This window comes from Tyto alba, unplaced genomic scaffold, assembly GCF_018691265.1.
Source record: "Tyto alba isolate M040663 unplaced genomic scaffold, T.alba_DEE_v4.0 Super-Scaffold_39, whole genome shotgun sequence".
Lineage (NCBI taxonomy): Eukaryota > Metazoa > Chordata > Aves > Strigiformes > Tytonidae > Tyto > Tyto alba.
The window spans coordinates 3,167,391-3,237,797 of NW_024881314.1; the positions used below are offsets into that span (position 1 = coordinate 3,167,391).

A 70,407-nucleotide genomic window follows, 5' to 3' on the forward strand; every position below is an offset into this window, starting at 1 on the left:
CACGACAACAGCCTGGTCTCAGGGCACCCCAGTTTTAAACTGGAGGAGTGCTTTGGGGACAGATTCTCCCCTCTCCGTGGAAACAAGCCGCGTGTGGGGGCTTTGCCAGCTCCTGCCTCCCCCTCCCCAGCACCACCTGCTCTGTGCAAACACCCTCCGGTGTGTAAGGACCGTGCCCAGTGTGACTGCCAAGCTCGGCTCACACGGGCACCCAGCACCCTCCAGAATGACCCCCTACCTCCTCCCGGCCCGGCCCCCTCCTGCCAGGCCCCGCCCCCTGCCCCGCCCCCGAGCGGGCCCCCACTAGCGCCCCGAGGCGGCGGTTTCTAGTTACGTTCCTATAAATGAGCGTGGAGCGGCGGATGCTGATTGGCTGCGGCGCGCAGCGTTGGCGCCGCCCCCGGCGAGGAGGAGGCGGTGGCGGGTGGCCGCAGCCAGGTGTGCCTGGCTGGGGCCGCTGCTCCGCTCCGCTCCGCTCCGTCAGCCCGGCACCATGACCGTCACACGGCTCGACCAGGGGCAGCGCCACCGGCCGCGAATGGCCTTCCTGAAAAAGGTGAGGGCACCGCCTTGGGCATCAGTACCGGTCGGCACGGCGATGCGGCGCCTAGGGCGGCGCTGACCCGTGCTTCGGGCGGGGAGACCCGCGTTCATAGCATCCTGCCCAGCCACGGCTCCCCGGGGCCCCTCTGGGGGTGTGGGTTCTGAGGGGTGACAGCCCGATCCCCGGGGGTTTGGGGCCATGACCTGTTGCACAGCCCCCTGGATCCCACCTGGCTCCGGGGTTCAGACTGTGGGGCAACGTGTGCTGAAGTAATGGAGGAAATAAAACTGTAATTTTGTTTGTTTTTGTAGCTTAGCTTCAGCTGAATTATTGAGCTGATACATATTCTCTCTTTCCCACCTTTTCCCCCCCAAACCCTCAAAACTGTAATTTCCCAGTGGAAAACCCATCCTCTGTGGTGCCAGGCCCCTCAGTTCAGCTCCAGGCCACAGTCAATCCAGTGTGTGCCCTCCTAGTGCTTCCAGCTGATGCCCGTTTTCAGATAATGTATCATGGCCAACTGTCTGCTCTCTGCCTCTTGCCACTTTTTCAGAAACAAGCGTATTTGTGACCAGAAACAGTTGAAAGTGTGGGAAGATGTATGCCTACGCTCTTGGATGTGATGCGTAATTTTGTAGAGCATTCAGTGTTGTTTTTTTTTTTTTTTTTTTTTTTTCTGTAGCATTCATTCAAAAGTGTAGCCAGTTTTAGTATAACTGGTATTTGAATATCAGTGTTAAGCTAGCTTTTCTCACACCCACCTCTCCTGCCTGTGGCTTATCCTGTTGCATGGAATTAACTGAATTTCCAGTGACAAGTACAGCCAGCCAGTTGCTGTTCAAGTCACAGTTAGCTCTCCTGCAACGCCCATGACTTAAGAAGGATTCTAGGGGAAAAGGGGGGGAAATTTGGGGCTATTAAGTGCTAGGGTATGAGCCTGGGAATACAAACAGCATACTTTTTATGCTAGAGGAAGTAAAAAAGGTATTTTCTTTGGTGCTGTGTCTTTCAAGGTAAATCTGGCTGGGGAGCACTGCCAAAGGAACTACACTGGTCCAAATTCTACACTGAGTAATACTCCATGGAGTTGCATGCGGGGGTGCAGAGGAGAAGCTGTGTGCTTTGTGAAAACAACCTCCAGCAGCTGCGCTTTAACCGCTCTGTAGGAGCGTAGCAGTCTTTGCAAAGTGCTCCAACTTCCTCAGGTGGGAAGATCTGTTAAAATACAGCAAACCGCTGTTACGGTGCATGTGCCACTCACACAGTGAGCAGTGAGAGGGTTTGAGTAGTTCTAGTGCTTTGCAAGTCGAAGACTTGATAGCACTAGGAAGGGAAGCTCCCACATAAAGGCTTTGGCTCTCATCTCTGCTTTCCTTCCTCCTTTGTTTTTTCCAGGCTTTGGGGAAGTTGTGTGTGGAGCCTCGGCTGTTACACAGCAGTGTGGTCTATATGCAGGCAGCCATGTCCTCAGAGCTGCCCTGAAATCCTGAGCACCTTTACTGGTTGCCTGTGGTGGGAGCTGAGGATGCTCAGCATGCATCCAGTGAGCACCTTGCAGGCTTAGAGCTGTGAGGGGCTAAAATCCTACAAAGAAGCTTTCTTAATTGCTTAAGTCTGTGCTCAAGCTTTGCCACCAGCTGGCACATAGGCTGTAACAGTGGGTTTGCTCTAGCTGCCTGGAGGGATTCCTGCCATACTGTCAGGCTGCTGGCCCTGTTGTGCCTTTGCAGCTGCGATGCATCTCCATGCGCTGGTTCTGCTGCAGGCAGCAATCCTGCCATCGGACAGGGGGAGAGGAAAGGGGGCTGCTTCAGGGGCGGTGGGCAGTGCTGTGTACTTGCTGTGAGGCTGCTCTGCATGACTTGGGCTGGATGTAGATCTTGGTCTTCATGGGGAAATCAGCCCCCTCCAAGGCCCTAAAACATCTGCTAGTCCATGAAATATTCATGATTAACGCTTAGGTTGATTTATTCGATTTTTTTTTTTTTTTTTTTTGTCTCCTCCTAAACTGTCTTGGTAGGAAGAATATTGGCACAAAAGTCTGTTGGGACAGGGAGGAAGCCTCTGAAGTGCATTTTGGCTGTATGTGCTTGGCCAGATGCTGAGAGAGCTTGAACCAGCCCAGGCTCTTGGTGCCTCTGCCTGTCCCAGCAGCCAGGGTCTGGCCTCTGTTGGCATCAGCTGGCAAAGCAAGAGGCAGCGCTGGGCAGGGTTGTGCCTCTTCAGCGGCTGCTGGGCTGTGTATTTTTCCTTGCTGTGCTACATGAGCTGCATCGTGACTCATACCTCGTGGGTAGGGCTGATGGATGCCGCTCGCCTATTTCCTCTGCCTCCTCCTTCCTCTGGTCCCCGATGGCTCTTCCCGAGGCAGTGCTGCAACTGGGGAGGGACCAGTCTGGGGTCTGCAGAGTGACTGGGGGCTCCTCCAGCCTGGCTTCAATTCCCCAGGCGCAGACTCAACTCATCTGCCTGGACATTTCTCAAGGTGTGTGGGCATCTGAATTGTGTTTTTGTTGGAAGGAGCTATCCATCAGACTTCTGCTCTTTGTTTCAGTGAGGCCCTGGATGTGGCTGAAGCTGAACCTTAGGTCGAGCTCAGCCTCATCCCATCCTCCCTTTCCCTGTCCTGGGCAGGGAGATGCTGGTGCTACACGTTCCTGTGGAGCATTGCACCGAATGTGACATGTTCTGAGCAGCCCTGGTGAGAGGCAGTGTGCTCAGCCAGGCAGGCCTGTGCTTCGGTTTGGTTTTGTTGCCATGTAGGTTTAAGGAGGAGGTTTGGCCAGAGTGATGGCAGTACAGTGAGGGAAGAGGGAGCACGTGGAAAGAGCCAGCTACAGCCCTGCCTTCACCACTCACAGATTTACCTCCTTTGGGAGTGGGATCACTGTACACTGGGTGGGAACCAGCCTCCTCCTCTCAAGCTTTAATTAAGAAAAAGCAGAAACTTGAAGGTGATAAACAGTTGATTTTTTTTTTTTTTTTCATTTTTTTTTTCCCAATTATCCATGAATGTGCAAAGCAGGATTGTTCGTTGCAGAACTAGAAAACAATTGGATTATCCTTCTGAGGCCAGAGTTGTGATGAAGAACTGTATTGCTACCTTGGATATCCAAAGCAGGAAAGGATGATCTTTGCAAGCAGTACCAGGCAGTGAGGAGGGCTAGAACTGGGCAAATACTCATGATGGGGAAAGCAGCAGATGTTTAATTATAGCACCAGGAGTGGGCACTTGGCTGTGAGCTGGAGCCTGCTGGGAAAATTTGTCTTTCTTACATTAAAGCAAAGAGGTCTCTGTCTGGGTTGATGCTGAGATGGGCTGAAGTCTTCACCTTGGAAATGTTTTACTGTTGCATGTCAGAGTCTCAGCACCTGGAGCCTGACACTTCTCCAGCAGAGATGCCCTGGCCCTGGGGAGCTGGTGGGTGCCCAGAGGGTAGAGCTCAGAGAAACAAGGATGGGAAATGCACCTGGGGTAATTCACCCAAGCAATCCATCAGCGGCCACCTGCCCCCCACAGCTCCCTCCTGTGGGAGAGCATCCGTGCTGGATCCATCCTCCTTCTCCAGAACCATGGGCACCCCATCAATCGCTGATCATTTGCAGAGATGACCCTCCCCAGGGCTTCCCACATGTTTCTGAGATGCAGTGATGCTTTTTCTTATCATTTGTGAGTTCAGGTTTAGCTTTGCACTCGGTGAACCCAGTGACTTCTTGCAAGCAGATGGGGGGCAGACAGTTTTCCTCTTGTCTCCTCTGTGGCTTTTGGGGTGAGGTCACCTACATGTAGAGATTCCAGCTGATCTGAAGGGAGACCTCAGTGGGGCTCTTGCTTTGCGGTGGCTCTGTGCTTGAGGTGAGCTCACCCCAGAGCCTGGCTCCTTTAGCAGTCCTCCTGCTGATATTTACCTCTGCGTGCATCTCCACCCATCAACCAGAATCAGGAAGTGGCTTCTGGCTCTACAAAATTGAAACCAGACAGCACTTCCCTGGCTGAAAGCATGATAAAATGTGCTAGAGCCCGTAGCAAAGCAAGCGTTGCCACTGTATTTTAACCAGCCCTCCTGGCCTCTTGCTGACAGGCTGGTGCTGGTAACAACTCCTAATCACCAGCAACCTGTAATCAGCAGTGTTCCCTTAGGAGAAGAGGAAGAGACAGGCTGAGTTTCCATCAGCAAAGTAGATGGTTTGTAGCCTGAACAGCAGGCACCCCCCAACAGCAGCTCCCTGTCTCATCTCACTTGTTTCTTTTTAATATATATTATTTCTCCAATGACAAGAGGGAGCCCAGCGGGGTGTGAACGTGACGAGTCTGGAGCTCTTTGCTAATTGAAGAAAGGGAACATGCTGTGCGGGGAGGCTCCATGGGTTTCTGAGCCAAGTCCTCTCTCTTGGCTGGTAAAGACCCGTCTCTCGAGTCCTGTGGGGAGTGAAAGGCAGCCCGCTGCCGGGGCAGGGTGTGCTGTACCACTTGTAGGGGACTAATCCTGCTTGAGCCTGGTGGGACCTGCCTGGTGGTCACTGTGATATGGGGGGGATGAGCAGTGCTGTGCCTGTCTCCAGTATCTCTGAGGGCTGAAGAAGTGCTGTCTACGGAGTGGACATGAAGTGATGGACAGAGTGACTTCCCCAAGACACCCCTGTTTGCTTAGAGGGAACTGAATCTGAGTTTCCTGACATAGCGTCCTGCCTGCTGGACCATCCTGCCTCACCTCAACTCGCACAGCTACATGGGCATCTCCCCACACCCAACCCTGAATTGTTGAGGCCAAAATTGGGGATTCAGTTAAAAAGTCTAAAAATAAGTCTTCATATTCCATCACTTTGGGTCTGATATTGCTATTTTAAAATATTATCTGTAAGTATTTATACAAATATTTGTGTGAAACTTTACCAGGCTTTTATATTCTAGTATTAATTTGACATTGGCTTTAAAAACAGTTGAAAATCCATTTTTGCTGTCAAGCCCAGAGTGCATCCTGTCACTACAGGCTTAAATCCTCAATGTGCTTGGCAAGGCTTAGGACCAAAGTCACTGTGGTGCCTGTGAAAACAATACCCTTCATTATTCGTGAGTGTCATCAAGTCACACTTGTTAAATCCTCTAATCCCAGTTAAAAAGCTACAGCCTCGCCAAAAATGAATGTGCAGAGAGACCAAATTGGTCCTGTTGGACCAGTTTTGATTTAATATCTCTGGAAGCAGAAGGGAAAAAAAAGAGCATCTTCCACAAAGCCAATGCTCTTAGATAAATCTAAAACAAGGTGATGAGGAATGTGCCCCAACTCCACCCATCCGAGTGGAGGATCCCAAGTGCAAGCAGGAGGCTCTGGTGCTTTTGAGATGGTGATACTAGGAAGTCAAATATAAGAGGAGGATAATACCTTTGAAAAACTTAATCTTTTAGAAAAATAGGAGATAATTGGGAACCAGAAATAAAAGAAGTCTGGCCCCGAGCGTGAGACTCACCCTCCATAACAGGATCTGTTAAAAACAAGTCATCAGCATCCCTCAGGAATCAGTCTGGAGATGCTGCCAGATAGGAGGGTGAGTTGCTCTGCTGGTGTGTCTCTGCCCATCCCTGGAGGGACTGAGCTTTGCTGCCCACAGACTGGGCCAAGACCCCGGGTGGGTGGGTGCAGCAGTCCACAGGAATGGCCCCAGAGTCCCTTGTACACCTCCCTCCTATGAGCCGGGCTCTGTGCTTGCAGTCTGCTTTCCCACATGTAAATTCCGGTCCCCGCTGTAATCGGTCCTTGGCCAGCTTTTCAAAGCCTTGGCTTGGGTGGTGGCTGTGCTTTCTCAAGGGACAGGCCGTTCTCTTCTCCCTCAGGTTTCAGCTTCTTGCTCAGCCCTGGAGCAAAGCGATGTGCTTTTCCTGTTGCTCTTCTAAAGTCCTATCTGGTTATTATCTACAGACCAGAAACAGAACCTTTGCTGTTTGGTCTCCGGCCAAAATATTGCTTATTTTCTTGGTGCAATATCTACAAGTCTGTGCACAGCTGGGTATTTGTGCAATAGAAGCACAGATTTTATTTCCTACTCTTTTTTCTTTCTTAATGTCCTAGCAAATAAGCCACTAAGCCAGAGAAGAACACTTATGGGTAGAAGAGATTTTTAAAAAAAAGTACTTTTTTTTTTTTTTTTTTTTAGTTCAGCTCCCATGGAGTGGTTACATCCTGTCCCTTGTCTGCTAACCCTGGCTGTGTGTGTGCTTTCTGCAGGAGGGAGTGACACTGTGAGTCAGTGTGAGAGCAGACATGGTTTGGAGGTGGCATCTCTAGTAGCAAGGGGAGGTTCGGAGGGGGCTGTGGCTGTTGCATCCGTTCCCGTGGCACGCCGCTGCACAGCCTGGCAGTCTGGGATGCTGCGCAGGGCTGCGGTGGTCCCGGGGCTCCCTCCTGCCCACTCCTGTCACACATCCCATCCCTGCCTTGCTTTGCAGATCGAAGCGCTTATGATGGAGATGCAGAATCCAGACACGGGCATCAAGACGCAGACACAGAGGGTGATGGTCACGAACATCCCACATGCTGTGGCAGGTAAGAGCTTCACTGGGGGAAGGGACCGGGCCAAGGTAGTTCATCAGAGAAAAGCTGTGCGTGGACTCCATGGCCACCCCAGAGTTACCACTGCCTGGCTGCATAATGGATCCCGTATTCCCAATAAATATTTGCTGTATATCCTTTGAGACATATCTGTTCCTTTTATCTCATTCTCACTTGTGTATCATTTCACGTCTAGCTGTTTGAATCAGAGACACAAAGATTGATTATCACACGCTTTTAGCTGTCTCATGTGAGATTAACTCAAGTGACCTTGCTTTCTCTTAGCATAGAGGTGAGTAGTTGCTTCAGCCTCCAGACCTGTGATATTCCCAGTGAGGCTGGATCGCAAATAAAGATAAATATTAAAATCCGATTAAAATAGGCAGCCTGGAGTCAGACTGAAAGATGGTACTTCAGAAATGAACAATAAACAATTAGTCTCGCTTTTAATGTTTTCTGCTAATAATAATTTTTCTTCAGTATGCAGGAAAAGAACAAAATATTCAACCCACTTCTCTGCCTCTAAATGACAGCTTTTCCTCCTTCAAGCAGGCTGAAGAAGAAACAGACGGGGAGCTGCGCTGTGCTGTGTCACGTATGGCATTCCAGACAGCTCTTACTGCAGTCTCCTTTGTGCCTGCAAGCTTCTTTCACAGGGCACTCTCAGTACCTCTGCTTCCCTGTTCTCCAAGCCTCCACAAAAGCTCTTGGGAGGAATCCTCCACTATAAATATTCACACATACTGTACCAAAGTTTCCTCTTCCTGCTTTGGTCTTTCTGCAGCACTTTGAAATTCAGAACAAAAACTCCCACTGAAACCAGTGAGCTTGCTCCAGGCAACTCAGGAGGCAGCTTAGCCAAATAGATTAATTTTTCCCCACTGCATTTGCAAAGCCCAGTAGACCCTGTGTGTTGTTTGCCCCAATATTTTTTTTTCTTTTTTTTTAAATGAGGAAGCAGAGGCACTGAGATGAAGTCACTTTCTCATGGGTACAGTCAGTCAGTGAAAGGGTAAGGAGAACTTGGACAACATCTGAAGCTTGTTCTCAGCAACACCCTCCATGCATTACAGCACAAACCATAACCTGGCTTACATTGCTATTATGCAGCTGAATTTGGTGGAGTGCTTTGCATCTGCAAAGGAGCTGGCCTTGCCTCCCTTAGCTGGTAGTGAACAGCTAAGGCAGCGCTGCAGAAAAGATTCCCCTGTACTGAAGATGACGTGCCACCTAGATTAAGTGCAGGGGGAACAAGTACTTCTCTCAATGTCTGACCAATGTAAAATACCACTTCCTAAAAGTCCCTGGCTAGATGATGTGGAGGGAAGATGCCCATTGACGCTCATCCTCTTTGCGTGCTGTCTGCTTTACTCTGGTTCCTTAACCAGAATTGCTATAAGTTCCCTCTTGCCCAAGTCCTAAACTCTAGTCAACTTCTGATAGGAAAGTGAGTTCTAGTCTCCTTGTGTGGCAGTCATCACTCCCTAAACTATGGTATTTTTAGTGCTGTGCAAGTTGTGGATATACTGACTGGCTTCTGAGTGTTGCGAAAGAGACTGATTCATGTTTAGTAAGGGAATGGTGAAGACATTAGAGCAGTGGACACATCTGAAGAGAGTTTGGCTCTTCACATGCAGGAAGCTAACTAGTTAAATTCAGTGTCGGTAAAATGGCTTGCAACAGAAAAGACAAATAAACCTCCATCTTAAATGCACACCTTTGGGGGAAAATGCTTACAGAGAGAGCTGTCTAGAAGTGAGTGATGAGATAATCCCTTAATTTCATCTATTTCAGGAAGCAGGCGGTAGGATAAAAGCTCTGAGCCCCTATTAGAAAGTTAAGTCATCACTGCAATGTCAAGAAAGGTCAACACCTCAGTCTGCAATCCTAGGGGATGTTTGGAGGAAAAGACCAATAATTGATCAGGGAGTGAGTGCATTTTTGCCCTGCTTAAATAGAAGGAGGTTCATGAAATTTGCCCCCAGAACATAAAACTAAAACTGATGGAAGTTTATACTGACTATGGGTATGACTTGAAACGCTCCAATAAAAGAACTGGGAGAGATGAAGTGTTTATGACTTCAGAAGCCTTGTTTCCCTTTGATATGTCCTGTTATCACTGCCATCTGGGTCTGAGACTCAAACTTCCCTTCTGCACTGAGAGTTGTGTCTCTTAAAGGACTCGAGAGGACCAGTCACTGGTCTCTTACTAAAACCGAAACAGGACTGTGCTCTGTGAGCCTGGAGATCAGTGGATCCTTCAAGATAAGATGGTGCAAAACAAGGGGCACTTCACCTTCCCTGGGCATAGAAGCTGTTGGTGTTGCCTAAGTCCTTTCTAAGCCATTGATGAGGGTTTAAGTGTGGCTCAAGCCACGTGTGCTTCTGCACCCTCACGCTGTGACATCCTGAGGTCACTGCCTGCCCAGGGCTCCCTTCCCCAGGGACTGATGTCAGCTTGCTCAGGAGAGAGTCTGAACGACAGCATGGCCAGTGAGAGACCAGCAGTGCATTTCATCTCTGCTTCTCTTGTGTGGTGCATTGGAAAGCACGTTTGCAAGAAGGGGACTGGGCCCTCGGTGGGATATGGAGCACAGTGAGGGGTGAAGACTGGAGAGGTCTCATTTTCACCCACAGGTTTTGGTACACACTTATTTCAAGCACCTGACATTTTCTTTACTTTACAGGTAATGTTATATTGCAGTGGATTCTCCAACGCTTGCAGATCACTGAGGAAGGTGGGTAGAAATGTAAAAGTTGAGGCTTTTTCAGCTTCAAGTTGTAAAACTTTGTCTTCATAGACAAAACCTCTCAGATGAATTCTTCTCTCCTGAGTAGCCGCTCACTTTTAAATTCCAGTGCAGTATTTCTGTGCAATCAAAACATCCACTTTCTCCATTTTCAGAGGCACTCCACCTGGGGGACCTGTTTGTCAAATATGGATACATCTATCCTCTTCAGGAGCCAAAGAACCTCACCCTTAAGACAGACAGCAGCCTGTACAGGTTTCAAGTGAGTTGCATCTTCTGTAAAGCCATCGAGAGGGAGTTCAGCACTAGTTTTAAAAACAGGCAGCTGGGACAGTTCCCCGGGAGCTGTAATCATGAGGCCATGCTGTGTAGCCGTGCTAGTCATTCAGGGTGCAGGAGGAAGGCGTTCACAGAGAAGCCTCAGGCCAGTTCCCCCAGTTCCATGTGTCAGTTTACAGTTTACAGGGAAGCTGTGATACTTCCTTCAACTAAATTAGTGTACTTGTTCAGCTTCAAAGTAGCTGTGCTTTCTTCCAGATATGTGTTCCCTTCCAGGTCTTAAAGTAGCAAATGGTATCCGGTTGAAAGTAGAATGATCTGGGGAGACTGAATAATGAATGTAGAAAAAACACAGTAATATTGGGATGTTATCAAGGTTCTTGGACTGTTTCCACTACAACCGTAAATGAGGGTACCTTCGTTGGTACTTTGAATGAGGAGTGTGGTTCCCACATGGTGCCAAATCAGGCTCCAGCATCTCAGTCCGAATGCTTAGGCAGCAGTGAGAGGTTGGCCAGCTTAACGGATTGCGGAGCAGGAGTGGATTTGACATTGGCAGTCTGCTGACCTCAGTTCTGCTGCCGTAGCTGGCCTGCACCACCGTGCGAGCTGACATGCAGGGAAGGAGCTGAAGCTCTGAGTATAGCAGAGAACTTTCCTCTCCCTCCGATGTGGGTGGTGCTGCACGCCTCTTGGCATGAGTTCAAGGCCACTGTGCACTAACGAAAGGCTTGTTTTTCTGCAGACCCCGTATTTCTGGCCCGCACAGAGCTGGCCCGCTGATGACACAGACTATGGTAAGTGATAGCACTGTACGTGGTTAGGAGGTGCGCTGCAGGCCCCTCTGTTTGTGCACACACCATGTTTGCTGTTCATCTTTTTGTGCTGTGCATCCACGTGTGCTGACCAGCCCTTGAAATTTCTTTCACACTGTTTTGTGAATAATTCTCAGTAGTGCTGAATTGAGGGAACCCTCTGGATGTGACCACTTTGCAGTGGCTTCGATGAGAGAAAATGCTTAAGCTTCTCTTATGTTCCACCAACAGTCATCAGGCTGGAACACATCTGAAATACTCCGCTGGGTAGGAAAGACTTCAAACACAAGGTTAGATTTCTCTGAGTAGTTAAGTGTATTCCTGGATCTGAGCCCAAGACTGTCTTCCTGTAGATATGGATCAAGCCCTGCGTTCAGAGATGGTTCTTTCTTTATATAATGCACAGTGGCTTCCAATATCTCGTGATGGCTCTTTCCATATCAAACTTTTGTTGCCTTTATAATACCTTTTATTATAGGCTTGGTCATGAAACTTGGGCTGATCAGCTTATTTGCTTCTGTGGACTGTGCAGTTCACAGACTGATTTGTTTATACCAAGATTCTCTTCTGTGGCTTATCTACGTTATGCTGTAGATCTTCTGGGGAAATAAAAAAAGTCCATTTTAGATTGGAATGTTTTTAATAGAACTTGGAGCAAAACATTGGCCTGTGTTCGGAACACTTGGAGGTCAAACTCTGAAGAACCTCAACATCTTAAAGATTTGGCCCAGTATCCTTTGGCCCGTGAAGCCCTGGCTGAGTTCCCAAAGGAGAAGCGGCTGCTGGCAGACGTCACACTCACCCATTCTGCGTGGCTGCTCCCAGCCTGGGCACTGGCTCATGAAGCATCAGTGACAAAGTGAAAGCACCAAGTTCTTTTTTTCTTCAGTGAGCTTTTGTAAGCTTGGATCTCATGCCTGGGAAGATATTGTAATAGACAGATTCCTGTGTTGGTCATGTGGGTAAATTTTTAATTAATCTTGGATTTGTTGGTCTAAGTATAACTGACTGCTTATTTGCTTCTCCTTCCACAGCAATTTACCTAGCAAAGAAGAACATTAAGAGGAAAGGGATTTTAGAAGAATATGAAAAGGTAAGGAGATGTTGTACTTATTCCACTGCAAGCCCCTTGTTTGCTATAGCTTTATCCTTCTGTTGCTAATGAATGGAGTGTGGCAAAAAAATCACCTCTTCAGTTGCATGAGGTGTCAAAAAGCCAAACGTCTGGAAGGGAAAAGGTGGCCAGTACAGGAAAATACTCTGAAGTCAGTAGTAATTTTAGCAGGGATAATTGCTCTCCTCGCGGTGGTATTTTTGAACTGTTGCAATTCATGTAATTACGTTCAGAACAATCCAGATTTCTTGGCTCGGTTGCCAACCTGGACTAGTTGAGAGTCAAGAAAACCCTAGCATGGGAGCGCCTTGTCCAGAATTTTCACACTAACTGCTTTTTTATTTTTATTCCAGGAACATTACAACATGCTCAATCAAAAAATAAACTACAAGTGGGATTTTGTTATTATGCAGGCCAAAGAGCAGTATAAGTGAGTTGATTTGTGTTCCCTTATTTGCTGCATCATCGGGGAGGGTATGAAGAGGCAGAGCTTCACTGTTTCAGTACACAGTTAAATTACAGTTTAAAAACATAAACTGCAGCTTTAAAATAACTTGCATGTGCCCCTCTACATTGTGAAACTGCCTTTCCTATCAACTTGGGGTTCCTCCGTTTAACAAGGAAACTGTTTGCTTCACACTTTGCAAGTGAAGGACTTTAGGCGTTTTCAAATGACTGGACGCCCGCTTGCAAAGCCTCCCCCTCGCCCGCTGCACCTGCGTTCCTCTCCCCGCCTTGCATTTGTCCACCAAAGATGCAGAATCAGTGTGGTTTGTGAGAGCACAGGCGGGGGTGGGTGCCTTTCCTGCTGACACATGTGCAAGCTTCTTTGCAAATGGTTTTTGCACATGCATAAGTGTGCAAGGGGGAGATTGAGATTTTGCACCTGATGGGACTCCCTGAAGAAGCCCGGGTCTGATGCTGGAGTGTGCAAGGCCTTATTAGAGACAGCTTCTTTTAGCTTTGGGTTGTCCGTGAACATTTGTGGATACGGACACTAGGCTTAGGACCTCTTACTGGTCTGGTTCAGTTATTGTTTGCACATGTCTCACAGCTGAACTGAATGGCCTGAATCAAGAAGCAGTTAGTGTTCCCAGCAGGGACTTGTGGAGAAAACTCTGAAGTGCATACTTAGGCACTCAGCCAAAATGGCTTGATTTTAGGAGCTGAATCCTTCAAATTCCCAGGAAAATTAGTGAACGTGAGATGGGATTACTCTTTTGGAGATAGGATCTTTCCTACTTCTGTGGATTCCTTTTAGCTTTTTTACCTCCCAGCATGGCAGGCACTGCCTCTGCTGTTCAGCAGCGTTTCTGTCTGCACTGGGATGGTAGCCAAGTCGTCAGAATACAGCTCATCAGATAACTGTCTCATTAAACACGAGACTGTTGTTCTTGTAAATTGAGGTCAGACTTGGGCTAGGAGATGCCAAATGCAGTTTTAAAGTTAGATACTGAGACTGTGTCTGAACTAGTAGATTAAACACGTCTGAGGCTGTTTGATGATGCTGCTGGGGCAGACTGGTGCAGAATAGCTCGCATCCATCCTGTTAACCACAGCAGGGTGGCCACATGCAAACAGTCTTTTGGGAATGCTCCCTTGCCCATGCTAAGTCCCAAATTGTGCCGAGGACTTGTCTGGGAAAGAATTAGCTCGTCCAAGCCCAAACCATGCAAGTGCCTCTTCTGTTTAATAGTAGAGGTGATTTGGGGTTTAGTGCCTGGGAACACTGCTTGGTACCATTTGCAAATAATTTCTATGAGGAATGCCTTCTTTTACTGCAAGACAGGGATGAGATGTGTCCGGGATGTATCTCTGTGTGGCAGTTCTCAGATACTGCCCGGGGACATCGGAGACAGATAAATATGAGGCAGCAGGACTGACTGCAAGTGGCGGGTTGTTAGCATAAAACTACCAAACGACTGTCCATCTAATCAAAAGAAGATATGTCTGCCCCAAGCTGAGCTCAGGAAGACGATGATTTCTCAAAAGCTAGAGTCATGTGTGGCCATGTGAACAGCATGATCTGCAGTCCAGAATTAAGCTGAGGTCAGGAGGCTGCATCAGAGCATGGCACCGTCAGGCTGGGTCCCATGGGGCAGGGGGAGGCTGGAGGTGTGCCCGCCTTTCTCATCCCGCTGGTTTTAGGAGAGCAAATTTCATGAGTTCCCCTGGTAGAGTCAAATCCTGTTATTGGCTTTGCAGGGCAGGGAAGGAGCGGAAGAAGGCGGATAGGTACGCCCTGGACTGCCAGGAGAGAGCCTACTGGCTTGTGAACCGAACTCCTGTAAGTAGAGGATGTCGGTGTGTGGCTTTAGTGCCTCGGTGGTGCCCTCCCTGCAGCCGCCGGGGACAAACTCCCGCACACAAAAGGCACGGCCGTGGGACGTGGCCTCTGGGCCCTGCACCCTGCCGCTTCTCGTCAGGGAAGGGGTCAGCCAAGGCCAGCCACCTTTCTCCTTGGTTGCTTTCAAAAGTGCAAGGGAGGGAGGTCTGGCTGCAGCACCCATGCTCAGAGGGGAGCATTCCCAGACTTGGGGGGCAGAGGTCCCCTGGGGCACTGGCAGTGGAGCCCTTTGGGGCTCGGGGGTCTCATGCGTTTGTGTAAACGACAGACTTCAAAACAAATGAGTTACAAAGCTATTGCTGTTTCTTGCTCATAACAGCCCGGCATGCTAGATGTCCTAGAGTACGGATTAGACCGCGTAACGGATCCTAATGAAAATAAGGTAAACCAGGTGAGACGGGCTTTTTTTCACATCTACTGAATTCGTCTGGGAGGACCCGGACAATGTCCCTGGGATTGTCGTTTTTTGGGCACCCCAGGCTGAGCGAGTCAGCTCAGCTGTGACAGCCAAACAGGCCAGAGGTTGAAGCTGCCTCATTGTCCAGGGGGGTGGGGCCCTCAAAATAGGCTTTGGCAGCTTATTTTGGCTTGAACATACTTTGTCAGCTTTCTTGCCACACCAGTTAGGGTGAGTGCTTAGCTACAGGACTTGTTTTCTTTGCTGGTGAAACTGTGTTAAGGAATCCTCTATTTCCAGATGCTCATTACTGCCTTTTTATTAGTGCTGAAGGAACTGTGTGGAGATGTGGGGTGTAAAGAATCAGAGGAAAGATCCAGGTTTAAAATAAAATGACATAATACCTCCAAAAGTGTAAGGTGTGGCAAGAAGATAAAGTTGGTGTGGTGGTTAGCAAACACAGAATGTTGCCTGAAAATGCACATTGTATAGCTAGACCATAAACAAATGGAATTAATGAACTGAGACTGGGAGGCTATGACTGGGTGGGACTGGTTCAGAGTCCACAATAAGACAAATTCAGTCAGTGGGTGAGGAGCTGGAGCTGCTCTTCTCTTTCTCCATCAGTCCTTTTAAGTGATCCTGTATTTGTGCACTTGACAGTGTTCATTTGGAAGTAAAGTCAAAGCGTCTCTCAGCAATTACATGCAAATGTTACTGCGATCACACTCACTGTATTCCCACAACTCCTCACTTCTGTAACAGCCTTTAAACATCTCAACAGCCAGAGGCAGGATAATTGCTTTGGCCAACTGTGTTCTGTTGCTATAGAGACTGAAAATGAGCAAAATGTAAGGCTGGGGTGTATTTTATTTTTTCTTGCTGTAAGTAGCAGCTGCTGAAAGGCGCTTTTTTTAATTTTTATTTTTTTTATGAGAGAAAAGGAGTGGTGGAAAGGGAGAGGGATGGAAAAGAGGAGTAAGCCAACTTCTCGCCCACGTTTTTACAGCTGACATGGAAGGAGATTTTAGGTTTGCAAACGGTCTGAAATCCTGTAGCCATCTGCCAGCTGCTTGGTAGCACAGAGGGAGTGGACTGAGGGATCTCTGCTCAGTTCCCACCCTGGGCATAAGAGAGATGGTTGGTTCCCTCCATCAGTGGAGGCTCTGGGGAGGGCCTGAGCCAGAGGACACCGGCTTTGGGGTAACTTCACCACCCTTCTCCTTTAAGCCGGTTTCTGAGCTGTGCCTCCTCTCTGGGGGCTGAGCTGAAGAGGGAAGGTTCTTCTTGCTCTTCTTTTTCCTTTTGAAAAAGCGACTGACAATACACGAGCCAGCCAAAAGCCCAGATAGAGCCACATTTGGACTAGCAGCTTTTTTTTAATTATTATTTCTGTGGGCTGCTCTTACAAACACCTGTGGTTCAGCAGCCTTTGGTGAGTGGAAAGGATGGCCCAAGCTCTCTTGGTAAATGCTGAGCTGGACTGTGCTTTGTTGGCCGTATCTTACCCCTGCTGAAGGCAGTATGGAATTTTATTGATGTTTTCTGTGGGCCCACCCTCTGGCTCTGTCATAGGTGAAGTGATGAGAGCAGAAAAGGAGGGCATGAATCCAGTGCCCATTTATTTGGTTTATGTCTCTGTTCCCACTCAATCTAGCTTCGCTTTGTTGGCCAATTAGTTATCTTTTTATCTTGACAGCAGAGCAAGAAAATAATCCTAGTGATAATTAATTTCTGACATCAGAATGACTTCTTTGAAGCTGATACTGGCATAAACGTCTCTCTCTCACTTGCCCCAGACCCTTTGGTGAGCTGCTCCCTCCCTAATTGATAGAGTTCTCTGGGGATAAATAGGTGCTCAGCCAAACATCACACTCCTTGGAAAGGGACTTTTATTACTGACCCATGGTCATCCCTCTCAGTTATAATGAATTAGGAGTTGTAGTTGGGTGGGAGGAGTAAGGCAGAAGTAGCCATCCATTGAACAGCTAATTAAGGGCTGCTTTAGCCTTTCGTTACCCAGGTCTCAGGCTCCTGATGGTGCCTCACTGCTTAGAGAGTTACCAGGCAACTGCCAGAGCCCGCTGACTCACCGGCAGGTACAGGCTCAGCTCTTGCCTTCTTCTGTAACCCGAGTCTTTCTGAAAGGTGCTTTAGCTCAGCCAGAAATCACCATGCTAGGTTCAGGGGCTACTGAATTAAATGCCCTGGGTCACTATGCAGCAAGTCAGTCACAGATCATCGTAGTCATTTCTGGCCACTCTTTTCTTAAGTCTCTGTCAGTTTGGCTACATGATAAACATATAACTTGTGCTGCATCCATCACATCTTTTGAAACAGAGTCAGAAGCAAATAATTAACATAGGGGAAAACTGGCAATTTGAATTAAACCAGGCATATGGACTGACAGATCTGATTTCCAGATGTTGGGCTGGAAGCACCAGCACAGTGAAGATGCACGTTGAGATGCTTCTATGCTAGACTCAGAATTTGCCTCTGATGTGCTGGGCTCCCAGCTGGCTGCGTGTAGGGAAAGGCTCACATCTGCACCCTAGAAGAGGTGTTCGTGTGTGCAGAAGCAGAGCTGTGTGTGCCCGAGTGCTCTTTGCCATTGCTGTCAGAGAGGCCGTGCCCACAGGTTTTTGCTCGGGCTGGAGGAAGGTGAGCTCTGGAGCTCAAAGCTGTGCTGGCACTGCCCCGTGCTCGGCGGCTGGTGCTCTGTGCAGGATCCCCACGGTCATCCTCACACAGACAGGGAGCATTCAGGGCACAGTGCAGGCATGATTTGTAGTGTCCTGGCCCAAAATGAGCTCTGGATAACAGTGGCTTTGCTTGTTCTTCACTCCACGCTCCATCTGGGCACAGACACAGAAGCGGTTGGCCAGCTGTTTATGGCTTCTGTGAACACTGAATGGTGGCCAGACAGGCGAAAACATAATGACCGTTATCTCCACAGTGTGGTCAGAAGACCCACACTGGGAGCAGAGGAGGTCCATGCGAATGGCTGGCTGGAAATTAGCAGATGTCCCAGGTCTTGTAGGAGCTCGTGGCTTCAGCCATGTGGATCGGCTCTTGAGCAGGTCCCGGCTGGCTCCCAGCTGAGTTTTGCCGCCGCTGCCTGCGTACACGGGGAGCACTCAGCTGGTGGCAGCAAGGTGTGATGAGGCTGTGCAGGGTGTACCAAGTGCTGCTGTGTGTCCTGGAGAGGAGATATTTAACAGCACACAGCACTGGCCTGAGACAGACCGAGGTCTTTCACTAATTGCCATTTTGGTTTGAAGCCTGCAGGGCTGGGAAGCTTATCCGCAGTAATTGTGATAAGTCACTCATTGAGGGCATTGCAAAATTAATCTCATTATAAGAAATGACTCTTTTGTTCCAAATATTTCCTTCCAAGTGCGGGAGGGTGGGTGGGTGGTACAGGGCACTTTGGCATTACTGCTGTCAGTAGCAGGGGGTAGGGATGGATAGGATGGTGGGGACAACTGGCAGTGCTCAGTAGGACACAGAGAGTATTCAAGGTCCCTTGTACCAGCAGCAAAGCTGGAAAGTGGTCATGGGAGCACTGTGGGAGAAAGGGAAATTAAATGATATGCAGCTCTGGGGTGAAATAGCTGAGGTCCTTCCCAGTTACTGTGGGTTTGAGAACTGGAAAGGGCTGAGCACAGCCAGCACCTGCAGTCCTCAATAGAGTGTTCAGTGCTGGGCTCCTCTTTGATTCCGCCCCAGTTCAGTGTGTGCCACTACTCAGTGGTGCTCAGCCCTTCTCATGCCATACCCCTCTCTTCCGTGTGAGCCTTGGCAAATCCCCTCCCTACCCTGAGCACCCCACCAAAGCCCTTATGGTTTTCCCAGGATCAGCTGTCCAGAGGGATGACCTACGCGCTCAGGCTGTGGCAGGAGGGGGAGCCTTCGTGTATGATGTACTTAGGAAAAAAAAAAACAAACTTTCCTTGTTTGCAGACATGGCATTAGCTTTGATTTTCAGTCACACACATATAATTTTTCTGTTGTGATGGCATTTTAATTCATGCCTTTCTTGCTCTATATAACATTTAACTTACTGTGTTCTTTTTCTCTTTCCCACCAGCTGTTTGTCTCGTGTGTGTGTGGTGTGCTGCCCGCCTCTAAGACCCCTGTAGAAGATAACACAACTTTACTACCACGAGCTGCCTTTAAGCCACTATGGCAGCATCCACTTCTCCTTGCCACACTGCACCAGACCTGTCCAAGGCACCCACTTGACAAAACAGAGGAAGAAATGAGCAGCCTTTTAAAACCATCTGATAATTTTAACATGTTGATTTTCCTAAAGTAAATGCCCTAGCCATACTTCAGTTCCATCAAATGGAACAGTTCAGCTGGCACTTGTAAATCTGATGGGGCCTGCTTTGTATCTCAGGTTCCCCAAGGAGATAGTGATCTCCTATTGTGCAGGAAATAGCTGGCCTGAAACAGAAACAGAGTTCTGTAAAGAGGACACTTCTAGGACAGTAAATGCAGTGAACTTCTCTGCACAAGAAGGCAATTATTTTTTTTTTTTTCTTCCATTTCTACAGTCTGTTTGAAATGATGACACTGTAGAAATGGGGGAAAGAAATGGTATCTATATGGAAGCTGGCCTGGGATCAGGGGTGCCGCTAAGAGCAGAGAAGCATGAAAAGCTGTTCCTTAGTCCATGTGTCCTCCTGTCGTTTACAAGATGTCCCAGGAGCCTTTCACTCAGCAAGGAAGACTGTACAGCACTGTGACCAGTGGTCCTGTAATCCAAGAGCTGTTTCTCCCCCTTGATGTGTCAGCCCTTACCCCCCCCTCGCACACAGTTCTGTGTGTGGGGCCAGCAGAGTATTGCTGCTGGTGCAGCTACTGTTTACTTTCCTGTTTGTCCCTGCTGAGATTATGTACACTGCAGTCGTTCAGAAGTGGTCATGATATTTTCAGCAGACGAAGCTTCCTCCCCTTGCAATGCCACAGGGAGGATTTCTGGTAGTACTACGCTGGCCAGGCTGGGTTTGTGTTAGGATCAGATGGGTTGGCTTCATGGTAGTGCTGTACAGATTGTCTGATCTGCTGCATATGTGTCTCCGCCTGCTGAAATGGTGAGTGTGCCCTCTCAAAACAAACCAAGCTTCAGCAAAATATGCATATTTTTCTTCCATATAGAGAAACAGTTTCTCTCTCCTGAGCAGGACTAGTGATGATGGTTAAAATGCAAAACCAGAATTGCACCGGTGTCGCCACGATGGTCCCCTCACAAAGCAGGCCTGGGAGTGCATCTTGCCTTCCCCAAAATAGGGGCAGCTCAGGGTGCAGGTTCTTCTGGGAGGAGCAGGCTGCCTGTGGCAGTCAGTACCAGATGCTTCATCCCTTGTTCTTCACAAACTGCACTTCTCCAGGGCACTCTGCAGACCCTTGTCTACCACAGGGTTAGTTCGATAGGATAATTCTGGGCTGCAGCTTAGCAGCGTGACTTTTGTTGGATAAAATGAGAGGTGCAGAACTGAAACCCTGTATAAGCCTGTAAAGGCTTGCTGGGGTCATCCCTGACTTGGCCTGTCTGTCCTCCTCCCTCCTTAAGTTTATTTCACACAAAGTAACAGTGCTTCAAAGGAAGCTGTGTGAATAAACACCCTGCAGTTAATTTCTTGCCTTCAATTGCTTGCTCATTTGTGGATGACATGTAACATAGTCTGTGTTATTCAAATCACAACGTAAGCACCCTTTTCGCTGCAGATACCGCTTCTGAGGCTTTTAATTGTGGTGTTTATATTTTGCAATGTGTTGGTTCCTGTCTCCTTTAGCTAATATTGAATGATCTAATCTGTGTCTCGTAAACGAATCTATTTTAGCTCCATTAGAATAAGCCCTTAATTGAAGGCATACAGGCAGCCTGTGATGGAAGAAGCAATGCTAAACAGTAAATACAGCTAATGGAATGATTTACGGTGTGTGGATGCTCTTAGCTTTGATGATACCCTGATTAGCTGAGCTGCTGTGTTTGATTTTAATTGTAATGAGAATTAATTGGAGAGTGCTGCACAGCGGCGGCCCTGCAACGGTGTTTTCATGTCTCAAAAAAGGTGAGTGAAAGCACCCACCCCAATTTAATGGGTTTTTGTTTCTTTATTTTACAGAAAAAAACTATGGCTTCTTATAGGAGAGAGGTAGGTGATCCTTCCCTCATTCTAGGTGTTCATCCTGTATGTATTGCTTACATTAGTGTTGCCTGGGGGCTCAAAGTCCCCTTTGTGGGGGATGAGCAGTTTTAAAAACGCCTGGGTTTGGCTGGCAGAGGCTCTGCCCCATGGAGCTTTTGGTCAGTGTGCTTTCAGGACATTTCCTGCCTCTGCACCTCCCACTGCAGGCAGCCAGCACCTCTCCCAGAGCTGGTAAGGCTCAAGCAAGGACAGACACCAGGGCTAAAACCCGGTAGATCAAAATTAGTGGTGGGGAAATCATAGGAGATACATCCAGTGGCGCCAGGGTAGAGACAGCCAAGAATCAATGATAATTACATGCTAAATCATCCAGAGCATTTGTAGGTGCCTAGAATGGTGGCTATTAGACAATTTTTACATAGCATGGGGAGTGATTTTAAATTATGTACACGTTGCACAGTGCTCTTCTGACATTTGCAATAATCTCAGTGAAAACAGCCATTTTACTAAGACAGTTTAGGAATTCTCTGACTCCTTGGACATCCAATAATTATGGAAGAAGCAGTCCCAGTTGTAGTTAGCCTCACTACCTGACAGAGGGCATGTTTGAGGTTCAGATAGAGACAGCCTTGTCTACACATCTTCACGCTCCTAACCATGGACATGTCTGATCCCTCTCAGATCATGTACTATCAGCAGGCCATCATGAAGACCAGAGTGAAATCTTCTGTCTCTCTCGAAGGGTAAGTCCTGATTTCCTTCTGTCCACACATTAATTAGTCTTCAGCGCTTATCTCCTAATGAGATGATGAAGCTGTCTGTTCTGGAAGCTGGTGAGTCAGTCAGGGGAATTGATGTGGGGGCCACACGCAGTGTTTGTGCTGTCTGGGCTCTGTGTTGCCTGAGCCAGGAGGCACAAGGCAGTGGAGGGATCAGAGTCCCTGACACGATGAAGAGGGTTCCTTGGAGCTAAGGAGGGCTTTGCTTTCAATGTCTGCGGAGCAGTGCCAGCCTCTCAGTTCAGATTCCCTCAGAAATCAAGAGATGTTCAGACTGGTCAGGGCTGGGTCGCAGCACTTGGGACCCAGCATAGCTCTGGAAAAGCAGCGGCGTGGAGACTGCTGTGCAAGGGTGCAGCAGTGTGTCCATCCTGTACCTGTTCCTGTGCAGGACGAGTAACCAGCGGAGACAGACAGACCCTCCTGTCCGTGGTCCCCAGCCTGCTGGGCTGGCTCCAGCCCCAGTGGTGGTTCTCACTCATATGGTGATGCTCACCAGAAGGCAGCAGAGCTGGGGAAGTCTCTGGTTATTCTGTATTATGAAGGAACACATACCTCTCCATGAACGTCCAAGCAATTAATTAGCAATTCCACTTCTCAGTGGGAGTGTTTCCTGATCAGATTCTTAATGAGGCCAATTAAGTGCAAAGCCCCCAGTCCTAGCATTAGCCATTAGTGTGTTTGCCACAGGCGTTTCTTACCTGGAATCTTATGTGCTGGCCAGCTGCCTAGAGGTGCAGTCCGTTCCACCAGTCTGTTTTACATAGTCATTGCCACCCAGAGATCCATATCGAATCTAAGATAAACAAGGTGCTCAGGCCTGCTCCCTGGGAAAAGACAGTCATGGATGAATGAAATAGGAGGAAGAGTCTGGGAAGCAGTGCTGACTTCTGAGAACCATAACTTGCAAGGCACCAGCAGTTCTGCTCACTTCATCTGTCACTGACTCCCAGGTCACTTAAAACTCCCCTGCCTCAATTTTCTGAACTGTGAGTTGGAGTTGGGGACACCTGGATACCTTCCAGGAATTTTGTGTTGCTTAACTGTTTGGCAATGGAGCTTTTCACTAATTAGTTCTAGTAGTCTGATGGAATAATGCCTATCACCTAGATCAAAAAATCCTCAGGAAATTTGGATCTCCATCTCAACTGCAGAATTGGGTCCAAATCAAATTATTATTGATGAGGGTATGAGCAGCAACTAGTTAGTGTGCATGCATCAGAGCATTGCATTGATTTAGGAGGAGCTGCAAAGCGCTAATCATTAAAAGGACAGAGCAATGTTACCTGAATTGACAGGCTAAGATTTGTAGCTTGATTAAAATATATAGATTGGAGTGAATTATGCAGGTGCTGGAATGCCTTGGCATTTCCAGTGAGAAGATAGGATCGAGCACTTCTGTGCCAAAGCTGTGGTATGGTTTGTGCAGTAGCATTGTACAATTGCAGGACCTATGCCAAGGTGCCTGTTAGCAACGGGCCTTTGGACACTGCACTCCCAGCTTTGAGCACATGAAAGCAGTTTGGCCTGGAAGGAATTTTAAATGCAGAAACCAGATGATTTTTTCAAGAATGAAAAAGGGAGGAGAAAGCTAAAATTCCAGGGCATTAGTGAAATCGGTTGTAATTACAAGTCTGGCCAACTTAGAAGGTAGAAGTGTTTGTCTCTATTCTAGCAGGAACCAGACATTTTTGCTTTGTGCCAAGCCCTCAGTCGTTTGCAGAGGAATGAGCCGTGTGGTAGGTGAGCGGAGGAAAGGAGAAGCCACGATGTGCCCTCAGCACTCCCTCACCTCTCCCGGAGCTCCCTGGGCTCTCCCACACCCCATGGGCAGGCCGTGGAGAACCCATGCTGCTTTCCTCTTCTCTGGTGCTTTCCTCTCTGTAATGTGTGGCACAGGACGGTGCAGGATCAGGCCTTGGCCAGTTGGCTGGGGAAGGAGACAGAAGCCATTTGGGGGCTTAGTCCCACTTCCTTGAAATGAAGAAGCAAAAGGAGGTGATGGAAGAGAGTCTTGTATCTCCCAGCACTCAAGCTGGCAAAATCACTGCTTTGAAAGACAACCAGGAGATTACCGTTTAGGAAATGGAAAAGATTAACTGAGCTAATAAATCAATTTTTTTAGTAAAGCAGGGGCCACATTCCAGATCCCCATGCTGGTAGGGCTGCACCTCTGAAGATATCTATAGTCTATGCAACCATTTATTTGATTGTAATGGGGATGGCTACAGTTCTGCCTGCAAATTAATATTTTTATTTTGTTGGGTTTACTTGCAGGCTTGTGAAGTACTCAGAGCAGTTCCTCTCCAATGATCCTATCCTGTCTGGATGTCTCCCCAGCAACCCCTGGATAACAGATGACCCTGAGTTCTGGGATCTCAATGCAAAACTGTATGTATTTATAGTTTCTTACCAGCTTGTGGTTTACACAGACCTTTATGCTGATAGAAATCAGAAAAGGGCACCATTGATTTTGTCATGATATCTGATCTCTGATCATGAGCAGGGACGCCTTCCCTTTTTGCAGCTTGGTCATGCTAAAGAAACTGTCTCTTGGGAATACTCCATGCTGAACTTCCAGCATAATCTTCAAGTGGACCCTTCCTTAACATTATGGAAATTCCTAAACTGATGATGGGAGTGTGCACTCAGCCCCTCCTGAATGGGCCTAATCCTTCCCTTGATGAGTGAAGTCCACTTTTACTAGCACAGGAATGGAATATGACCAGTTATGCTCAGATATAGCACTTGGTTTAGCGTTAACCTGGCTAAATTAGGTGCTGTCAACAGCATAGCAATTCAGGGTTCAACTACTGACCCTTGTTCTTAGCACACACTGCAGGCTGCTTTCTTAGGAGAGAGTTTGGGTTGAAGGCACAAACTGGTAGTCCGTTTCTTCTCTGAGATTTCCCTTGGTTTTCCATTCAGATAGTATTTGCTAATTGTACAGCAGCATCTCTGTCTGGGCTTGAAGTGTACAACATATTACTGGTTCTTATTTGAGACCAGCAATGCTGTTAGAGTGATAATATCCCATTAGATAGCCCCAAAGGTTCCCTTTGCATAATGCCTTTGTAAGAAGCAAAGCTTTGGGCAACAACCAGTGCCTCTTGCAGAATGGGACTGAGTCAAGCCTCCAGCAAAGCTGGGCCATCATTGTGAGAGCAGTATAAATCCGAGATAAATCCTCATCCCACTGTGTACCAAGTTGTTTAATTACGGCTTACTTAGTGTGTTGACTTTAGGAGCTCATTACAGCATTCTGGAAAACGGAGAGTGCTGAGAAGTCTCTTGGCATTCCAGCAAAGGGCATTTTGGTTTTAATTAATCTGCCAATTAGATGGGCCGCGTCAAACTGGCCGTGCTGTTTGTTTTCATCCTGTGCAGAGTGGAAGTCCCCACCAGAATGCGTGTAGAGAGATGGGCCTTCAATTTCAATGAGCTGATCCGGGACCCGAAAGGTCGGCAGAACTTCCAGCTCTTCCTGCGGAAGGAGTTCAGCGGTGGGTCTGCGGTGTCTCTCTTTGTCCCTGCCTAGGTCAGGCAGCAGGATGCTGCCCGCCTGAGCCAGAGCAGCGATGGCAGCCCATGCCTTTGCAGCAGGTGCTGTGGGCTGAGACGATGACAAAGTCACAAAATAAAGGTGGTGGAAGTGACTCTAGAGGCAACGGCTGTGCAGCCAGTGTGTGCAATACCATCTAGTGGCACAGGACACAAAACACAGCCCAGGGCACTCCCTGTGCGGGGGGATCGCTCCCGGGCAAGCTGGAATGGGCTGAATTCACAGGCTCTTACAGGTGTCAGTGAGCAGAGAGCAGGGGAAAGCTGTTTTTCTCCTTTGGTCTCCAAGGAATTTTCAAGGGGACTGTAAGAATTGGAGAGACTGAATTGGGGCCAAGACGTATTGAGTCAAACAAATTCAGTTTAGGAGTTAATAAATGCAATTGTGTTTTCCTCAGTCTTGCTCTCTGCTGACTGCATCTTTTTTATGCAGGAGAGAATCTGAGTTTCTGGGAAGCCTGTGAAGATCTCAAGTATGGAGACCAATCCAAGGTCAAAGAAAAAGCAGAAGAAATTTATGAGTGAGTGTGATAATTTTACCTTCTTAAACTCTTTGTAGATGAGTCCCATCACCTTCTTCCACACATTGTCATTCTCAAAATTATTTTTTCCTGAGACTTTTCTTTGTAAGCTGTCATCCAATGTGGCTGTCCTATGTCCCCATGTAGGAAAGGAGCTTCTGAAGATGAAAGCATAAGTATTGTTTTGTTATATAGTTATTTTTCCTCTCTGTTCTCCACTATTACATTTTGGTTTTAACATGTAATTTAAATAGTGGTGTGGAATAGCAAAGATCTTGAGGCTGCTACAAGGAGAGTGGAGAGACCCTTTTGACTTCCAAGAAGCTAAAATTTGGTTTATAATGCATGTTATCAGTGCGAGAGGAAGTGACTGAATGTCATACTGTTGAAGAGGAGATTGACTGGCCAAGATCAGAACAGCAAATTGTAGTGGGGAGCTGAAGAGACTTTCCCTTTCATGCGCAGACAGAGGAATCTCCAGGAATTCTCCAGTTGTTAATGGCACTGTTGATTCCTCCTCCTTGCAGACTCTTTCTGGCTCCAGGAGCAAGGCGCTGGATTAACATTGACGGCACAACAATGGGCATCACGGTCAAAGGCCTCAAGCACCCCCATCGTTACGTTTTAGATGCTGCCCAGACCCACATTTACATGCTGATGAAAAAGGTTTGTTACTTGTTTTCAAAGTCTTTGGAGGATTCCAGTTCTTTGGGCCTTTCCATGCCTTTGTTTCCTATCAGCTGTCACTTTTGAATGGCCTCTGTCTGAAAATCCCTCAAATTTGCTCACTTAAGCAAGCACGGGGTTCAGGCCTTTGTGTTTTGCTGCTTCTTCTCCCCTCAAAGGCATCTTGTCCCCAGGGTGGAGGAGGTCAGTTGTCTGCTGGAAGTCCTGCTTTCTAATACCAGCTTGGTCACCAGCTCACTCAAGGCTTGAAGAAGTCTTTTAATTTCACTCAGTACCCCTTTGTGTGCCACATCAGGTATCCCTGTGATGGGATGCTTGTATCCAGCTGCATTTCAGCAGTGGATGGGAAAGGTAGTAGTAATGGTGATATAACTACATGAGTGGTGTACCAAGAGCATAACCAGACATGGCCCATCTCAAATTTGACTGACTTTTCACACGTTTTTCTGCATTACGTTGATGGACGCCCTTTTTTAGGTTTGACCGATGCAGCTGACTGTGGGCTGATGTCAGCATACAATATGCCATGGCTTTTATTAGATCATGTTGACCACAAATAACCCGTAATTTCCTCCTTATGAGTGATACAAAATACTTATCAGGAAGGAGCATTGTGGGCCAGACCACCAGCTAATGCACATTGACACTGAAAGCAGCAGAACTATACTGATTTTCAACAGCTGTTGAAAAAGTTCAGCTCCTGAAACATGAGCACTTCACCCTGCAATGACTGAGACACCACTGGCCTGGGCTAAGTGCAGCTCAGGCCTTTTGGTTTGGATCTTACCTGGGAGGCTTGACTGTGAGATGGAAAATCCTGGGAATTTTACACCAAGATGAAAGGCTATTTATTGGTTTAGATAGCTACATTTGCCTGAAAGAGGCAAAATCTCTTGGGCTGCTGGGGGAGATTATCTAGTTCCCAGCCTCTGTGGCTCCTGAGCAGCCCTACTTGGTGGTGGTTTTAATAAGGGTGTTTGCAGCCCGTAACTACCAGTTTCTCTTTTTTCCTCCTAGTAGGACTCCTATGGCCGCTATTTAAAGTCTCCAGTATACAAGGAAATGCTGGCCAAGGCTGTTGTGCCACAAGAGACTGTCAAAAAAAGGCAAGTGAAACTGGTTGTAATTGTGGGGTTTGTTTTTCTTGTTGTAGCAAGGGTAGAAAAAGCCTGAGTTGCAGCAAAATTACTATGATTTAGATGTTCACTTAATTAAATAAAATTTTTCACTAAAAAGATGCTTTGCTTTGAGGCTGATTATGCTCTTTATTTGTGAGCCTTTTGGAAATGCCTTGTGTGCAGTCAGAATTGACTTGGTGATTGCTCGGCTGCCCTGTCTGTTGGGTCTGTTTAGAAAGGCTGTGATTGTTGGATTGATCACGGCTCCTTTCCTGGAAGGAAAGAGCACAGTGTACTGGGCCTGGGAAAACTCCCGCCCAGGAAACATTGGCTGCCAGAGGAGACACAGAGCCACCACAGGGTCCTCCATGGGCTCAGCTCAGCTCTGCCTGGACAAAGCCACTTACTACTCCCTGCCAAGTGAAGGTGACAGGCAGCCACGTGGGAACAAACAGCATCTTACCTGCACGTGACTGCTGGTTCAAGGTTAACGGCCTTAGAAGAGGGAGGCTTGAAATGGCTTTTTCCCAACCAAAATAAAGGTTGTGTAGCAAATTTAGGCCATTTGAACTGCAGTTGCTTCTCAAAGCTGAGCGTGCAGCATCAGAGCCAGACTGGGTGGTGTGCTTTCTCTGTTCCTCTTCCACTCATCAACCTAGCAAGCCAGAAAGAGGAATCATGGACTTTCACACTATTGTTTCATCTAAAGCCCATTTCAAGTCAGTGGAAAAAACCCTCCTGCTGACTTGTTTAGGGTTTGGTTAGTTTTTCCCTGAGCTACACATCACAAGGTCACTGGCAGATGCTGGTTGACCCCTGGTGATTACCTTCGTGTTTGTCAGTGCCTGTTCTGGAGACACAATACTCAGCATCCTGGTTAAACTAAAGAGCTAATACCTCATCCAGAGGTGGTTTAACACTTGCTTCCACTGCTGCTGGTACTGGCTTTGCTGAAGCAGGTAGTGGGTGTTTTTTGGGTGTATCACAGACACTAGAAACACCCATACCGGTCCCTATCTCAATCTTACTAAGGACACTAGAAAAAATTCCACTGATGGCAGTTGTTTGGGTTCACACGGAGCGTTAGTTATGTGCAAATGCTTACAAGAAAAGGAGTAATGTACTGGCTGTCTCCTGGCCCTGGGGTCCCTCATGAGGACCAGGAACAAGGCTGACTGTACACTTCTAGCAGTTCTGTAGCTGATGTGTGACACTGAGTCACCGAGTCCTGCTTTAAACCACCTCGTCTGCAGTTGTGCTTCCTTCTTGTTGCGTGGGTGACAGTGCCGTGTCTGTCTCTGTGTCAGAGCTTTCCCTCCTGGGAATTTTGCTTACCATGGGTGAGTTTTTGGTGCCTTTCTACTTTTCAGTAACACACTGCTTCTTTCCCTCACTCTGCCCAGTTCCACTTTTCTGTTTGGACGCCGTCAGCTCCGCTCCAGCCCCAGCCCCATCATCCTGAGGCAGCAGGAGGAAGAGGCCAAAGCCAGAGAAGCTGCCGCGACCGTGGACATCACGCAGGTCATGAGCAAGCTGGATCGCAGGAGCCAGCTCAAGAAGGAACCTCCCAAATAGGCTCTGAGCCCACCAGGTCGCAGAGCAGGGAAAAGACAAGCCGAGGCTGGTGTTGAGCTTCGTCTCCCCTTCCTGAAGGTGTCAGTGCTGCTTTAGGTTTCCCAGGCCGGCTCTGCCAGCAGCCCGCTTCCTGCACGTTGCCATGGCTCCTGGAGCAGCAGATGTCACTTCCCAGGCATGTCAGGCATGGGAATGCTGGCAGAGCCAGGCCGCTGGCTGTGCTGGACTCGGGGTGCAGGGCCCTGGCTCCCTCCCCACACACGTTGGCAGGGAGGTGCCTTTTGGCTGCCCCGAGCACCCCCACCGCCCCGGCCCGGAGGTTGGGCAGGCCGGCCGCTTCTCCCTGGCTCCTGCTCTTCCAGGAGGTGGGATGGCACGAGGCAGAGGAAAGCTCTGCCATCCAAATCCTTTGGGTTCAAATCAGCCTTCCTTGGAGCAGAGGTGGATGACCCCGCAGGGAGCAGGTTCATCCTCTCGGGGGGGGATGTGCACCCTCCCAGGGGATGCGTCCTGGGCACCCCCTGAGGGGAGTGCACCCCTCACTTCAACCATCCTGCGCCTCCTAGCCAGGGCAGCAGAGCCACAGGCAGAAGAGCAGGGTAGATTTCTTGTGAGGATGGTAGGATGAGTGTTCCTGAAGGTTTAGTTGACCCTTTGAATTTTAATGGCACCTCCAGTTCCCCTGGCACGTTGGAGATGCTCAGCAGAAAGCTCTGCTCTCCCCTGTGACTCCCCCACACGATGTGCTGGGTGTGCAGGTAAAGAGAGCCGTCTCTCGCAAAAGCCTGCAGGAGGGCTCAAGAGATGCAGCTGCAGCTTTAGGTTTCTTTTATCAAATCCTTCCTACCTCTTGTCTTTTTCCTGCTCTTCTATTTTCTGTTGTTAAAAAAACCTAACAGGAGGTAGTTCCGGTTGTCACTGGCTTGTAGCCCACAGGCAACGAAGAACCAGGGTAGAGGTGTTAAGAGCTGATTTCAACTTTAAGTAGTGGTGTGGATTTTTTTTTTTTTTTCACTTGCTCTGTCTCTTTTGCTCTTCAGAATGAGGCAACGTAAAATACTATGTTAGTGCTAAAGAGCTCAGGGAGATTCCAGGCTTTGCTGGGAAACCCCGACATGTCTGGACCAGGCCGATAATTACCAGAAGTGGGAAGATTCCTGCAAAGCCTCGTAAAGGCAATTGGGGGAGGAGAAAAGATTTTGTATTAAAATTGAAGGGAAGCAGAGGGACGAGGTGGGAAGTGCTGAGGTCCTGGAAGATTCTTCACTCTGATTCATATTGTTCATCTGGTTTTTCTACTGGTATGATTTTACAGGAAATGGGAGATGGAAAAAGCTGGATGTGAGTGGGCGCCCTCAGGTACCAGGGTGCCTGCAAAGCAACGCCTTGCAAACAGGGAGATAGTCGGGCGGTAGCTGTGTCCCCAACAGCTTTGAACAGCGATTCTTGCCCTCCCTGTGTGTGTTATCAGAGGCAGAATCAGGGCTACGTGGTCTGATCTGATATCACTGCAGAACTAGTCTCCTTCGCTTAGCAGCTGAGCTAGGGAGATTTTCATGACCTCCGCTAACCTAATGGTGATAAACCTTCTTAGAGGAATTGAAACCAAGTTGCGTGAGTCTTTTGCTCTGATGTCAAGGTCTGCTTGCTAAGTCTCTGCTCTTATTCCCAGTGGAAGCAATGGCAAATTTTGCAATGCTGTAAGGGTGAGCAGGCTCAGACCGTATTTTTTTTTAATTCTGCTTAAAACCACAAGGTTTTTTAACATCAGGTACTGAGCACCATCAACCTACCTTGACATAAGAGCACTGAAAGACACTCAAGAACTTGTCAGGGTTGGTCCAAAGCTACTTGGATGTGATGAGCTCTACAGTCTATTCAGAGTTTGTAGAACATGGAGCACTGAGCATGTTGGGATTGCCAGTATGTAGTAACATGTGAAAGATCAAGTCAGGGTATAAATAATAAATAACAAATCTGTGTGTTCCAGTCAGTCCCTCTGATTCTACTTCTATTTTCTCTGCAGCTTTGCTTTTTATGTTCTCTCTATCCATTCCTTTCTCTGATTTTTCATCATCTCAGCTTTGCATCGCTGTCCCCCTGACATGGGTTAATGCTGTGTGCTCTGGAGTCACTGTGCTTGTTATACACCAGTCCTACACTTGCAGGCAGAAGCTGGCTCCGTTCTGCTTATAGGCAGAATAAGCTGGCATGACCCAGTCTACTGCTCCTCAGTTCTTTGCTGTTCAGTCCCTGAAGAGGAAGGTCGCCTGGTACAAAGTGTGACCACAGTACAAACTGAACTTCACTTTGTGCCAGCCAAAAAATTGTTTCCATTGGAAATCAGAGCCATATGTTGTTTCATTTCTTGGCCATCACTTCCATGCATTCATCTGTCTAATAAAAATGAATGTAGAAAATTAAAAAAGAACTGAGTTCATCCTTCTCTGTCTTGTCTCAGTGTGCTCATCCTTCACTGTGTCATCTCTCTGCCATGCATGCATGCATTTTCTGTATGTGCCTCTGCTCTCAGCCCTTCTCTTTGGACACTTGAGCTGCATTTCATGTCTGCTGGGAGTGAGTCCTTGGGAAACGGGGGGGTGGACCCCAGCATGCGGCATGTCCTCTGCTGATGAATCTGTACTCGGTCTTGTCCTGAGGGCTAAATTAGCTGAGCTGGAGACTTCACAGCACCAGCCAGGGACACTGGGGGCTTCAGCACAAGAAGTGGCTTCTTGTATTACCAGTCATCAGGGTTTGGAGCTCAGTCTCCCATTTCTTGGCCGTCACAGCAGCCAGCACATTGGTGCTTTGGGTGTGACATGGTTAGGCCGTTCATAACCAAGATCACATTCTCGGGATAACAGACTCCTCCGTGCCTGGAGATAATCGTTGTAAGGAATGAGACAAGCTGGTGTCTCCTACAGCATCGCGGCGGGCGTGGGGCCGGATCTGTCAGCACCCGCTGAGGCTGGTAGCAGTGACCCCGTTGCTTTCCATGGGCAAATTGCGACACCTCCGCTCTCCCGCTGTGGGAGGGCAGGCAAGGGGACAGAGCCGTGGGAGAGGGGGGGCACCATTCCCGGCTCGGCTGGGTGGCTGTCAGCTGCCTCCCAGCTGAGCCCCGTCCCTCCTGGCAGCACCGCCAGCCCTTCTCCTCCAAAGAAGAATGCTTCTCCTCCCGTTGAAGCCACTGCTGTGCCACCCCGCCCCGGGCCTGACCGAGCCTCTCTCCTTTTCCTCCCCACAGCCATGCCGTCATGGCTCCCAGGCCCTTCACCTGGTTGTCTGTGCTGGCACTGGCAGCACCGCCTGCCCCTCGCCCACCAGCGTGGCCCTAAACAGCACCGCGGGTGCTGAGGGGGAGCGGGAGCCCGAGGGCGCCGGCCTGGGCCCCTTCCCCTCCAGCAGCGGGAGGTCCCGGGCGGCCGCCCTGAAGAGGGGCTGCCGGACCTCGCCCGCCTTCGCCACGCTCTCGCCCAAGCGCCTCGCTGCCCCCCACAGAAAGGTGCAGCCGCTGTTTGAGGGGGGGACCGGTGGCTCCGGCCGGACGCCAAGGCGGCGAGCAGGTAAGCGCACCCGCAGGCACCCTGATGCCCTCATGAAGGGCTCGCCTCCGCGGCCGTTTCTGTTGGTGATCGGCCGGAGGTTGAAACCCCATCAGCCGAGCCCAGTAAAGCGGGCGTCGTGCTTCACGTTCCGGGCAGCTGTCGCCATCTCCCCGCCGTGTCTGCCTGCTGCGGGGCTGCGTGTGACGGCGGCTGCCGGGAGCGGGCACTGCCTCTGCTCCTCCCTGGCGTTGGGCGGGAAAATGGAGGTGCGGCACCTTCCCGCTGGCCCCGGGGAGCCGCAGGGTACAGCGTGGTGCAGCCGGGGACGTGGCCTCTCCTCCCCCCTTGGGGACACGGGGCACCTGCACTGCCTGTCCCCCTGCCAGCCATGTCACCCCGTGTCCCCGAGCCCCCACACGCTGGAGCAGGCCGGGGGAGGCGGCGGCCCCTTTGCACGAGAGAGCCCCGGCTCAGCGCGAAGAGACGTTTGCGTTTGCCCCCACATCAAATGGCTTCACGGGCCACGGGGCCTATGTATCTCAGCAAAAGCTGTTTACCCAATTTGGCTATTTGGTGGCTTCGCTGACAAGCTTAAGGCCTTTGCACCAGCAAAACCAGTGAGACATTCAGGTGCACTGGGGGAGGGACCCCCGTACATCCCTGAGAATCCTCCCTGCAAGGCTGGGCAACGCTGCAAGCCGAGCTGATGGTTGCCTTTCCTACAATTGCATCTAAAATCCATCTACTTGTGCTACCTGCCCCAAATCATGGTCAGACCTCTAAAAGTGTCTCTTCCTCTTGGCTCTTTGCACTTGTTTTCTGTATTGGATGTGTTTTGTGACAAGAAATAGTCAAGAGGCCATGCTGGCCATTCCTCTCTGCTGTGCTTACTCCTCCTGTTCGTGGTATAAAGCCCCCAGGTTTTACTTTTGATCCCTGAATTTGGAAAACTGCTTGTATATTTGTGTTTGTTCTCAAGTGTTAGTTCAAGTTTGGTTTTATGATTTGAAAGTCGGAAGAGACCCAGAAGTAACAAAGGAGGAGAAAGCTTGAGGGAGAGTCATGAAACATTTGTCATTCTGGAGCAGGATATTTAAGATTGGGGAATTTTTGCCTAGAGAGGATGTCACTGTTGAAACCAAATCCTGGCCATGTCCCTCGCTAAGAGTAACATGTCCTCAACCTCTTTTAATCCCAACCTCTTTTAATCCACCTCTGCTGCTGACCAAGCGGATGAATCTGCATTATAAATTCAAGAGCAGAAGTCTGAGGGCTCCTTCTCCACCTGGCTCTGTGCTCTGGCTGTGCCGGAGCTGTATCACACAGCAGTTTTGCTTCAAAGGGGTAGGAGTGCACATTTCCTTCATTTTCCATCTCTGCAGGCTTGTGCCACTGAGTTTTGCTTTGGGATTTGGGGTTTGAACAGTGGAAAACTCAAAGCCAGACTCCGTGCTGCGTGTTCGCTGTCTCGGAGAGCACATCAAAAAGTGCTGTGTGCATGATGAGTTTTTATTTCACAACACAGCTTCTTCCAAATAAAAATGGATGCTCCTTTAGAGAGCCAAATCTATCCCATAGACTCTGAGGAGGGAGAGGACAACTGCCACCGAGCTCATAAGGACTCTGTGAAGGAGGTGATCTGCCCTTGGGAGAACCCCACGGAAGAGGGGAGAGCTGGATAACAAGCAGCCCAGACATGGCCAGGCCTGAGATCACAAGGTTCGCCACGTAGGGTTCAGTATATGGACCATGCTGTTGAAGAAGTGCATTAGAGCCATCCTTCAGCATCAAGGAAGATCAGACTATGACAGCTACAAATAACAGACCCCCGGTGTATCCATCTGCTTTTCATTCAAGGATTTGAAGCACTTCTGGACTGCTTTTCTTTCCTATTTTTGGTATATTCAGATCTATTCATTAGAAACTTCTTGATAAATGAACCTTGTTTCTTGCCTTACAGCAGATGGAGAATTTATGTGTGTATATATATATCCTGGGAAATGGTGTCTTATCTGAATTACTTGCTTGGCCATGAGGTGTCAGCACACTGTACACAGCACAGCTGGAGCAGACCCTGCTGGCATTTTTCAGAGTAGGACTCAGACTTCAATTCCAAAATTGGGGCAAGTTTGTGTCCCCAGCTTGGGTCCACCTCTTACTATTAATAACAATTTTTAATTTTAAAGCAAGTCCATTAAGAGACAGCTGATTTCTGGGTAAAATAAATAAACCCTTCATGAGAAGCTGTGTACTGTATGGCATAGCATCATTCCTTAACCCAAATCAAAAATGATCCCAAAGAGCAAGCAGTGCAGGAGAAGAGCAAAGGCTCCAGAGCACTTCTGCATTAGCTCCAGTTTCCCTTTTGTGGCCTTTCAGTGCTGGGATGGGTTTTGAAACCATGACTTGAACTGCACCCCAGCGGCACCTGAGATGATCCAAAACAAATCTGTGTTGGTGTTTTGGGCATCTCCAAACTTAGATTGATGCATTACCACAGTCTAAGTGTGTTGTTATCAAGAGTGTTAGAACGTTGCTTTCCTTATGTCGTGTCAGTGCTTGAAGGTGTTTTTTTTTGTTCAAGTGTGGAGGGGTTTCCTAGATGTGTGTGATGTAGGTCATTATTCTGTAATTTGGCCATGTGGCCTGTGACTTTTGATGTTGGTATTTTGTACTTTTTAATTGTAAACAGAGCTTTGTCTGTGTGGCTGACATGGTTCATCATGCTGACTGGGGGTTTTAAAGCCTCTCCTCACACATGCTTAGTGTCCCCATTTCCCCCAGGTCTGGGATGACACTTCTAATCACAGGGCAGTTTGGGAAAATTAAGAGGCTGTTTCTGTTTTCAAAGACTCTTTCCTAGGGGAGCAGAAAGGTGCACCACCCCAAAGCAAAGGTCGAGCAGGAGGGTGCTACCCCACACTGCCCATGGTGCTTCTCTTGTACGAATGCATGTTTGCTCTTGCTGGCTTTGCTTTGTTGGGAGGATCTGGTTCTGCTCTCACAGTCATTAGGGGTGCCCACCTATTATTCATGAGAGACAAATGTGATGTCTTTTGCGATTGGTTTTGTTAATATTGTTACTCAGCTGCTCCTGACAGGACACTGGTAATGTATAATCCAGGAAACAAAACAGGAAGACATTGTGACATGTAAGAGTTAATAATATTATATTTAATATTATGTACCTACTATAAGAGCTATTCTACAATTAATATTTTTCTCATTGGTTTGGGGTTCCTTTTGTGCACCTTCTTGCCTTCTACTCCAGAAACCAACAGTGCCCACAGATCAGCAGTGTGTGTCTGGGGCTGGGACACAGGTCGCAGCCCATGGAGACAGTAAACGCTGTCAAATGGATCCTGGTTGTCTGCAGTTTCCTCGTCTTCAACCCTCCTGGTGTGCCTGGAGCTGGGCTGGGCACTCAACACCGGCTCCCCAGGCTGGCTTCCTCACCACCTCAGCTCCACATGTCCTCAGCTTGCTGAGGAAGACACGTGCCTTGTCCCAGTTTCACAAGCTGATGAGCACATGCGTTCTCCACGATGAGCTTGGGCAATATTCTTATTTATTATGTGCTTAACAAGAGTAACATATCTGGTGCTATAGCATACCCATCTACCATGAGAACCTCTTTGTAGCAGTGTACAGTTCTCTAGCCAAGGGGAAGAGGGGACGCACCAAGAAACTCTTGTCAGAGAGGTGGGTCTCACCCACACTGGCCTCGGTGAGTGGTGGCACTTCCCTCACTGCAAAGAGGCACGGAGGGATTTGTAGAAATATCTCCAGGTTTATTTTCAGTGACCTGGGGTGGAGGCAATCAGTGTTTCATCTCCAGACACAGACTGGTGGTTGCTGAGCGGAAAGCAGGCTGCGGCTGTGCTGACTCTCCTGTGCTGCACACGCAGGTGACATCCCGCTCTCTGATGACCTGTTCTGCTCCTTAGGGGATGGACTGTGAAGATGTCCCCATCTTTGCCAAGGAATCAAATAGTGCCTTGGCCTCACGTTCATCTTCTAAACCAGAGGAAGGAGTTCAGGATCCAAAACAGGCTGCTCTTTTGGGGCTTAGGCACCCTGCTGCAATTACACCCAGACAGACAGATACATACGTGTCCCAGAAGCCAGCACCGGGCATCCCCAACCCTCATCTCTACAGGGCACTGCTTTTTATCCCCAATCTCTTTCAACTTGAGGATTCCTATAGTTTTTTTCCCCTGAGGGGGGGACAGGCCCCCACGCCGTGCATCTCAAGCCCATGCCTTGCTTTCCTTCCTTCTTCCTTTCACCCGCAGACCCCCTAGGCTCCTGCAGGTCGAAAACCTCCGCTCCAGAGGCCCCGGATCCCTCCTGCCACCGCGCTGCGCTCGCACGGTGACATCTGACGGTCTCGCCCCCGCTGGAGGCCTGGCGTGCTGGAGTCGGGAGCGCTTTCAGCTCTCGCAGTTCAAATCCCCTCGCTGTGCAGGAGCCCATTTAACGCTGCCTGGAGTCACCTGGAAGAATTAGCTCACTGCAGCAACTTAGACATCCAAGGTATTCCGATAATGTGAGGGATGTGTAAGGTTAATGACTGGAAAAAGTGATCGCTCCCTGTGGGCAGTTTCTCAGAAAACTCCCTGCTGTTTGGCTGACAGAAGAAAGGAGACGCCAGCAGCAGCAGCAGCAGCAGCAGCAGCGAGGAAGCCCCGTGCCCTCGCCACAGCGGCTCCGCTCTCCTGCTTCCTGCGGCTGCGGGGGCTCACGGCTGGCACAGACCCCCGGAGAAGCCGTGGCCCTGCTCTGGCTGGTCGGTGCTGGAAGAGTTCCCCACGCTCCAGGTCTGAGCTGTTGTGCTGCCAGAGGGGCTGCAATGGTCGGATTTCGGATATTGTTTGAATGCACTTGGAAGGAAGGTGCTTAATTAGCCGAGGCGTTCTACAACGTGCTCCGCTCCCACCTGTGGAGGTCCCACACCCCACGGCAGCGTGGGCTCCTCCAGCATCCTTTGCTCAGGCTCCAGCTGACCCACAGCTGCTGGGGTTTGTTTGCATGCTTGCTCTGCAGCGTTGGGACAGCCTGAGAAACAAGAGCAGCTTCTGGGGTTCCCCCAAGCCTCCGTGAGGGCTCTTCCCAGGCTGCCTCAGCCAGCAACCTCAAGGGGACACTATTGGGATAGGATGGGAGCGAGTCCCAAGCTTGCAAACCTCAGCCTTTTGCCGGAGCGATGGGCAAGAGGTGGATCCAGGGCTGCCAGCCTTGGGGTGAGCATCTGCTCCGGCTGTGCTGCTGCGCTGCAGCTGGGGCTGCTCTCTGGTTATGCCGTGGGGCCGGGGTACACGCCACGCTGCGCCTGGCCTGCAGGCTAGGAGGGGTGTATGTGGGGGCATGGCCAGCTCGGGGAACTTGATTAAAATGTCTAAATTAGAGGTCTGCTTTCCAGGCGATCGGCATCTTTAAAATCTCCCTTCAAGTCTGACATTTCACTCTCTCCTCCCCAACTGGGACATACGTCCATAGCGCCCAAAACACTGACAGCCTGTTTTTTCTCTGAAGTCTTGGACTGCGCATTGCTCAAGTCTCGTTAAGTTAAAAATGGAGCAAAGAATGCTCAGCATCCAGCAGGATCAGGCCCCAGGAGCAGGAAGTACCAGCTGGCTCAGGAGAGGGCTTGTTCCCATGAGATTCCCAGTGTGGTTTTGGCAACAGGCATGGCTGGGATAGCTCTGCGAGCAGGCTCTTCCTGCCTGAAATGCCAGCCGTGGCAGAACAGCTGACTCAGAGCATGACAGCTCTTCACAGCATCCTCTTGTGAAAGGAGCCGTCAGAAACGTTCCTGACACCGCTGCCTTTACACTTTGTGAGGGTGGCTTGAAAGCTGAGATGTAAATGGAGCCCACGTCATGATGCTCTTGGAAGCTGTGCTCTGTGGGTGGAATTCACCTCTGTGCAGGGGCTGCATCGCATTACATCCTACTCAGGGCCCAGAATAGGATGTCAGTCAAACTGAAGTGGTTCATGGTACATACACCCCAACATCTGAATATCTGAATTATGCTAAATAGATTATGAAAGAGTCATCGTGACTTGGCTTTTTGGGGTGCAGGAGCCTCAGGGATGCAGGAAGAAACCCAGTCACCAGGGTAATTTTCCCCTTGCCGCGAGGGATATGTTTTATGCATTTAAAAGTACACCTGGCCCAGAAGTAGAGGTGAGCACCTCACAGGATCCCTTTTAGGGCAGAGGTTCCCAGATCTGTTCTGTACCACACTAAAGAGGAAAAGATAAGCTCTTGCAAGTGAGTTTACTTTTTAAAATTCATGTTGCCATAGCAGCTTAGCACTGTCTCAAGTCCTCCTTCCTGCAAAACTTTGATCACCATGAAAACAGAATTATGTTGTTCTCCAACATGTTCTACATATAAATATATTGAAGTTCCCATAGTTCATGCTTCAACATATCTGCAAAGACCTCTTTTATTTCTTGCTCACAAAAAATGTCTCTGGCCACAGACCAGTACTTTCAATCCTCGAGCTGCATTGGGCTCAGTCCTTGGTGTCAGGCTGGCTCCTCATCATCTCCGTGGTCCTGCTGCTCATGTCCCCAGCTGAGGTTCTGGTTCCAGTGGTTTCTAACACACTCAGGTACACCACAGCACTGAAGCCCAGCCACCAACTTCTGTCCCCAGAATTGCAGGAACACCCTCCTCCCTTGGCTCTGCTCTCTGGTCATCAGCCTAGTCTCTTCCCTGAAGTATTAAAAGAGCACAAATTCCCCTGAAATATTATCCATTGTTATTATCCAGCAGAAGAGCTGGGCTGTGTTATCCCTGCTCACCTCTAATCCCATCCTGCTGGGTTCCCTATGTCAAGGAAGGAGATGGTCACCCCAATTTGGATGGGATGAGTTAACTTTGGGAATGGCTTATTCCCTCCATTGGCTATAGGAGACTAACTCAAGACTGGACACAACTTCTGAATGGGTAGGTTTTGGTGACAGCTTATATATGGGTGGGGTTATCTGACACCAGTGGCTTTAATGACAATTAGTGCATCCGACACGTAGCATGTAGGCACCTGCTGCAGCCTCAGGTAGGGTGGTTTGGCTCTTTGCAAGCTCTGCTGTAAGCCTTAGGAGAGGAGAATAAAGAACATTTATTCTTGTTGTTACCCAAGATGGGGCTGCGTCATTCTTGCTCCTAAACTTTCCCTCTGTTGCATGTGCTGGGAGCAATGGAAAGAACTTTAATAAATGCCAACACTTTAAATCCTGCTTAGAGCAATCCTTTTGTTTCCATCAGGTGTCCCATTTTTCTGGCTGCATTCATGCTAGCAATATTGGAAAAGACCAAAAAAAAAAAGAAATTAGGCTAGACATAGACAATTTTACAATAACAACCTACGCAGTCATTTGGTTAAACAGCACATTATCCCAAGCTACCCTTCTACTGTTGTTGTTCACATGAATCCATCTCCTCACCCCAGAGAAGAACCTTCCAGACCAGGACTGGGAAAGGTCAGTGGGATTTTTATTAATGTTCACAGCCAGACTTCTTCCAGTCAGCTATTTTTTTTCCCCAATCAACTGAAGGAAAAAAAAAAGACGAAGAAGAAAAAATTGGGGTAAAAGTTGAAGAACACTTTAATTTATAAGAAAAAGAACTAAATAATTGATGTAGTCATGGTGCCAAAGGTAATTTCTGCTGCTCCCTCTATCTCACAAAGACATTTAGCATTGATTGAGATCAAAGTATCAAAAACCCCTGCTGCTGAGCTGAAAGGCAAAACTTTCGGCTGCCTTTCTCCGCTCTAATAATATCGTCTTTATGTAGTTAATAAACTGCACACTTCAGTCAAACTATATCATTACAGAAGACTTAGGGAGCTAATAATTTAAAAGCAAAGAATTGCCTCTGTTCTTCGCTTTGAACTAAACAACATTCTGTTGAATGAGGGGGACATCAAAGCTTTGTTACTATTACCAATGTGGCTGGAGCATAGGGCCGCACAGAGTGTGTACTTCAGTCATCAAGAGAAAAAAAAAAGATTAAAGATATTGGCTTATCAACCCACAGGCAGAACCAGGTGTTTTCTTTTCTGCTGTGCAAGCATCAGGTGGTTTGCTTATCAATGAGTCTTCTTGTTAAATAGATGTACATGACTTAGGTTGATCCCTCCAATCCTGTGGCCCTTTTATTTTCTGAGCAATCTTTGAAAAAGTTAGGATGAGGGGCTGTTTGTTTGCGGGAGGACGGCTAATTGGGCCTTTTGTTGAGGGCCAGCTCCTGTTCCTGCTCTGCTGACGCTCGCCTGTTGCGCCGTGCTCCGCCGCGGTGGGTCTCCTCCCTGCTCCCCACCAGCCTCCAGCACACGTGCCGTGGGGCAGCCCCTCAGCATGTGGGGCAGCCCGATCCTCGGCTGGATGTGCCTTCGTTCCCCCACCTGCCATCTCATCCCCACCACTCCAGTTCCTCCGCGCTCCCAGCAGAGCAGGTTCTGCTCTCCCAGGTCAGGAGAGGTTTGCAAAGATCTGGCCAGTGCCAGGAGCGGGTGTCCATGGAGGGTCTCGAGCATGAAGACCCTAAATTTGTTCAAGGGTGTGTGAATCACTCATGCTCATGCCAATGATGCTTGTTTGCCAGCTGTTTTTTCACCATGTATGGCACTGTGGGAGAGAAAGGCTTTCTTTCATAAATTCCAGTAAAACACAAAATTTTTCCTGAGATGTTGGACAGGGAGAGGATCGGCAAAAACAGTCCAAGGGGACTTCAGGAGCTCTCCTCCCATCCCTCTCCTGCCATGGCAACATCTGCCCGTGTTGTGTGGCTGGGTCTGACGCCAGGCTGGACTTTCTGCACTCTTCGGCTGGAGATGTTTGGCTGTGTTTGGCTGTGGTGCGAGGCCCAGGGTCTCACCAGGAGAAACAGGATGAATCCCGAGGTCAGCATCTGAGGGGATGGGGTCTCTCACCCCTCCTGCTCTGATCTCCTAGGCTGGATGGACCCCTGGATGTTCCAGGCATGTCTGGGAGCTGGCAATTTGGTGTGGGCTCTATTATGGGATACTTGCACTTCTTAAATGCTGCTTTTCATTTGCATCAAAAACTCTCCTTGGTTCTTGGAGGTCTGGATCTCATCCCCTATTAAAGACTGGAATTTTAAAAAGCAGAAAATAATAGGTTATTTCAAAGTAACAATTCAACTGCTTTTTGAAATGCTGTCCTTATTCAAAACCACTTAAATTTATACATATTTCTAAGTCTTTATTATCCTCAGAGGCTGAACCAATTTGGATCTTGATTTCTGCAAGTGTTCTCCTTGATTTCTTGACAGAAAGTTGAGATGTAATGTGAACAGATTGGATATTAACCATAGGTAACAAATGGTTTCCTGGGAATTACTGCTTAAGCTATTCTTTAAAATACTTTGCAAAGCCTATTACCACAGGGAGAAAATTCATACGAAAAAGACTTTCAGAAAGGGATGATCTTCTGCTTTTGATCCTGTCGAGCTGCAGGCTGGAGTGTGTGCCTGAGCACATGTGTAGACATGTGTGCACGTGTGTGCTTTTGTGGGCTTCATTCTTTTTTTAGTGGCAGTGGCTTTACCATGCACCAAGAGAGATATTCTAGCCCTGCTGAAGTGTTCTCTTTGCCTGTCACTTTGGTAAGACTAACATTTTCATTTCTGAAATGGAAGAGAGTCTTCTAGCAGGTACACACATGGCTGATACACATCTAATGACTAGAATAATATAAACTATCCTGTAAACAGAGAGGAACTTGTCCATCACTCCTTTTGCAGATTAATGGATGACCTGCAGATACCATGTGCTGGTGGTGTGTGTTGTTTGAGGACAGTAATAATCACATGGGGAGGTGGGAAAAGGTCTTCCACCCATTCTGTCTCAGACAGCATGTGATTCACATTCAGATGTAGTGCCAGAGTTTTAAGAAATGTTTTCTGAAATGTCGGCCTCATCTGCCAGGAAGGTTTTGAGTTTGTCTGAGCTCATCAGACAGCCACCATCCTGGGCAGGTGAGGTGTGTCACAGTTAAGTTAGCCTGATGGGTTGTCTCTCAGAGACAACCATCAAGCCGAAGGAGACCCTGATGTATTCTGCTTCACTTGTTTGGACTTTCACTGACGGGATCTATTGTACACAGTACCCAATATTTGCACCCAGAAATCAGAACACAGTGGGTAATATTTAATACAACCCCTAGACCAAAGAACTTCATGCAAATTCTTGAGCACAGTAGCTGCCTGTCCATTTGTCTGTCTGTCTGTCTGTCTACCTACTACAGGTAGACTCATTCATGGAATGACTATTTCTGCAGCATTTAGAAATGCTCCCTTGTTCAAAACAGTGATGTGAGCCAGTGCAACACTAAGAGAGGCTTTCTAGCTGGACAGAGATGCAGAGCTAAAGGCTCTTGAGCCAACCTTTGCAAGACCTGGTAATACAAAGATAATAAAGTAACTCTGATGGGAGTGCAAGGCAGAGTGAAGCTGTCTTTAGCCGTTACCAAAACCACTGTCAGTGCCTTTGCCTTTTCACAGCACAGCTCTTTGCAAAGCTAATTGGGTTAGTGCCTTGCAGGGGGTTTTCAGTGTCTGCAGGAGATGGGCTGCTGCAAACACCTTCCCCTTCAAGGCACACAGCGTTGCCTTTTTCACACCACAGCTCTCTCCCTGGCTTCTGTTCTCGAAAAGCAAAAGTCCCAGGCTGTTCTTCAGTATCAGCCATTACAGTGTTTCAGTTCTTTCCTCCCAGCCATTTTCAAATGTTCAACTTAAAAGGAAAATGTTTCATTTTAGGCCAAATTCCCCCCTCCTCTCCCTTTCCCCTCTCTTCTCCTTCGTCGTGTGTCCCCCCCTCCCTTTCTCTGGAAGAAGAACAAAGTCATTCAAATCAGGAAGCTGAGGAACTCCATGTATACTTTCCACTGGGACCTCGATCCCTACTGGTTTGGCTTGATTTGATTGAAGTGTAATTTAATCCTTCATCATTTGTCATAATGTCATTTATATATAAAAACAACACTGCATCCAAACTTCAGATCAGCACCGAGGAGCTCTCCAGGAGGCATGAAAACAGAGCTGAGGAGCAGGCTTTGCTGATTGCAAGGAGGGTGTGAAGCTGGCAGGCAGTGTGACTGCCTTCCTACTCACTGGGAAGGCACTAGGATGAAGCCTGTTGTAGTTAAATCAGGTTGCATTATGTTAGTGAAGATGGGTCTGAATTCACAGTGAAATGAAGGGGGGATTGTGAGCACATCTATGCAAAATAATTCAGGTTGTGTAGGTGAAATACCTGTGAGGAGGTGAACAACCTGGATTTCAATGTGGACTAGAAAATGCAGTGCATTTGCAGGCACACCAGTAAGTGTAGTGATGATAATGTCGCTGCCCTCTGTTACCAGCAGAGGCAGGGCTGGAGTCTGAATACCTCAAGCCACGTCTTTATTTGTAGTAGAGGAAGGGGAGGAAAGGGAAGGGCCTTTCATGGTAGGAAATGCCTTCCTAGTTCTGCTCTGCCATCACAAGCAGGTTTCCTTCATCCCCTATTCTTCAGAGTGACCTCTCTGTTGTTGGTGCTCACTTTCCAGTGTTAGGGCTGGGGCTGCAGTAATTTTCTGACATTGAGTCCCTCTCATGGAGCCTGTAGGTGAGGTAGAAGAAGTCACCAGACACTCATCTCAAGGCTGTAGGAAGCTGAATCTTCATCCTTTGTCTCAAGTGTCTCATGTCTAGCTACGCAGAGCTAAAATGCTGAGCATCTCAACTCTGGCATCTCTCTGCTCCTTCATTTGAGCAGTATAACGTGGGAGAGGACAGGCAGGGAGGGGAGGTCAGCAGGCCTGCTGTGACTCCAGGAGGCTTGAAAGGGCTGGTGGCTCTTGGTTATGGACTTGGCTGCACTCAGGCAGTGAGAGGGTAGGTGGCCCAAACCCTGTCTGTACCCCCCCGCGAAACTTCTTCTTGATTCCAGGTCTCAGTGTCCCCATCTGTGAAATGGGAGCTTGATCTGTGGTGAGGCTTGTGAAGAGGCAGTTAAAAACATAACCCCACGTTACTCCTGTTCTTCACTTCAGCTCTCAAACGAGTGGAGCCTCAGCAGAATAAAAGCAGCTTCTGAAGTTTTGGTGCGATACAGTACAGACCGAAAACCACCCCAGCACAGGGGTAACTGAGAGGTGTTGGGAAAATTCTGCACTTGAAAGCCCTGGGGCTTTTGTTTTCACCTTTGTGCTCTGCTCAGGCAGGGTTTGCTCCCGGTGCTGCAATCTAACACACAATCAGAGGCACCGACCTGGCTCGGCACCCAGGCAAGGTTGCTTCTCATCCTCTTTCAAGCTTGCTGGCTCACGGCTCCTTGCCTGAGCATTTTTGGCATGGTCTGGCCTCGCAGCTAGGCACGTCCTGGAATGCACCGTGGCATGTCCCACAGAGAGCCACCACAGAACAGGAAGGTTACAGCTAATTTGCAAATGTCGTGTGAGGTGGTTTTACTTGAGGACTTTTTTGAGAGAGATGCTGAACATCTTTTTACTTTCCCCTTCCTATCTGTTCGCCAAACACCCTACAAGGAAGTATGAACAAGGGGAACAGATAAGCCTTATCCCTCGGAAAGAAAACATTCCTGCAGTCAAAGTATATAAGCCAGATACTGCCTGCCTTTCTTCAGCCCAGGCCGTGGGGGTATCACAGCAGCCGGAGCCTGGCTCTCTGCTCTCAGGACAAGAGCCAGAGGCTGCAGGGCTGGTGGGTGACAGCACAGCCCTCCCCTCTCCCCACCACCCTCCCGAGGGACTGGGCTGCCAGGTCACCTGCGATCTGCTCTGGGGAGCTGGGAGGACCTGCTGTAAAACACTGACCAGAAACATAAGCAGCGAGGGTTGTGTGAGGGTCCCTGCTCTCCCTCCCCGGGCTCCCCGGCTCCCCGTTGAACTGCAGTCAGGGCTCTGCTCCATTCCTTCCCTCTAACAGCAGAGCAGAGTGTCTATACACAGCACTTGTCAAAAATTAAAGCAGAACCTTCTTTCAAATGCTCCGTCTGTACTTGACTGCCAGAAAAGCGATTCTTCCTCCAAAAAAATTTGCATTTAAAATTCCGAATATGCACTTTTGCTCAGACGAAAGAATGTGTGTTCCCGCTTTCAAGTTGGGTTCTCTGTGACCTCTAGTTTTTAATAATTTCAGCAAAGTGTCATTTGACAATTCAAATACAGTCAGTAAGCACAGGAAAGTAAATGTCCTTTAAGATAAGAGCATATTATATTGAGAGTTGATGATGAGAAGATTTCACCTACAGCTAGAAACTTCAGAGTAATATGTACGACACTTCTGCATATTAAAAAACTGCTTTGGTGAAATATTGGTATTTCCAGATTTCAACTTTGCCAGCGCTAAAATATTTCCACTCTTTAATTCATAAGAAAGTGTGATGGCCTTGTATGTAGAGATTTCACTGTTTAGCTTTTGCTTCCCAATTAAAAATAAATCAGTGTTGAAATCCTGCTTGCTGCTGATCTGAGGGGGTGAAGAACCACAATCTGGATGACCAAGATCTGCTCTGCCAACCCCACTCGCTTGCCACGGTGCTGGTCCCGCTCCTGGTCCAGGGATGCACAGGAGGCTGGGGCTGACCCCACCAGCTCTCCGCCCCGGGTGGACACGCTTGTTCAGCTTTGGGTTCCCCGCTTCAATGTTCTGTTTTCCTCAGACCCTCTTGACTTTCTTGTGCTCTCCCCAAACCCTCGCACAGAGAGGATTGTTATCGCACGGACACTCACCCCTCCGCATGCAACTCAAGCCACCAGTCAGCAAGCAGATCAGCTTGTCACAATAATTAATAGGCCTCCCTGTGGTCCCTGGTAATCCATCCCAGGGCTGCACAGCACTGGCTCTGTTTTACTTAGGTATATGTAAGCCTTAGAACTGCCCCAAACAGAGCCTTTTTCATGAAACTGCTTCATTCAACACCTTATAAGGGCTGCGGGCACAGGGAGGGGGCAAGTTTACACAGATGCTAGTGTCTCAGGACTTGCTAGCAGGTGTCTCCTAACTTTACACAGACCACCCTCACACTAAAAGAACTCTTTTGCTTTGAGCCTGTTTGAGTTACATGACTTTGGTCTTTGAGTTCCTGTTCAGCAGGCGATTTATGACTTTCCTTATTGATAATGCTCCCGTAAGCAGAGGGATGGATTGTTAACCAGCGGTGTGGGTTTCATGGCATCTTCGAATAGCTGAAGTTCCCTGACCATGCAATTCCTCAGGCTTTCTAGGGAAAGGAAAACAACAACAACACCCATACCGGCTGTGGGGTTTTTCATTTGTTTGTTTGTTTATTTTAAATGGGAGGGAGGGAGGAAGAGCTAATGATAGATTTAAACAGTTTCCTCTGAATTTGGCCATTTTCTCTTGCTGAGGTCATATGACAGTTGAGATTACATGATCAGAAATGTTTTAAGGCATTCCTTCAGCCTCAAGAGGGGAGGAGGGAAAATATTTAGGGTTTGCTGTCTGTAGTTGAGGGAACAAACATCTGAAGAGCTCTCCTACTTAGGGGTGATCACAGAGGGCATTGCCTCTTTCTTAAGGGACGAAGCTGGGAGCCAGTGCTGAGCTCAAGCTGCTGTCCCTGACAGAATTCAAGGTCCCCCAGGCTTTGGGAAGTTTGGGTTGGGACAGGCTGTTGCAAAATTTGGGTCCTTTTTTGCAGTTCTCTGAAACCTCTCCAATTCTCATTAGCAGTTAATGGGGAGGAAGTGTTATTGGGGTGACTAAGTGCGCAGGAATCCCATGGCAAAGAGCTGGTCCCTGCCTCAAACCTCCATTTCCCACAGGCAGCTTCTCCTTCGTTTCCACCATGTTGTTCACTGCTGGTGTTACTGCTCCTTGTCACCCCTGCAGTCCTCACAGTTGTTCCTGCACGCTGCGAGAAAGAAATTAGCCTGTAGGTGCCAAAAAGCAAAGATTATTTCTCTTGCACACCAATGTGCAATGCAGGATGATAAACATGATTTAGATCTGGACCCACTCCATGATGGATCCATCACCTTTACAGCTAAACACTTTGGCCAATCTCTACCACCTCTCCTCTTTATGAATCACATGAATGACACCTTCACTCTGTTAAAAATCCCACTAAAATTAGCAAAATATCCTCTTACAGGGGTGAGAAATAGGCACATTATCCAGGCTTTGTGCAACTTCATGGAGATTATGTAAAAAATTGCTGTTTTGTTGCTGGCCGAGATTTCTTCCTACTTTTCTCTGCTAGCTTTCTGAACATGCACTGCAAAGCGATGTGGAGTGTGTATTATTGCAGGTTGCAAACCAATTACTATCAGTTAAAGAATGAAAATGTAATTGGAAATCTCTGAAGTGAGACCACCTCTTGCAAATACTTCTGTGCAGCACGGTACATTTCTGATGAGTTCAGTCTGTCAGCACCTTGCAGGATCCCAGTGCTGAACAGTTCAACCCCACCGTGCAAGGGTGGGTTTCACAGCACTTTCACCCTGACTCACGAGGTCAATGAAAAAGTCCTGTTGGCTTCCCAGTCTGTACAACTTTCCCCCCGCTTGAATTTAGCCACTGAATTTCTAATACTTGCCTGGATGCATAGGTACTCCACAAAGGGAACTGTTAAAATATGCACCTATATCTCCCTGCAGTGGTATTTGGGAATTACTCACTCTGCCACCATTTTGATCCTGGTGAAGTTTTCTTGAAGATCAACAGCTATTTCCACGGCATGAGCATTCAGTGGGCTACCTGAAATGAGCTATAAGTCTCCGTCCTTGTAGACAAATGTCTCCAGGCAATCCCTAACATTTCAGCTGTGCCTCACCAACTCATTCAGAAGCAACGATAGTTGCTCAGTGATATAAGTCATATTTCTAGTTCAAGTCCTTATCTGGTGCAACGAGGAGTAGCTACAGGATTCATCTCCTTCTCCTGCTTTATCAGCTCTCACTAGAAAGGGAAAGGGGAAGGTCTCCTGCTGATCATAGGGAGTTAGTAGCTGAGTTTATTCTTGGATGTTTGATAACATTATGCTTCAGCCCTCATCTCTCAAGTCATTTAATATTTTGCTGTGTGTGTCAGGTACTGGATGGCCTCCCGAAAGCCAGCTGGTGCCATTTGTGAACGGTCCCATGAAGCTGTAAGGATGTCTTCCCATGCCCCCAGCCCCCTGTCTTACACACAGATGCTTCATAAAAGCTGTAAGGGGTTCGTTTGGATAGATATGATAAAAATTAAATGAGTTTGTTGTGCTTTCAGAACCAAATAATGCTTTAATAGCAGAATCCTTTTTCAAAGTTAGTAGTTAAGAGTAAGCAGTACCTTGGGCAATCCAGGCATCTGCTGCAGGGACTTTCCCTCATAATTTGTTAATGAGCTTGATGTACTTTTCCCATCTAATTAAGATGCCATCTTTTTAGCCTTGTTAGGAAAGGTAAACTTTTGAGACATATTAGAGACAGGTTCCCCACCTGACCCTTGGACTGTGCACTCTGGTGAGCTGGCAGCACCCTCCTGGATGGCAGCCCTGGGTGGGTAAGGAAAATGTCTGTAAGTCGCTGTGTGTGCAGAGCTGAAGTGGGATGTGCAATACTCACCACGCACAGGGAAGCTGGGAGACTGAAGGAGACGAGCAGGCCAGAAAAAGTCTGTGCGGTTCTTTTTTCTGGCTGTGCAGTGAGCCAGTCCTCCTTTCCACAGTTGAAAGGTTTGGCCACCTGAACAGGCTCTCTGGTCCCAAAACCTCTTATCTGAGGGGCAGAGTGCTGCTGGTTTTACACAGTAACTGGAGTGATCACCTCATCAGGACGCCTCTTCTTTAGGGTTTGTTCATCAGTCTTCCTCTGGGGTAAGGGCTGTGGTATTCAGTGACCAAGCTGGCCTTCCGAAAGCCCGGTATTGGGGATTTACAACAACACTCTCTCTGTGAATATTGAGCTTGATGAATATATGCAAGCTTGTTTCTCTCAAGAACTCACCAGTTCCTGAAGCTAGAGGAGGCTGTGTCACCACAGTCCATCACTGATATTTTCTGCTTGTATATTCTTGTTCTGCATGGAGTGTTTGCAGGTGGATAGTACCTATCCCACAATGCTCAATTAAAAATTAGTTTAGAAACACTAAAATGGAATAATATAATAAACTGAAATTTTCTTTGTGAGCCCTTTTCCACTTCTCTTGCTGCCAATGCACTTCGGGAGCTCCCTGGTCACTGCACACCTGGACTCAGATCCAAACTAAACCTGCCCAGGACTGGGACTTGCAGAGCTCCAGGGAGGTGGAATTCCAGACCAAGTTCCCAGATCTGACTCCACTTGAAGAAGAAATAAGTGTTCATCTTCCTTCTGGGCATTATCCTTACTGTGTTTCACAGGATAAAGGTGCACAAGAGGGCCCAAGCACAGGGCTGGGAGATAGGACAACCTCCTCCCAACTGCCAGCATGCTAACGGGTGATTTGCTGATTTGTGAGCACCATCTGCACAAGCAGAGGCAGTCATGCTTATTTGAAGAGATACCTCGGATCCAAAGAGAAGCAGCAGCTTTCACCAAAGCCAGAGGTTTCACCAAACTCAAAAGAAAGAGCTACTTTGAAAGACCTCCGAGAGCTGGGAAGCTGTGAGCCTGATGGTTGGTCAGATCTGCGGGCTGAGAGTTTTCTCTGGCAGCAAATGAAAGTAGTATCAGCTACAGTAGCTGGAAACTGCCTGTGTGCTGGAGTGCCAAAATACAGGAGAGAGCATTGTGAGCATGAATCCAAAAGGAGAAAGGCTGGAGTGCTTGGCAGAGGGATTGCTAAGTGAGGAACCTGCCAGCTCTTGTTGCTGGGTTTGCATGAGCACCATCGCCAGGGTGGCAGGCTGCCGGAGGGAGAGGCACTGACAGGCAGAGACAGCTAAAGGGACCACAGCCACCCTCATTTGCTCTGCCCAGTGCAGAACTTCGGCTGACAGGAGAGGGAACAGTCATGGACCTATACAGCCTCCCATCACCGTTACAGCTCTGCTCAGTTCCGCTACAAACCATCATAAAGCACAGGGGTCCTGGGCAGAAGGCTCCTCTGCTAATGGGGGAGCAGCTCCTGCTCTTTCACAGAGCAGCTGGTGCACCAGATCCACATTAGGATGAAGGAGACTTGGTAGAACAGAGTAACTTATTGCCTTTCAAAACCAGAAAGTGAACTGGTGGCCGCACTGAGGTTTCTGTTAGCTTCTTTTCCCAGCTGACCCCATTTTTATATGTTCCCTCTTCATAGCTGGGCTCCAAAGCCTGGATATATTTCCTCCTGGCCTGCCATCGTGTTGATGGGATTTAAATATGAAAAGCATCGCTCTCTGTGCAAGTTCAGCTTTTGGTTAAAAGTGCAGGATGTTAAGAGGTGCAGGATTTTTTTAGTCTCTTGTAAGGTCTTTTTCAGTGTCTCCTTATGAGACGGCGTTGGAAGTCTCTGTAATATAATGATCTCACACACTGTATATGCAATATCTCTCCTCCCTTTATGTCGAGTTTTCCTAGCTAATTTCACAGTATACTCCATTAAATCACCATCCTTTGCCATGAACCCTGGAGGTTCGTGCTGCCACATGGTACATGTGGCTGCTGCTTGCGTATCTGCCTTGAATTAATACGGACAGCCTTCATCTCCTGCAGCCTTTTTGCAGAGATCAATGGGCTTAATCCTTGGCCTCCAGAATCAGGCCCCAGAGCCACACAAATCCCCTTCAGTGAACCGTCTCTGCTTCTTTACCCTGTGGTCTAACTTTTTCTCAGCAGCCTTTGAGCAAAAGTTTGACCTCCTCAGTTTGGGAAATGCAAAATCCTAGAGACTGAAGATGAATGAACTGGGAGGTGCCCCTCAGCCATTTTTGGACCGTCTCCCTGAACCGCAGCCTGCTTGGGTCACCGAGGCTGGCGTTGCTCCTGAGTAGCTGCAACGAGCAATTATCCCCCACCTTTGCCACTGCTCATCCAGGCCCGGGTGTGGAGGACCGAGGCTGCAGAAAGCTCCCTTCTCCCCCCAGAAGCTTCAGAATGAGGGTAGAAAGAAAGAAAAAAGGGGGCAATTGTAGATTTAGGACTGCCAGCAGCACTTTTACAACTAAGATTGTCTTCTCCAACCCTTCACTTATATTTTCCCGAATCGGTCAGCTCAAGGCTTCATCCACAACCCAGTTCTGTCAGTGGTGTTCTTCCCATTGTCTTCAATGGGCCATAAATCCAACTCCCTGAAGGTGACCCTCAGCTGCGCCCTGCCTCAGTGACAGGCACCCCACCGTGCCCTCTGGGGTGGCATTTCTTGGCGTGGGAGCCCTGGCTATAAGGCAAGGACAAAGAGGGGACTGTAGGTCAAGCTGCAGACTTTTACATTCAAAAAAAAAGGGTAAAGAGAGGATGAGAAGACGAAGAAAGAACAAGCAGGGCAGAAAAACAATGGGAGAAGAAGGTTATGGTTATAAAACACATTTTAGCATAAGCTTCTCCTATAAACTGCAGATACCATGCATCAGGGGTGAGCAAGGAGGCAAATTCTCTTCTTTCTCCCCAAACCATGCACACCTCACTCCTTGAAGTGACACTCTGCCACCTCAGTTCCCCAGGCTGCTGGCCAGAAGGGAGGCTGCCAGTCATTCAGTGATGCTTTGATGCAAGCACAAAAGAGCAAGTCATTTGAGACGCTTCCTGACTGGTGGCCTGTATCAGCTTGTGAATCATCTGAACGCTTCTGCTTAATCTGCTTGTGTATCTTTGAAGCCTTTTCTGTCTCGCAAACAAATGATCAACTGCAACTTATTTTTAAGCTATAAAAAAGTTCAGATATTCCACTGTAAAAACAAAATACCCCACCTTGGTACATCTTGGAGGAGTGAATTTTGTGAGTATTGATTTGGTCTCCACTGAGCACAGTGAAATATTAACATCAGTTTCTGAATTACTTGTTAGGAAGAAATGTCAAAGGTTCAGCTTTTCTGTGATCTAATCCTATATATTAAAATACTGGAATCTCAAGCAAATTAACTGCAAGACACTGCCAAAATGGCTTGGACTACAGTGTTGTGTATGGCATGCTTCATCCAAGGGGGCTACAAAGTCAGGTCTGGTGTGTGGAAAGAAATCCTGGCCAAGCAGTACAGCCACAAGCTCAAAGCAACACTTCCACTGTTGTCTTTCATTTGCAGCTAGACATACATGGAAGGGCATCACTCTGTGTTGCAAGACATTTATATACCTACCCTCCCATTAAGTTTTATGTGAATTAATTGCTGCTTTCTATTCCTTCTTCCGTGTTTGGCTCTAATGCTCTGAACAAAAACTTAAAATTACAAAATCCAGCTGAAACTTAATTGAAAACACCAAGTTCCATCTGGCCTCACATAAATTATGGTCAAAGTTGCCATTTTAAAGAACAGTTGTTGTTGTTGTTGTTGTTGTTGTTTTTTATTGCCAAACTATAAATCAGCTCAAATTGAGTTCAAACCAGCTCAAAATTGGGACCAGCTTTGCTCAAAGAGTTTGCAAACTTGAGCAAAAATCTTTGGGCAAAGCTCAGCTGAACGCTGAACTTGCAACGAGCCAAGCAAGCGTGGGGTTTTGTACTGAATATTTCCCAGAGGTGGGCTTTTAACAAAGAGGCGCTCGGAGCTGATTTATGTCCAGTGGAAGGTGGGGAGGACGGTGTGGGCAGGGACGCCCTTCCCTTTGCAGCGGAGAGGCGAGGGGGGAAGGGAGCTCAGGTGGGCACATTAGGTGAGGAGGGGAGGGCAGCACAGGTGCCTCTTGTTGCGCCTTGATGGAGCTGTGAGCACGTGCCCCAGCTTTTCCCGGGGAGCTTGCTCTTAAGAGTGGCTGCAGCTCTTCCCAGCTCCTTCCCTGGGACGTGAGGGGCTGGAAACCCTGGTATCATCGTTGTCCTGACTGCTTAGCTGTGACAATGGTGGTAGCGAGCCCGGTGCTGTCGCTGCTCTGGTGAGGCTCTTTGAAGCCGGAGGATGACGGGACCGGCGAGGGTCTGCTGTCAGGCTGGGGGCAGCGCTTGGCCGTGCAGGTGAGCGGGGGTGTGTGAGGGTTTGCTGCAAAGGCTCGTGGCAGAGGGTGAGTGGTTGGTGTCCAGGCTGGTGTCTGCTCACAGCCCTGGGAGCCCAGGGAGAGCCCTGCCTCTGCCATTCACTGTGTCCTGGTACCTGTGTTAGTGCAGGCTGACTCTGCCCTCCTAGGAGTCATCTGCTCTTCTGTTTAACCTCAGAAGATGTTGGTCTGAGGGTGTTTTTAACCACACAGTCTAAAAATCTCTTGCATGGCACTCACTTTTGATCATGTAAGCGAAGTAAGTCTGTATTTTACACTCTTCCTGGGCTTTCCTGACGCTGAGGAGGTGTAAGAAAGCTTTTCTCTGCAGCCCCCAGCCTGGTTTGTGTGCTGCAGTGACAGCCTGGCACCAGCACGCTGCTGTCCCACGAGCTGTAGGCAGTCGTGCTGCAGAGGCATGGTCTGAATGGTGAGAATAAGGCCCCTAGACACAAAATGTGTCTCTGCAGCACTGTCCTGCCACTCAGCTATAGAGCACCTCTTGAGAGGATGTAAATAATGCAGGAGAGATCCTGTGGGATGATTTTGTAAGAGGACTCTGAAGTGAGATTATTCTGTGACATGAGGAATGAAAACACCTCTTAACTCTTTGGTGAGCAGTAAAGTTAATAGTTGTGTAAAACATGCATAAGTTCTCTGAGTGTAAGATGCCACTGCCCTTGGGAGGTTGACTAGGTTATTTTTTGGTATTTATTTAATGGCTGCATGTCTTTAAGACACAAATACTCAGCTGATCCTTCTTCCTTTTTGGCTGACTGTGTGCCTTCTGGAGTTGAGCATCTTCCTGTGATGTGTAAATGATGAGTGACTTTTGATGATCAAAGAGTACTGGCTTGATAGACATATTTCAGCTTCCTATTTGATACCCAGACAGCATTTCGTATCAGCCCTCACATCCAAATGTATCCTTTCTCAGAGCACGCGTTTACTAGATTAATTCTTTTCAGGCAGCCAGTTAAATGGGAGCCATTCCTTCTCCTGGCCCTGCTTCTGCCAGACTTGTGATGGCAAATAACTTTGCTTCTGTGAGCAACTGTAGGCACCTTTGGGATCCCCTGGGATGTGAGTCACATGTGCAAATTTTGCTCTGAGCAAGAGTGAGGGATTAGGATCAAGTTACTTGGAAAAGCGTTAGACCTGCATTGAGGTAGTGTGAACAGAGCAAAATCCAGATCTCCTGCCCTGTGGAAAATAGGAGGGGGTAAATGCCTTTGAAATCACCCATCCCATCTCAGTGCGTGCAGTCCCCGTCTCAGTCCTGTATTCTGTTTTTCATTTTAAAAAAGGCAAATAGAGTTAACATTCCCTTTACCTTGTCAAAGGAAGACACCAGTCTGCAGTGTGTGGGGAAATGCTTTAGCCTCTCCACTTTCTGATACTTTCTTTTGTCTTTAGTCAGAAAGAAAAGGCAAACCAGCACTCGCCCCTGGTGATTTGTATTTAGATCCAAAGGGCTGAGGGGGGATCAATCTGTAGGAGCATTGTCCAGCTTCACTTTGTATTTATTCCTGTCCACTGGAGTGTAACTGGTGTGGTTGGGAGCTGGCTCTGAGGTGTGAGATGTGGACACGGCCTCTTCTGTCAATGATGCCGCGGAGAGTGTGAAGCACCCCAAAATGTGATGGGCAAAACCCAAGCCTGAGCGAGGCAGGTGATGGTTGGAAATGGTGTCCTCAGTATAGAGAGATTTATGTCCTCAAAATGACAACATGGTGTGTGCTTGGGAAAACCGTCTTGAATTTTCTTTTTTTTTTTTTTTTTCTTTTTTGTCCCCTGGAAACCGAAGGCTCTTCCTCTGATCTCTAAGTGGAGGATTTTGAGACTGGGGAGACTGGCGCTGGCTGAAGTGGACACTGCTTGCTGCAGAAATGCTGTGGTTATATGTCCAGTTGCTCTGTCTCACTGTTTAACCTTCCAAAGCGAGGAAAAATACTTCAGGCCATTGAAAGCAGCAGTAAATATCTAGCATTGGCTCCAAAACATTCTAGGAATCACAGGGACTTTGATCCCCCATCACTCCACCCCTTTCTACTTTGTTGTTTAAGATTTACCAAACATTGCATCTTTTCACATAAAAATTCACCTTTGTGTTGCTACATATAATCATTGAATAGTGATAATAACAATAAAACTCCTAGGAAATCTCCCTGTGGCAACAAGTAATTGACCCAAGAATTTTCACTACAAGGAATTTTTTTTTAATAACCACACAGCACTAGAGATGCTCGTTCATCAGGGGATACACCGCTATTGTTCTCATCAGTCCTGATGCTTTGCCTTCACCCTTTGAGTTTTCTCAAAGGATTGAGATTATTTGGTTTCTTTGAAGAACAAAGGATAAAGAATTTTTTTTAGATGACTGGCTATTTTGATCTGCAGGGTCTGTGCGCGGTGTGAGGGAACAAACATCACTAAATCATTAAGGGAAAAGGGAAGGGTATGCATAATGGAAAGGAGAAACACAAAAGCCACTGAGTCCAGTGGTTAGAGGAAGGCGGTAGCAGCCGGTGTCTGGGTGTTGTTTTCAGCCCCGCTGCTGATCCATCACGAGGTTTGCTGCCTTGCTTCTCCGGACTTTGGTTTCTCTTATCTACAATATGGCAGGATAACTCTTACAGCCGAAAGACTTTGTCAGGTTAAGTTAGTTATAATTTTCAGTTCCTTGGGCCTTTAGAGAAATAACAGATATTAAGTAGGATGTCCTATTTAACCAGCCCCAGTGCCTGTCTTCAAATGCAGCTGCAAGATAGAAGGTGTCATGAATGTGTCTATGAAAATCCTACTAGGCTGCCCACCCGCCCTGTCGGCGGCTGGACACGGTGCCGAGGATGCCAACCTTGGGTTTGTAATGCCAGGCTGCGGCGAGCACCGGGACGAGGGATGTTTGCCTGGTCTCTGCTGCCGCAGCAGCGCAGGGTCCTCGGCACATTTCTTCTCCTGAAATCCCTTCCTTGGCGGTAGAGACTGAGGTTTTGCAACATGAGGGTCCATGCATCAACTGATCGGATAATGGCCAAAACATCTAATTTAGGAGCTGCCATCCCCCAGCTTGCTGATGGTTAGTGTCACATAAGAGGTCTTGAAAGGGATGTAAAGTAGAGCCATGAGACTTGGGCAAGGGCTGGCCAAACCAAGGTGCCTCCTTTGCCCCCTGGGCTGTAATGCTTTACCGCTTGCCTTGCTGTTTTCCAGAGAACAGCTCTACAGAAAATCGAGGTCCCTGTGTGAATCTGTGTGCCACAGGATAACACACAAACATACTTCCCATTCAAATGTGCCTTTTCCATTTTGGGATATAAGAAAATACCACATGTTCTGAGGAAATAGGATTAGCCTGTAATTAAGCAAAAATCCTTCTATTTAGCATAACACCTTTTTTAAAATTAAAGAGTGAATATTACCCTCTAATTATGAGGTACACAATATACATAGAGCAATGGCTAATTTGTATATGGGTGTCTTTTTATTCTAGTTGAAAAAAGTTAAACGTTAATACAGTCATTCACCCAGATGCATAAATAAAAAACATCATCTAGACTTCCAGTTAAATGAACAGTATCCTGCTGACCCAAGTCCATCACTGCTCCTGCCAGCTGGAATACATCAGATGATGCTGTAGCTGACTTAAAAATACGATGTCCAGGCTCAGTTCTTGGTGGTGGTGGTCACTTACATGGTGAGCTGCCATCGATTGCCCTTGGGTTGAGCAAGGTCTGTGCAAGGGTGTGGTGGAGCTGGAATCTATAAACCATGGAGGACAGAAGAGTCCTGAGCTTTGGAGAAGTTTTGGTCTGGATACATGCTCTGCAGCATGAGCCTTGGCCAGGGCCTGGGGCTGTGCTGGGCTTGTTCTGCTTTTATGAAAAAAATTTAAAAGCCTAGTGCAGTTTTGACAAAGTTGGGATTTGTACAAGTCAGCTTGGACTATGTTATGGTTGAACTTTGCCCTTTCTTAGTGCATCTTGGGAAATGGTTTGCTTGAAGCTGTGTAGGGCAAGTGAACTTATTCTCCTCAAATTTTGATCCCCCTATTACCCATCAGTTTTAGATTTAGTCCTGAATTCTGCAAACACTTAAGCACATGTTTTTCTTCATACGTTTAACAGGAGTAGTCACTTATATGCAGTTAAACATATGTACCAGTTTTCCCAGGATCCAAGAGTCTGCCACAAATATTTCAGGTTCAACTTCCATTTCACATCACTTGAATTGGAGCTGGTCTTGTTTCAGAAACATCCCGCTACCCTAATTAGTCACTTTGATGTGCTAATCCCCTGCCTGCCCTTTGCACATATCTATGTGAACGTGTCCCTAATCTTCAGTGGGGATTTTTTCCGGTGACTTCATGTTCCATATGTCTCCTTGAGATGAATGAGTGCTCCTGACACACGAGATGGCAGTAGCTGTGGTGGTCATGGGGGTTAACCAGAACAACTTCCGAAAACACATGAAGGGAGAAAGCATCATATTTGCTAAAGTGCCACTGCCATGTGTGAGAAGTTTCCAGCTTTAGTTGTCTGTCCTTGAAAAATGAATGGTGCTGGTGTGCTGCACCTCAAAATATTGACTGCTAATGTTGTGTAGTGTGGTAATGGGGCAGAGAGGGTAGTGGCTGAAAGAAAGCAATGTTGGATGGCAAGTGATACATGGGGTTTGTTGTTTCGTTTTGGTTTTTTTTTTTTTTTTTTCAGGAATATGGATTATTTTCCAAATTTCATCAGTGCTCTTTAGCTCACACCAGCCTGGCATCTGAGCAGGTTAGCTTCAAGGCTGCTTTGGTTCATGAGCTCCGGATGAGGACTGCAGGGTGTCGCTCTCCATTTGGGGAGGAGTGGGGCAGTTGCCCTACTCTGCATTTCAGGAGGCCGGTGCCGGGCTCGGGGCCAGGCTGTGCCATGCCCCTGCCCAGGCTGCGCTCCGCGAGCAGCATGGTCCCTGAGCCTTGGTTTCCTGGATGTAGAAAGGAAATACTAAAATCTACCTTGCAGAAAAGTGAGGCTTCCTCAATTAAAAAACGTGCTTGCAGGCTTGCCAGATGAAAGAAATGCAAAATACCTTGATAGCTTCTTTTATGATCATTAATAATAGGATAACTTACCTGAAAGGCACAGTGCGTGTCCCCAGTGAGTTTTGATCTCTTGTCACGCCTGGGTATGTGGGGTGGGGAAGGCTCTGTCTCTTTGGGGAGTTGTTAGATGAGAAAACAGGCAGCAGATATTTCTCCACCCCCTGCTTCGCTCTATTCCCAACACTGCTTCGCTCCCAAGGATCAATATCTGAACTGAGAAATTATATTAAGCTGCATATTGTAATCATACATCAAGTAGAGTCCACTTCCCCCCCTTGGCACACATTAGCATGCCCTGGTGGAGTGGTGTTTCTTTTGAAAAGATTAAGAGTATCAGCCATGCAAAATATGTGGGGTATGGGAGTGGGACAGTCCTTCTGCAGAGCATGTCTGACTACTTTGTTTTTCTGTAATGCAAATTGAGAAGAAGCAATCCACAGAATCTTTTATTTATTTAAGTTGGAAATCCCTTTGCATCTGAACTTCAAGTGTGCAGCAAACACACTTTGATCATTTTAACACAGAAGTCACTGATTTACAATAAATATTGTGTTTTCTTCTCATACTTCTTTTTGTTCTTTGAGGAGATTAGAGCAAAGGAAGGAAAATAATTTTGACCTCATTAGAATTGCCTGGTGGAAGAAATGTGCAGAATGAGAAAGATGCTGGGCTTCAAATTGTCCCAAACTAAGGACAGCAATTACAGCATTGATCTATTGGTCGACAATTCCCGCTGTGTTTTTTTAGGACTGGGAGAGGTGTCTGCACTCACAGTGCCTTTGAATGTGATTTGGAGGAGTCCAGCTGTTTGCTGTAAAGCATCAGGAGGAAACAATGCTGCACCCTGAGATGCCTCATGGCTTTGGGTGGGAGGCTGAGACAGCAGAGGAGCCCAGCCCCCCCCCCCCTTGCAGAGGGAGGGGGTGCACGTGTTGGGTACCTGACAGTCCTATGATGGCTCAAATCCACTATGTGCAACATGAAGATATCCAAACACCTTGGTGAGAGCTTCGACCTGGATCCGCCTAAGTGTTTCCACGGAGCTGTGTTAGGAGCATGTGCCTCCTGCTGCCCTTTTCCCACTGCAGGGGAGAAAAGCCTCTCCCCAGCGTGAGCATCAGCGGCTGCGTGGGGGCAGCGCTGGGCTCCTGGCTGCGGGGATGGTTGGGATCAGCACCCAAATGCAGATTTTGTAAATGCACCAGCTGCTCAAGCCCTGTTCCCCAGAGTCAGGGTGACGTGTGGGGTGATAGTTCCCTGTTGTGGATCCCTGCGCTCGTCAGTTTGGCTCTGATGGGGGTGTAACAGGGGAGTGTTACTGCTTTCGTATTTCCTGCAGTTATGTGATACTAATTGCATATATTTTTGCTGTGTGCCAGGGTCTGAACTTCCGCTGCCAAGCTGAGATGGGGACGAGGATTAAGCCCAAAAGGGGCAGTGAAATGTTAGACAAACATCAGCTTTTCTAGAACATCAGGCACGGTACCATCCCCGGGTTAGAAATTGTTTCTAGTGAGCAGATTTGGTGGTGTTTGTGTGAGATCAATGAATGAAGTTTGGGACAGAGTCGGGCAGCGGCTGATTCACTGTGATCTGTTAAAGCTGGTCCTTGGGGACAGGCAGTTTGCTGGAGCATCGTGGCAGGTTGTGTTCCTGCACAAGAAGACTGAACTCACCAAGAGCACAGCTTCCCTGCTGCTGCCCAAGGAAGCTTTATTGTGGATATGCAGGGCTCCTTTCCCTTTTGGGGATAGAAATAGATACAAAGTGGATACTTAAAAAAAAAAAAAAAAGACAAACAAAACCCAAATAAAGAAACAAAAAACCAAACCAACAGCAAAACCCAAACAAAACCAAGCCACAGAAAAATAAAACCCAAACCAAAAAAACAGCCCCCAAAAAACCCCTAAAGCCTATTCAGACCACCTCAAACAAATGCAGCTTTCTTCTGGAGTAATCCAGTGTAAAGGGAAGGGCTCAGCTCCCTTTGTGCACCCGCTGCACTGACACTGATCCGAGCTGACTTGGGTCTTTGTGGCCATCCTGGTGCCAGGAGCAGCAGGTCCAGCTTACAGGTGTGAATTCCAGCTCCATCCCCTTTTAAAAGGGGGATTTTCATGCTGGGCAGGCCTAGAGAGAAAATAGTTAAAAAAAAAAAAGAGCAATTTACTTTGTCTGGAGTGTGTGCCTCCCTTCCCTTTCTGTCCTTTGCTCTTTTTATTTCCTTAGTCAATGTGAGTTCCTTTTGCTTCATTCAGTGTGTTTTCTTCCTTTTTTTCATCCTGGAGCAAATCTATGAAAACATATTCCTTGTCTAAATTTCTAAAGAAAAGGCCATAAGGAAATTCAGGTTGCTTGAGGTTTACTTAAGGTTGTAACGGGAACCAGCAAGAGCAGTAGGTGTATTGGTTGCACCAGGTAGATTGGTTATTTCAGGCCATAAAGGGTTATTTTGTACTTGGTCAGCAGCTCTCACCTGCTTAATCTATTGTGTATATTAGGTTTGCAATCCTGAGCATCAGGAGCAGATGTGATGAAGAAGGATGGATTTACTTTTTACGGGGAGGGCTGTGAGTAAAGAAACCTGAGAGGCATCTTTGGGTTGCTCCAATCAGGCTTCCCTGAGTGCTGCAGTGTTCAGAATCCAGCCCATCGTCTTCCTTTTTGCTCCATGGTAATTTATTATTTTACATGATTGTAACCAGAACAGTTTAGTCTAAAAGTGATCCACCCTCAATTACATGCTACTGTGTTACTTCAGATACAGAGAGACCAGAGACACATCCCTTTATCCTGAGCATCTTAGACAAACAAAGCAGGGGGGTTAGTGGCAGTGTAAACACATTTAAATTACCCTCTTTGAAAAACCCTGATCGCTCATTATGGTCAAATCCAGCTGGATGGAGCCAGAGTGACACTTTAAGGTTTTTGTCTGCTGGGAAAATGCATGTTGGAGAGCGTGTGAACAAACACACAAAGTCACCGTGCCATCTTGTGCAGAGAAGGTTTTTCCTGTTGAAGAAAGCCCAGACTGGTTGGCAGTTGTCCTGCTCCATCCTGATGTTCACCAGAACCTTGAGATGTGACTCTCCCTGTTTACACCAGAAAGGAAGCTTTGCACAAAATCGTTATCAGCACTGCAGCTCACAGGATGCTTTTTCTAGTGGAGGCAAATCTGGGGAGGCGTAAAACCACAGGGATAATTTATGACCCCATTTTGTGTACCCAAATACATTCCCTCCTTCAACCTCAGCGAGTGGAACAGACCAAAAAGGGCATCCTGGGGACACGTTCCCAGCCTTTTCCCACTATTTTCCATCTCCATGGAGAGACTGGCATTGCGATGGGTCCATGTGCAGACGGGTCCTGCCCAGAGCATGTCTAACCATGCCAGCTGGCCTGATGGTTGTGGCTCTGCAGGGGTCCCAGGGCACGTTGATGGTGCAGGACACTTTGCTCCTGTCCAGTAAACCCAGGCTGGGGAGCTGAAGCACCAGGAACATGGTGAGGAAAATCAGTCCCATCAACACTGGTGCAAGAGCAGTCACCCCCTGGATGCTGCTTCAAATCCTCCACCCTGCAAGTGCATCTGACCTCATACCCCTGCTGCAAAGCGGGGGGTGCTGCGGGGGGGGGGGGGGGGGGCTGGTTTCCATGCAGGTACCCCTCCTTCTCCACGCCTTGTATCATCTGCCAGCTGAGATGCTGGGTTTAACATCATCCCAAGCTAGGGATAGAGATCACAGCGTCCCCGGGAGAAGCTAGCCTTTGCTAGTGCTGGACAGGGGGGGTCCTGAAGCCCAAGTGAAGGGGTGGGCACGAAGTGGTGCATGCCCCGGTGATCGCAGCGGGGCACAAGGCTCCATCGCTCAGCCCGCGTGGCTCCGCTGCTCTCTGCGTGGGAAACAAAGCCCCAGGTCCCCTCCTTTCTCTGCAGCACTGGCTGAGATGTTTAAAAACGAACACTAGTTTTCACTTAAGCCTCATTTCCTGCCAATTTAATGGGATTTGATCACGCAACTCCCTTCATACACAATTTGCAGTGAGCAAGTTTTGCTGGGAAAACTCTCCAGAACTTGGTGGTGTTACAGTGGGTCTGAATTCTTCCTTTCCTGTAAGTGGGTTTAGTGAGACTGTTTCCATGGACAGCACCAGCACGTCCTGACAAAACTTCGTCAAAGCCCAGACAACATTTTCCAGTTATTATGCAGTGACTGACTGAGTTTAGGTTTCCCATTGACAATAAAACAGTGGGTAAAAGGAAGCGATTAACAGCTTACAACTATATCTAGTTCCTTCTGAGTAAAGCTCGTTGCTTTATTTTGAGACTTGGAAGATGAACTGTACAGTATATTGTTTGAAAATGCATACTCTGTTTTGGAAAATCTCCATATATTTTGTTTCCATGTTATCTGCATGGTTGTAATTAGAAAATGATGTGCCTGCTACATGACCTCCTCATAAAGAACATATTTAAAGTGAGACAATAACATTCAATTCCCTTTCTAAACCATCAAAAAGAAAATGGTTTTCAAGGCATTTCTTCTTCCTTCCCAATTCCCTCCCGTCAGCCACTTGGGTGGTCTCATTTGACAAGTTTTACAATGGAGGACTTTTTTTTTTTTTCCCATGGACAAACATGTAAGTGCAGGAGAAAATCTGGAACTGGAAAACAAATGCTTCCCCCCTGCCTTCTGCAAGAAAACTCAGAGGCTGAATATCAGCAGATCCTTCCATGGCTGCTGGCAAAAGCAGGATGAGGAGACGTTGCAAAGGGAAATCTGCTCAGCCCACCCCCCCCCCCCCCCCCCCCCTTTTTTTGCTGCTTACCTGCATTACTGTTACAGAACTTCACAGTCCTTGCTCATGGGAGGGAGGAGCACGTGTGTGCCCAGGCCGAAGGAAAGCTGGGGACAGTGATGGGGACTTTGCACTGCTACAGGCTTCCCAGAGAGGCGGGAGGAGAGCTGCACACAGGGGGACCTCTGTTTGTCCTTGCTCCAGAGCAAGGTGAAAGGCACAGAGATGGTCACGGACAGGATGGCCAGGGACTGCGTGTTTGCTGGTAAAATTGCATTGAGGAGGCGAGTTGGACCACTGTGTGGCTAAATATTTCTCAGGTGGAATAAGGAGCAGATTTGGAGATATTACTGAGATTAAACAGAAGGAGGTAGCAGAGCTGCTGTGATGGGCTCACTGGAGCAGTGCTGGAAATGTGAGAAAACACTATCTTGTGTGTATTAAGAATGCAGAAGATGAGGTGGGATAAATAGGACGATAGCACCTGTTTTTCATCAGTGAAAATCCTCTAGACCACAAAATCACCTCCTTCTCTAACTGTTTGCTGTGCACACCCTGCGCAGCTGGTGGAGAGCTGGGGACTGGGGACAGCTTCCCCCGACCGTTCTGCCGTGTGTGCCGCACACGATGGCGTGTTCCCTGCTCAGTGAAACGCTGCTTTAAGAAGCCTAGCCCCGTCTCCGGAGATCCATCTGGCTTTGCAGCACCCTCAGACCCCAGGGAAAGGGGCTTTAGGGGCAGTCCAGGAGCAGCTGCTGCTCTTGCTGTTGCGGTGGTTCAGTGCTGTTGGCTTCGGTGCCGTGACTCCAGGTGCGAGCTGGGGCTGCACTGTGCAGGGCTCAGCTCAGCTGGTGTTTCAACCTGCACTTGAGCAGCTTGCTGGTTTTATTGCACTGGGTTACCAGAGCAGCTCGTTTCTCTTTGCATGTAAAGGTGGACTGTGTAACACGGGCGAGGAGCACTTAGGAGACCCAGAGATAAAGGCAGAGGGAGAAGAGATAGTAAAGGCAAGTTTGATACGGAGGTACAGAGCACAGATGCACCAAGAGAGTCAAGGGAAAAAAAATGATGCTTATATAGAGTAAAATAAAAATGATTTGCTAGTGAAAAACACAAATCCTATCTGTCACTGAGGTATGTCTGGATTCTTCTAGTTTGGAACAGAGGAAAATGAGTATTGCTTCTGAACGTTGCTCTGGAATAATGATATTCCTGCAATTAGCTATCTTGCATCATATCTTAGAAAATGGCTATCAGAACATTAACAGAAAAATAGTTGGAAGTTCCCAGCAATTAACAGTGTTGCTTTAGTAGCCTCCATAATGTCAGAGCCCTGAGGACAAATAGCATGCTATGAGCCCACTTCTGTTGATCAGCAAAAATATCACGAGCATGGTTATCACTTCAGCTACCCTTTTAACTCACTTTGTGAACATAAAGAGGTTTTAATATAAATGAGAATTTATATTCATGACAATGAGCATCAAAACGGGAACGTATTTGCAGCCTCCACCTCTCCTTTCTGTCTGTTCAGCTGAGCCATCTACCGTGACCCTGCCAGGCCACGATGTATGAGGAGGACAGTATCTGTACACGCTGGGCTGGCGTGCTCTTTGGATGTGCAAGCAGTAGAGTGTTTAACGCCTCTTACTTTTTTAATGATCTCTTTGTTAATCAGCTCGTGTTTTCGCAGAAGAGGCCCCACAAGCAGAAACCAGACAGGGCAGGTCTTACAAGACGGGCTTTGTGCCTTGGGAATTTTCCATGTTGCAATGCCAAGAGGGCACAGGTGCAAAGCAAGCGAGCAGGGGAAACGTTGCGGATGATGACAGTTCAGTGGCTGCAATATGCTCCCACCAAAGGTGTGTCTGTGCTCCTGGTATATGTTAGAGGAGTGGATGTGAGCTAGTCTTTCAAACAGATAAACAGCAGCATTACCTAAAAGCCCATAAAATAATAATTAAAAAAAAAATCATGAATCTATAAAATATATTAAGCAGCTTCCCACTCAGATTATGGAGAGGGGGAGCTGTGCTAAACTGCACCTTGGGAGAGGCAGAGCTGTCACTGGCTACCTCTCTTTAAAGCTTGGGGAACTTGCACATGCATTTCTTTGCTTAAACCTACCTAGCAGTAAGTGTGCGGCCACAGAGCTGGAGCCAAGACCTCTTTTCAGACCCCAGACCAGCCTCACAAACTGCAGATAACATTTGCCCTGGCATTGCTGTGCATCCCACACCATCCTGAGCAGTACGAGGAGCAAAGAGTGGGCAACAGCTCATGGGGGAGGACACGGTGCATGTCTGAGCTCAGCTGTGGGGGCTCCCCTGGGCATGGTACTGCACCCCACAGAGGGGGGAATGCAACAGAGCATTTCCCAGTCCACCTCTACTCATCTTTCTAAACTAACTTCTCTGTGTTTGCTTCCCTTTGCTTCTCTCCTGCAAATACTACTGTCACAGCCCTGTTTGCAGGAGTGACTCAGTCCCAGGCTTTCAGTGCCTGTAGCTGGACGTGATTCTCCTCCAGACCTTGTTCCAAATGATCCGTTTACTGAGTCACTCACTCAGTAGGAATGTGTCTCCAGACTGAAGTGCCCAGTCACACTTACCTACATGACATGAATTTCAAATACAATACACTATTTATGTCAAGCCTCTTCTATAGTTGGTCATACCTTAGTAGCTGGGGAAACAGATCAAATGCCATTATAAAAACATGGAAATTCAAAAAAAAAAAAAAAAAAGTGCCAGGTCCTTTTACAGCTTTGTACTGCGTGTCTATCTATCTGGGCTTACAATCTTTGACACTGAAATGACAGCAGGGATATTGTGAATATTTAAAGCCCAAGCTAGCATCAGCATTTCCATTTAGGTTATCGCTTTATGTTGTCTCTGGCATGTTAGCTTCACTGCAAATGAGGTTTGAGTTCTCCATCTGGTCCTGGTGGACAAAAGCTTTCTTAGAGAAAGGAAACAGCCCCAGCGGCAGCTTCAAAGCTGTTGGAGTCTCATGTGAAGATGGGAAAGCAGTTCTGAAGCTATTGGATTGTATATCTCATAAAATACAAATTGGACCATAATTTTCATGTCACTAAGTCATTCTACTGCATCTGGCCACTCAGAGCATAATTTCTTATTTCTCCAACTTTTTTTCCCTTATTGCTTATAAGGGAATATAATATATATATTATACAATATTTTGATTTGAAGTCTACCAGCTGGACATCAAATGTATGTTGAAATTCTGAATTAAAAAAAGGCACATGGGATCCCACTTGTGAGTGAGGGGGCACAAAAGACTCATGTCTCTCTCCACGAAGGAGTTGGATGAGGACTGCTCTGTGTCTGTGGAACAGGTATAACACATGATTTTCTCTCTTGGGTTTGCATACCCCTGGTCAGTTAAATGTGCCAGGTGCTCAGGCAGAAGCTGGGTATTTGAAAGACTGCACGTTAGCTATAAAATGCTGTGGAACAAAGAAAAGGGCAAACGGAGGAGATTATCTCCTTCCCATAGCAGTCCTTGTAGCAGGCTGATTGCATGGACTAGTTTAGACAGTCTGCCTCAGAGATGCGTAACCACTGGGGTCATTCCATTATATTTACGGCCATTTTGCTCCATATAAATCCCTGACGTAGCTTGTGTTAATGGGGTGTCTGTTTGATTTTTCCAGCTGTAGCTGAAGTCATTCAGCACCTGGGGGCAGGGGAAGGCATGCCGCAGGGTATGGCACCTGGATGCCAAGGGGGTTCCAAGGTGAAGGCACTGTGAAATCACACTGTCTCCCTCTCAGCCTACTTGAGACTTTAAATGACAATCGTTTTATATTGTATAAGAATATAATCTGTCCTATATCTGTGGCAGATCTAAAAATAGTTTTCCTCTCACTCATTTTCAAGATTTTTTTCTTTCCTGTAAAAGGTGAGCTCTTAGTGCTGCTCCTGGATAAAAAGCACTGCACAGAGGTGCACTGCTGGGGGATGCACATCCTAACAGCCCTGCTTGCTTAGGATACTGTCATTCTTTTTATGGTCATCTTGTGGAATCAAAACTATGGGTTGTTTTTATTTACATAGAGGGCAGAATTTGAGTGACAGATCAAATGACCAGATTTTAGTATGATTTAGGCAAATTAATTAATTTGGCTAGAGAAATCAAGGATCCCCATGGAGTTTGCAGGGTAAAACTTGCTTCAGATGGTTCATAAACAAAGGGATGTGTTGCTAGGATTGCTAAGTTCAATGGATTTTGCTTTTGCAACCCACTGTTGCAGTTTTACTTTTTTCCCTTTCTGTCTGGGAGATATTTAGTTGCGTCTCAGTTTTGTGGTTTCCTTCGGATTTTTCCTTTTTTTTTCTTGTAATTTTTTATCCTTTTCAACAATCCTAACAGCAGGTTTTGCAGTTGCAGTCTGTTTCGGGGGGGGGAAAAGAAAAATCAGATGAGAAATAGCAAAATATTAAATGAATATTAGCAAAAGATGGGTGTTGGGGAACCTGGCTGAACCGAAAGAATCTCTGCAGGCGGCTGGGCCAGGCACAAACATCTCCGTGCAGGTGGCAGGCGGGAGATAAGCAAGCAAAGGAGCACGAAGCTGTGAGAAGTGTGTACAGGGCAGTTCTATGCCACAATATTCTCTTTTACAGTTGCCCTTAGGCACGGTTAAGCTTCTATATCAGGATGTCTTGGCCTATCTCCCAATGCCATGATGTTCCTTAGTGACTCTCTCTATTTGTTCTTTGTCTGACATTGCACAACAGATCAGGATTCCTTGATCTTGCCTTGTTTGGATTCTTTCATGAATTGCATCCATGTGTCCAAGGCGCTGAGCCCTTTCACATAATTGGGTAATATTTGCATTAAGATGAACAGTTCTTTCCTAAATGAGTGCGAGTGGTTGTTCCTTCCAGTCCCAGAAGTGCTGATGTGAAGTACAGGACTTTAGATCTGGGCACGTGGCTGCAAGTCTGGGACATAGGGCTACAAGATAACATTTGTTCTTTATGTTTTTCCCTGGAAGCAGCTGTTTTTCCCTTCTGGGCAAGACATTGGCTATGCCTGAAAGCCATTTAGAAATTGCAGGGAATGCATGATGCAGTAGCCTGCCTGTTAAATGGGGTTTCTTGACAGAACACATCACTCCTAAGAGCTCTGCATTTGCAGTCCCTTCTCAAGTAAGGTAAAATGCAGTGGATTTAACACCTCAATCCAAGCCAGTTTGGACCTGGGCACATAAGGAACAGCTCCTGTTGTCTTGAATAATGTGGTGGCTGCCACCAGGTAATACCAGTGAGCTAACAGCCCTTCTGGTGTGAGGAATGATGGCTAAAGCTTCATGAGGAAGGTTCTTTTCATCCTTTCTGACCTGTATGTGTGTGATTCGCTAATTTGCTTTGTCTACTTGGAATTATCACTGAAGCCTTATTACAATAAAATTCTGATTTTATGACTACTTCCAGAGATGGTATGTCAAGAGGTTAGAAACTGAGTCTGGTGTCAACTGGAACATAATTGTCATTTATGTGTTTGTGCTGCTGTCTGCACACAACTGTATGAAAATGATCTACAAGTTATGAGATGACAGGGTTTTCATAGAGCTTTCTTAGAGAACGATGGTTTTATTCTCATTCACAGTTCTCATACTTTCTCCTGCTGTATGTCTGATGTAACAGAATGGCTTAACATGTGCTTCTTCCTCCCTTTCTCCTCCTCTCTCTCATGCTGATATTTGTAAGCAAATCACTACTGTTACATGGGAAGTGAAAGATAAAAAAGAGCAAGGTTCTTGAATGCACTGTTCAATGAAGATGATGACTGAAACAGTTATTAATGGTTGTTCTCTCTGTGCCCAGTCATGACTTTGATTTCTTAGTAATTCCAACTATGGCAATGTACACTAATAACATAGTCCACAGCTTCACTTTTTCTAGAATGAGCCCAAAACCAGGTGGTGTTGTTACTGAGCTATTGCTCTAATGTCAGGATCAGGCCCTTGGTTAGTTTACAACAGTAGCTATTGGCATGGATTTTCAGATGCAGTTTTTCATTGCTTACATCTGGGGTCCTGATTTTCACACAGGTTACTCAGAACTTACTGAAAATGTTAGGTGTCTGACATTTTCATGACCAAAGATCGAGACTTTGAAAACCAACAGTTGTGTTTGACAATGATAGTCATTATATGTTTAGTTTGTTGATGAGAGTGTTGAGACATGAAGATGCCAGAATTTTAGGTGCAGACGGTCTCTGTTGTGCAGGATAGGCATGCCCAAAAAACCCAGGGGTTTTGTCTGTCTTCAGTAGTCTTATTTCAGTAACTTTTTTTTTTAATAACTGGCTCCTGTTTCTTCTCTACCAGGGAGGCACTATCAGAGCTAGCTAGCACTAATTGGAGAGGGTAAGGCAAGGGGAAAGGACATAAAACCCAGGAAGAAGAGGGGGGAACACAGATCCCAGAGACTGAGTTTAATACCATCAAACTTGGATGGAAATAATACTCTTGCAGACCACAGAAACATGCCTTTTACTGTGGGAGTGCAGAGCAAAAAAGAGCAGAGATACGATAAGGCTTGTGAAGTCAATGCAGTTGGTGCAACGAACCCTGGGATGTTTCACTGGATGGGCTGCCTTGCAGAAGTTTCCTTCTGTGGGAAAAAATCGACAACTGGAATGGGTCGGTCTTTTTTGCCACAG

The 70,407-nt window shown here is 47.6% G+C and overlaps 1 protein-coding gene across 3 annotated transcripts; it reads left to right on the top strand.

Moving 5' to 3' along the window:
- The first annotated feature begins 416 nt into the window (after positions 1–416).
- On the top strand, positions 417–31,182 carry RGS9 (regulator of G protein signaling 9). 3 transcript variants are annotated; one of them, XR_004408514.2, is made up of 17 exons: positions 417–556; positions 6,990–7,086; positions 9,780–9,830; positions 9,998–10,104; positions 10,867–10,918; positions 11,971–12,029; positions 12,404–12,480; positions 14,256–14,337; positions 14,717–14,779; positions 20,929–20,958; positions 21,634–21,695; positions 24,009–24,122; positions 25,119–25,234; positions 25,726–25,813; positions 26,341–26,479; positions 27,518–27,606; positions 29,022–29,037. XR_004408514.2 is itself a non-coding variant. In XM_033002299.2 (17 exons), the coding sequence occupies exons 1-17, from the start codon at positions 494–496 to the stop codon at positions 29,191–29,193; spliced, it is 1,458 nt and encodes a 485-aa protein (XP_032858190.2). In that variant the 5' UTR covers positions 421–493; the 3' UTR covers positions 29,194–31,182. The 3 variants fall into 3 exon arrangements, 2 of the variants coding, with proteins under 2 accessions (XP_032858189.1, XP_032858190.2); XM_033002299.2 differs by having other exon boundaries at positions 421–556; positions 27,521–27,606; positions 29,022–31,182; XM_033002298.2 differs by lacking the exon at positions 9,780–9,830 and having other exon boundaries at positions 27,521–27,605; positions 29,020–31,182.
- The last annotated feature ends 39,225 nt before the right edge of the window (positions 31,183–70,407 follow it).

What these genes read in the sequence shown, in the direction of transcription:
- RGS9 (XM_033002298.2), top strand. Translation starts at nt 494, where the DNA reads ATGACCGTCACACGGCTCGACCAGGGGCAGCGCCACCGGCCGCGAATG. An exon ending in GAATGGCCTTCCTGAAAAAG is followed by an intron (nt 557 to 6,989) that starts GTGAGGGCACCG and finishes CTTGCTTTGCAG; the next exon opens with ATCGAAGCGCTTATGATGGA. An exon ending in TGGGATCTCAATGCAAAACT is followed by an intron (nt 24,123 to 25,118) that starts GTATGTATTTAT and finishes CATCCTGTGCAG; the next exon opens with AGTGGAAGTCCCCACCAGAA.